This window comes from Eleutherodactylus coqui, chromosome 7 (assembly GCF_035609145.1).
Source record: "Eleutherodactylus coqui strain aEleCoq1 chromosome 7, aEleCoq1.hap1, whole genome shotgun sequence".
NCBI classification, from domain to species: domain Eukaryota; kingdom Metazoa; phylum Chordata; class Amphibia; order Anura; family Eleutherodactylidae; genus Eleutherodactylus; species Eleutherodactylus coqui.
The window spans coordinates 161,473,388-161,545,476 of NC_089843.1; the positions used below are offsets into that span (position 1 = coordinate 161,473,388).

The following is a 72,089-nucleotide window of genomic DNA, read 5'->3' on the forward strand; positions in this document are numbered from 1 at the left end:
CTCTGAAGGCAGCCATAATGCTGATGAAGGCCCAGTGTAAAGTAGTCCGCCATCCCTATGCTGACTACATGCTGCCCCGCGCAGGGATACACACGGAGCCGCGCAGTGATACCACACGCGGCCCCTGCACACCTACACGGCCGAGCACTCCCGCTACCGCCGGCATCGCCCGGTCAGCCATTTTCTATGTGACGCTGTGTTTTCCCAGCGGCCATGTTCTGGAGAGGAGGTCTCCCTGCCCTGCCCCTGTCAGCCGTGTAGATGGCAGTGTCGGCTAGTGTACTGGCAGGGCGCGCCTCACGGCCAGAGGAGGGGATAAAACATGAGCGCGGCGCTGCGCCTTGGCTTGTTCAGGCTCCACCGGGTAACGCTCTCCTGCAGTCCCGGACAGCCGGTAGTGTATCACTGGGGGCGCAGCATGCACCGCTACAGTACGGAGGAGCGCGGGCGGCCCAATACCGCCGAGTACCGGCTGTACTTCAGTAAGTAGGAGCAGCGTCTGCCCGGAGAGGGGGGTTCTGACCTACGAGCCAGGCGTGCAGCTGTCACTGAGCACCAGAACTCCCCTCTCCTGTCGCACCACGTGGAACCGGCGGCGGCTACAAGTAGATCCCTCCACAGCGCTGTGCGCCAGTGCTCGCTGAGACGAGGTGGTCTGTGCGCGCTTGTTGTAGAGCAGCCGCCTCTGACAGGAAGGAGGGGCGCTGCTGTAGGGAGGCATAGCAGTCCTTGTACTACTGATAGGGCGCCGCTACAATACTGTGCGTGTACACGGGTACCGCTGTTGGGCGGGAAGCCTGTCAGCCGTGTGGTGGTCACGTGACCCAGTCCAGTATGTACTCGCCGGCTGTTGGGCGGGAAGCCTGTCAGTCGTCTGGTGGTCACGTGACCTAGACCTGAGTGGTGGTGGCGGAGGAGGTGACCGCCTGCTCTCTGCTTACCTCCCCCTATACAGTCATGAGCTCTCTGACTAACCGTGCCCCATCTGGTATAGGAGTGCTCCTCCGTCCGCCTTACACCGGCTCTCTAAGGGCCCGTTAAGGCATAACGCCGCCTGCGTTCGCAGCGTGCGGCCTGTTTATACAGGCAGAGAAGTCCTCTGGCTAAATGATGCGCCATATTAATAAAGGAGAACCATCGGTAATTAACCAATCAGTTGATGATGATTTTGATGCTCGCCTGGAAGGAGCGATTTATTGGTGGCCGTGTTTACACGGGACAATTATCGTTTAAAGCCTAATGATACAGGGTGGCTTTAAAGAAGAATCATTGCAATGTTGCATCCGTGTTCTGTGCGATATCGCTGCGTTTTCTCATGGCGATTGTGTCGCTACAAAGTCATGCGCTTGCTGGGATTTTTGGGGGTAGAGCAGGGTCTTGAAATATAAGCCCTACCCTGAAAATAAACCATGTCTGTCTGCATAAAAAAACAAAATCACCTAACAGGCGCAGTCCGCTCAGCCGCACTTCCCCTCGCGGGTCACCGTATGCATATTAGCCTATTACTCCGCACTTCTAACGTGCCAACCTAAACAACCAATCTCCGTGAATCAGGCAAACCAAATAACCAATCACCGGGAATGAGTAAATCCAAACAACCAATCAGGTGGTGAATGGTGTGCATCTGGGGAGTAACATAGATATATGCTCACTGGACACTTGCTTGTAGTTTTCCTCCAGCGCTTCCTGGTCTGGTATTGAAAAACCCCGCCTCCAGGAAGCTCTGGCTGTGATTGGTTCTCAAGCGCCACTGCTCAGCCAATCACTGCAACATTTAATGAACCAATTGCAGCATTCAATGCAGTGGCTGTGATTGGTTAATTGAGCGCTACAGTGATTGGCTGTGATACGGCGCTCAAGAACCAATGGTAGCCAGCACTTCCTGGAGGCGGGGTTTTTGAATCCCTGACCAGGAAGCGCTAGAGGGAAACTACAAGCAAGTGTGCTTACTGGTGGGGGCCAACCGCTGACACCCCCACGATCCTGAGACCATCGGTCCCAGCATGAATGGAGTGGAGGTTGCTCATGCGCATACCGCTCCGTTCAGTACAATGATGGCACTGGACATTGCCAAGTACGAATGCTTAGGAATCTTAGGTGGTGCCCTTGAAATATATGAATGGCGCAGTGTCGCACATGTGCAACCGCTGCTTCATTCTTGGGATCGATGGGGGTGTCAGTGGTTGGAACCAACACCCCCCTCCAACCAATCATACCTTTTATCCGCTATCTATAAGCTAGGGGTAATCGTTAGATGTTTTATACATTGTTACAACTCCATTAAGAATTTGTACTGGCTTTAATTTTTGATGCTATGGGTAAAGGTGGTTCACATCTGCGGCAGGGATTCCGCTTTCCTGCTCCGTTTAGGGAGCAGAAAAAAGGGAATCCCCACAGCCAAATGGCTCAGTCTCTGGCCGGACCCCACTGACTATAGTGCGTGCACCGCTTTGTGTTTTTCTGGTATTTTCAGCCGCATTTCTGACAGAACCTCCATCGCGAGGTCCTGACGCAAATGTTACACCACCCTAATAATAGTCTGACACTTTCTGTTCTGTAGAGAAAACTTCAGCAAACCGTATAAATGATCCCTTCATGCAAACCATATAAATTTTGCATTTGATTGGATATAAAACTTTTCAGCAGTCATCTCAGTAAGATCACTGGAAGGATATATAAGGAAATATAAGCCCTTCCCTGATAATCATCAATAAGTGTGTGTTAAAAAAAAAAAAAAAAAAATTATTACTCACCTCTCCTGCGCTCAGCCGCGTCCTCCTCCTTGCTCCCCGGCACTGCTATGAAGCTCTTTCAGCAGTCGGGAATTTAAAAATCCCCGCCTCCTGAAAGGGCTGTGTAGATTGGCTGAGGGCTCAGCCAATAGCAGCTACTGCTCAGCTATTGGCTGAGGGCTCAGCCAATAGCAGCTACTGCTCAGCTATTGGCTGAGGGCTCAGCCAATCACACATAGCCCTTAGCTATTCATTCATGAATAGCTATATCTTAGCTATTTATTAATGAATAGCTAAGGGCTATGTGTGATTGGCTGAGCACTCAGCCAATAGCTGAGCAGTAGCTGCTATTGGCTGAGCCCTCAGCCAATCTGCACGAGGCGGGGATTTTTAAATCCCCCGACTGCTGAAAGAGCTTAATAGCAGTGCCGTGGGGGCCAGCAGGAGGACGCGGCTGATCGCAGGAGAGTAATAATTTTTTAAATTTTTTTACACACTTATTGATGATTATCGGGGAATGGCTTATATTTCAAGCCCTTCCCTGATAATCATTCTGCGGGGCTTGCCAGAAAGCATTGATTTCAATGGGATCGGCAGCAGTGCTGATCCCATTGAAAGCAATGGAATAGAATGTCGCGGACTTCTGTGACAGCGGATTCCTTCATCCCCGATGTCCCCGTGGGGATGAAGGACACTCCTGTCACAGCTAATAAACAATATATATCAACTGCAGCACTCACATAGAATCAATGCAATCAGATTCTGATATCCTGTAATACATACAGCGAGGAGTAGATGGATGCAACAGCCCGGTTAGGTCTGGATCAAGACCTCGTAGTCCTTAAGGTTATAAAGTGTAGACCAGGCAGCATCAGATGTGATTTTAAATTATTTTCAAATCTTTATTCCTCCATGAACAAAAACATCTGATGCTGCCTGGTCTACACTTTATAACTCCTGTCACAGCTGTGGCAGTAGTCCACGGCATTCTCCCTATGCTTTCAATGGGGCTAGCGCTGCTGTCGCTAGCCCCATCGAAACCACTTGCGATATGCCGGTGCTATATCGGCCTCTTTCTTGCGCTGCGAGGCGAGAGTTTGCTCGTGCTCTCGCAGCGCAAGAGAGAAAATATCGCAAGTGTGCGTCCACCCTAAAGGTTCATTTACACACACAGATGATCGCTCAAAATTCGTCAGAAACTGACAGTTCTGAGCGATAATTTTGCATAGCCCTTTAGTACTTCATTGCATGTATTTGGAGAACTAGTGGTCTGTTCTCTAAATACATTACTATTGTTCTCCAGCAGGACAGCAGCTGTTAACAGCTGTTAAAAAAAAGTTATGAGCGCTGCCCATGGAGAACTCTGTGTGCGGTCCATCTTAACTTATTGTCCTGAGGGACGAGGATTTCATGCGGACTTGAAGTCAGCGATGGACAAAAAGTTCACGATGGGCGCACATTTCCAAACAATTATCACTCAAAAGATGGCTTTTGAGCGAATTTTGAGTGATAATCGTTGTGTATAAAAGGGCCTCAAGGCCACTCTCACACATGCATTCAGTTAAACGCCGTTTGAAACCGCAGCAATTTTAACGCATGGTACAGCATTTTTTAACAGCCTATCATTGTGATGGGTGATGAGGTGCGTTTAAAAAGGCGAAAATATAGAAAAATAGAACAGTGGTCGAAAATCACGGCATTGGAAATGCCACGTTCACGCGCAGGCCTGTGAGGCCCCATTGAAATCAATGGTAGCATTGTACTGTGTCGCTCGGGACGCTGCGCTAATCGCAGTAAAAAGCGGCTGGTGTGAGAGCAGCCTAAATACTGTTAACTGCAGCAAAGGCAAGATGGCTGCCCCTATAGTCATGTACAAACCATAGTATAAAAAAACTACAATACAATAGGAAATGTGACACTCTGGTAACATGGTACATAAGGCCAAAAATAGACTGATGTCCATCCAGTTTAGCCTAATTCCCCCCCACCGCCTCCCCAATGTTGATCCAGAGGAAGGCCAAAAATAACCCAACCAGCTAGAAGCCAATTGTCTCCATTTAAGGGGAAAAAAAATCCCCCCTGACTCTAATCTGGGAATCGGAATAATCCCGGGTCATGAACCCTTCTGAAGTTGTAAAATGATTATAACATGTAATATTGACGCCCAGGCCCCTCTTAATCTCTCCCCCCAAAAATATGTGATGCATTGCCATTTGATTGTTACATTGGTGAAGTCTGACCTTGGACCCACCAGTGCTTCCACAAAGATGGGGTCCTTTTGGGCACCACTCGGATTTCTTCAGCTATTCCTTCTGCGCTCTCTCCACCCGTCATAAACCTGCACAATTGTCTAGGGCAAGTGTACATGTCTTCGAAGAGTGGAGTAAACCGCTATCAGACGTCCTTAGCGGCAGGATATCTGTCCTGAGGACAAAACAATCAGATGTGTTGGAAGCCAGCTGGCTTATCCTTCTCTTCCCAATATCTGCCATCGGGGGAAAGTCAGGATACCCCCATACACATTAGATTCGTGAGGTTCATTAATTGCCAGCTTTAGGCACTCGAACGTCTTTAGTGGAAGTCTTTAGACTGCTGTCTTCTGGGATACACTTGTTTACAGCATCCTGGTTTAGCTAGTATAGGGAATCCTTATCAGGGACCTCCTGTTACCATAAAAATCCCTAATTGGGCCATTTAGACTTGTGATTATAGTTGGTCACCAGCAAGGAATTGGCAGTGGAAATGTGTTGTTCTCCATAAGCCCCATATAGTGATTTGTATCACACTTGTCTACATTAGGAGGTTTGCTAAAAAATAAAAGCCGCTGCAACTGATGCCTATGGGATACTGATGAGCTACTGTAGACTTTAGGAGCCAGATAGCCCTATACAGCGACCATTTATTTTTTTTGGATCTCAGTAGCAGCCCAAAAGTGTATAAAATGTATTAACTAAAAACAGTAAGTCCTACACTTATTGGGTTTCCACACAACCGTAATAACAGGTAATTCAGTGTGAAACTTGAATAATTAAAAGAGAAAAAAAGCAAAAATAACACTCTTTTTCTGTATTCACATATTAGTAACTTATTTGTATCCCCCACACAGCGCTAAATAGAAATCTTCAACTTGTCCTGTAGAAAACAAGACCTCATACAGCCTCATCAATGGGGGGGGGGGGGGGGAGTTGGTCATTAAGGGGTTAACTCTGTCCTGCAGCAGCAGAAGTTATGGGCTTCACTGCAGGCTCGTGGTAACCAGCCACAGCCAGCATGACACGACGTCACCAAATGTCAGGCTCAAGTTGTAAACTTCGAGGGGGTAAGTTGGCAGCAGCGAGGGTAGTTTACTGCAATCATTTCTTCTTTTCACTATTCTGTGCCATCTAGACAGTAATGGTCTAAATCAGGAAACCCTCTAACTACATAACTATTTTTGGCCTGGAACGTCAGTCTTACTGAAGGGCGTGAATAACAATGTCTTCATTTAGAAAGCTGCAGAAATTCTACTTGGATCTGTTTACTTTTGGCCTAGCCTCCGTTTTCTACAGTAGGCAGCATTTCGTTTCACACTGGATGAGATCATATAACCGGCTTAGACATCATGTTGTACGCAAGTGTCAGCGCAACCCAGGGAGGTTCTCGTCCAGCCGGACAGCAGCCAACGGTACAATGTGGGCTTTCCTATATATACAATAAAAGTATATCCGGAAAAGTTCAGACTCTTCTACTCTGATCAGTCATTTAGAGCTGAATCAATAAATGATACTCTGTATTGTGTTCCTGGAGAGGTTTGGCACTGACTTCATTCAGTAGGCCTTCATATGGGAGGACTGTGGACTCCACACAGGTGAGGCTTTGGTCTAGGTGCATGGCCCCCACTCCGTGAAATACTGTAACTAATTGTAGCTTTTTCCTGGAACACTCAGTACGAAATGATCACTTTCTGGTATTCCATCTACCATTCATTCAAGCTGTCACCGGTTTTGGAAGAGAGCCTCAGCAAGATGTAGACGATCAGATCATGAAATTTCTAGCTTCAGCAGGAAATGCATGCCCTTTCCAAGTACCAAGCACTACCTTGCTTCAGAAAGGTGAATGTGTTGTCATCAGAAGCATAAAACCACCATCTGCATACCCTGGGGTGATGAGAATAGACCTGTGCTCAGCTACTTCTCCCTTGATGGCACCTTGGTACTCGCAGTAAATAATTCTGTTCTGTGTTGCTCGTTGCACATGCTGAGCTTTCAAAAGGTTTCCATATGTGTTTTTTGTTAACAGGCTCCTGAGATTGTAATGTTCTGCTTTCTCCATTCTTCACAGAGAATGAAGATGGTAAATTCATCTCGCCTTTTCATGACATCCCCCTGTATTCGAGAGTTGAAGAGGTACAATCTGACATTTCTGTATATGCCGCGCCTACACAAGTGTGATGTTAATGCATGCAGATAAAGGAGAGCTATATATGGACTGTAAATCGGATTAGTCATCTCCATATAAGATTAGTAGTACATTAGTCAAGAATTTTTTCCCCCTTTTTTTTAGAACAGACAAGATGTTGAAAGGTTCCCTTTTAGGTTGGACAAATTAACAGCTAGAAGCACCATGAACTATTGTTACAAGGCTTGTATAAAGAGTCTAACACTGACTTGCAGGAATGCTGCCTTCTAATAGGTGGCGCTGCAGAGGTATTGTTCCATTTCTCTTATTTGCATATTACCCAGCAGAGCATGAATGGCCTTATAAGTCTCCTCCCTCACTCATCTACTAGCTGCTCTCCTTAAGGAAAAAAGATAGCGTTCCTGACCCACCTGACTTACCATGGGGTAAGGGGAGCCCATTTTCATACCCAATGCGTCGTTCCTGCTGTATTTCCCGGCAGAATGAGCACAAACGGCAAGCTTAACCTTTCCAGAAGGCTGCGCATGCGCATTCCCATAGAGATAAATGGTAATAAGCGCACAATCTTCTGAAAAGTCGTGTGTGCGTGCGTGTTGACTTCACCCGCAGGAACGGGGCACCAGGAAAACACTGGAATGTCGCAGCACACATAAGTACTGTCTTGTCACAAGCTTTACTGGGTTTTTCATTTTCTGTTACTGTATGTCTATATGTATATATTAGAGATGAGCGAACCTACTCGGCCACGCCCCTTTTTCGCCCGAGCGCCGCGATTTTCGAGTACTTCCGTACTCGGGTAAAAAGATTCGGGGGGCGCCGTGGGTGAGTGGGGGGTTGCAGCGGGGAGTGGGGGGGAGAGAGAGAGAGGGCTTCCCCCTGTTCCCCGCTCTGCCACGCCTCCCCCCGCCCCCGGCGCCCCCTGAATCTTTTCACCCGAGTACGGAAGTACTCGAAAATCGCGGTGATCGATCGAGTAATTACTCAAAACGAGTATATTCGCTCATCTCTAGTATATATGCTTATGAGATGTCCATAGTTTTTATATATTGTAACACTGTTATTTTTACACTCACTGCTACTTTTTTTGTAAAATTGCGTCGCTAAAAAAAACAAAAACTGAGTGGACTCCACATCACCTATTCTATAAGCACCATAACTTAGATTATAGTTCTTCTAGTTGGTGACAGGTTCCCTTTAAAGCTTATTCTGCTTTTAACAGCAGAACTTCCCAGTATAAACCTCCAGGCTGTAACATCACGACTCACCTTGTTGTGCTGTTTTTGTATTCATTTTTACCAGGTATGTCCAGTGAAAACAAGCCTTTCCTTTGTGCAACCTCACCAAAAATGCTTTGGTCTGAGCACGGTGCTGTTTCTTCTGGCTTTTCTCATTAGCACGATATCTGCGAGAAAATATCAGGGGCTTTGCATAGCCAGAGTCGATGAATGTGTTGGGTGACAACAGCAGATTTCCATCATTCTGTGTGACCTTCTGTTGTCACTGAGACCTTTATGTCGCACTTCACTTTCCATTCTTCTGTAAACCTCCTCTCTAGGGTCAAGCAATGCTTTCTGCCGTCAGACCAGTGTGACTTTTTTTTCTGCACACAATATGGCAGCCATAACTTGCGTTAGAAACCTAAAAGATACTATAAAAGGCAAGCCATTTTTTTTCTAATCTCATGCAACCCTTGACAGCAAATGCACACGTAACGTAAACGCTGCAGATATTCTGCCCCAGAATTGCCTGTGGAAAATCTGCAGCATTATACAGTACAAGCGATGTGGGTACAATTTCAAGAAATCTTATCCACGCATTGCAACAACACAAAAATACCCAGCGTAAATTAATCAGCAGTGCAAATTTTAAATCTTCAGCATGTCTGATTATGCTGTGGACTTTCAACATGGATTTCACCCCATCAAATGGAGGGGTGAAATCTGTGGCGTATGTACACAACATGTTATACATTTGGATTTTCATGCACATTCCTACCAAAATCTGTAGCGGATTTTCCATTGTGGAGATTCCCACCTGTGTTGACCCGTCTCTCCATCCAACTTCCCATTTGCATATTTCCCAGAGGAGCATGCATGACCTTAGAAGTCTCATACACCTTCTTAGCTCTCTCCTTAAGGAGAAACAATACCTTCCCTCTTGTCATTCACAGACAGCTGCTTTCAGAATCCTGTTAGGTGCCGTTGGGCAGCTTAGCTTGTGTAATGCTAACCATAAGACCCAAAGTTATATATAATGTGTGTGTCTGTGTATGTTTTTTTCTTTTTTTTTTTCTTTTTTTATGCCGTTTTTTTTTTTTCTTTTAAGGACCATGATGTGCCAGCAAAGAAATCGAAGAATAATTGGGCTAAGGTAATAACGAATGATACCAGTTGGTAGTGCAGAGTTGTTTTCTTCTGCAGTAAATGGGAATTCTATATCAGAATTAACTATTCTGTCTCATGAGATTTTTGCTTTATCACTTGGCCTGAATACTGGCAGTTGGTGTAAACTACAACACAAAATAGGACTTGAGTAGCACAAATGCTGTTCTAGAAACGGGGCTCTTTGCATGCAATACATATCCTTAGAACATCTAGTCAGGATAGACAAAGACTGGTTTATATGTGAAGCTTTATATTAAGGCAACAGAACAAAGTTTGGTGTCCACTGAGCCGTCCATAGCATGAGGTTTTCTTATTTCATTACAGGTCCCCTACCAATATGTCCAGAAGTTCCTGTAAAGGGCTATTGATCAGAACATATTTTTTTGGACCACTTAGACATGGCTGCAATTGCTACAGCTTTGATTAAAATGTATATTTAATTGCCATGTAATGGCAACAAACTGACAAAAACGAGTTTGAAACCACCATCAAAGAACAAACTTCTCATATTTTGTAGATTGACATCACATGATTGGACATCATTGTACTTGAATATAATTTCTAGAATTGTTTTAGTTAACATTCAATAGTTTACATTGTATGCCTGACAATTAACGTGATAGTGTTTTGCATCAGAGGGGCTTTAACCCCTTTGTGTCATCTGATGCATATGTACACCAGATGAGTGTAGGTATGTATGGAACCACCTCCATCCGTAATGGCCGAGAATTGAGATCATGTCGATCACTACCACTTAACTATTTAAGACTTAATAGAATAATGCTAAATGTACAATATACTGCAATACTGAAGTATTGCAGTATATCGTACAAGGGATCAGGTGGATTCAAGTTCCCTGTGGGGACTATAATGTTTTTTAATAAACTAAAGGGTACATTATATTGTATCACTAGAAAATATAACTCGTCCTGCAAAAACAAGCCTTCATGTGGTGATGTTAACAGAAAAGTAAGTTAGGATTTTTTTCCCCTGAAAATGGGGACGATAAAAAAAAAAAGGTCGTGTCCTAAAGGGGATAAAAAAAATGTAGAGATAGAAATATATATATATATATATATATATATATATATCATTAGCATATAAAGGATGAAGCTATCAGAAACCACCATTGCTTCCGAATAGACCCCTCATTTGGACCTTTCAATAATACAGACTGGAACAGGGAAATATGGAGTACTGCTTTACTGTCCACAACTTCATCACGGCAGTGGTGTGTATCAGTTTCAGTGGCATCTTGTAGTTGCTTCTGTTTAAACTTCCACCTTCATTCTAACTTGCTATATAGACTTTGAAATCTACAAATAAGGAAGATGGAACAATAGTTCTGCAGCGCCATCCAGTAGATGCTGCTGCAGAGGTATTGTTCCATCCTCCTTATTTGCATATATTCCCCAGAGGATCATGAGTGGCCTTATAAGTCTCCTCGCTCATCTTCTAGGTGCTCTCCTTAAGGAGAGATAATGCCCCTCCCAAACTTTGAAATCTAGTTACATTTTCATCAGAGGCCTACCAGTGCTTTTCTTCAGGACTTTCCTTTTAATACCTATTACTTAATTTCTTTTTCAGAACATATTTAACATGGTGGTTGAAGTGCCTCGATGGACAAATGCCAAAATGGAGGTAACGGTGGCTTTTTGAGAGTCAAACATGAAAGATGTCATCTTTTCCTGCTGCTTATTTCACAGCCATGTACTTTGGTGTTTCTTCCATTCTCATTTTTCTATTCATCATATCTTTTTATTAGATTGCAACAAAGGAGTCTTTAAATCCAATTAAACAGGATATAAAAAAAGGAAAACTTCGATATGTGTCAAATGTCTTCCCTCACAAGGGATATATCTGGAATTATGGCGCTTTACCACAGGTAAAATCTTTTGTTTTTCTAAATTAGTTCAAGATTGATAAAGATTTTAATGTGGTTATTTCCATGGGGGGAAGGAGTTTAAAAGATTTTGGATGTTGCTGTTAGAAAACTTGTGTCTGAGCAGCTTTGATTTCAGTTTCTGTTTGTTGATGATTCTTTTATCCTCTTTAACAGACCTGGGAAGATCCTAGCCATAAAGACAAAGATACGAAATGCTGTGGAGATAATGATCCTATTGATGTCTGTGACATCGGCTCAAAGGTGCTCTTCGCTTTCTAAAAACCTTTCTTTTTATTTTGTGTGTGTGTGTGTGTGTGTGTGTGTGTTAAAGTGGTTGTCTAAGCTATACAATTGTAATGTAAATGGGTTCTCCATAGGTTAAAACAACTAATCGGCTTATACATGCCCAATGTTTGTCTACAGGCTGCTGCAGCCTGTGTATAGGACTTCACAGGCTGCTGCAGCCAATGACAGAGCTCAGAGATTGAGCGCCGAGCTCCATCATTGGCTGTAGCAGCCTGTAATGACCTGTAAACAGGCTTCTGCAATCTGTAATGTGACGTCACAGTGGAGACCCGGAGTTGTGGCGCTGGATACAGCAGGGGAACGGGAGAGGTGATTGTAAGCTGGTTTGTTTTAACGTATGGAGAACCTGTTTGCAAACTTGGACAATGCCTTTTTAGGCCGCCTGCACATGTACAGGTCGGATTCCGGCCGCGAGATCTTGCAGCAGAATCCAACTCTGTGCTCTGGCAGTGACCCCCGCATACCCGCGCAATGTGTTTATGTGCGGGCGGCTTCTGTACTGCGGATGTGCCAGCCGGTGCACCTACGCAGTACAGATTTGACGTGCCGACACGATGGCGTGTGATCCGGCGATGGTTGTGTATTCTGCGGCGTTCTCTGCGGAAGGGGCCGCGGGATGACATGAGAGGAGCATTTTAGAAAAGGATCCTAAATCTACAGTGCTAACAGAGGCTTACAGTATTTAATAGTCTATATATTTTGTGTATCTTCATTTCTTTAATTGCTTTGTATATAATGGTTTGTGGGATGACTTTAACCCCTTAACGACCAGCCCATAGTGTTTTTACGTCCTCCTGAAGTGAGCTTTATTCTCTGAGGACGTAAAAACATGTGTCCTGCAGAGAATAAAGCCCCCCCCGGGCTCTGGACGTGACAGCTCCATGCTGTCAGTGTCCGCAGGTAGCTGACAGCATGGAGCTGTTACCCCGGGCTGTTCGGACCCCCCCCCCGGCATTGCGATCGGCGCTATGCAATGGATAGCGCCGATCGCAAAAAAGTAAATAAAACTGCAATAAAAGTTAAAGATTCAGCTGCTCCGATGGATTGGATCCATCGGAGTAGCTGAAATTACTCACTGAGGTCCGCGGCACGGCTCCCCGCTGTCCCGATGCTTCGGGCCCCGTAGCTGTCCTTCTGCGCATGCGCGCCAGGCGGCATTACGTCAGCCGCATGCGCGGAAGGCCCGGCGGCGCGGGAAATTTAAAATCTCCTGGCTCCTGGCTCCCGGCTCCAATGGATAACGGCGATCGCGGAAAAGTGAAAAAAAGTGTAAAAAAAGAAAAGGGGGGGTGAAAATACTCACCTCAGGTCCGCCGATGTCCTCCGGCCGGTGTCGGGACCCCCTGCTGGCTTCTGCGATGTGCCGATGTGGCGCGCATGCGCAGAAGCCGGCGAGCCCGGCAAATTCAAAATCTCCCTGCACCCCGCTGTCACAGATCGTATCCGTAAGGGGGGATGAAATTACGTACCCAAAGTCCCGGATTTGTTCCCTGGTGGGATGTTGATCCGTGGACCTTACCCCAGCTTCGGCGCATGCGCCCGTCAGCATGATGGCGGACGCATGCGCAAAAGTAAAAGATTGCCCAAGAAAGGTAAAATCTCCCTGCTGCTGGCTACCAAAGGTAGCCAAGAGCCTGGAGATGTCACGGGGAGCCGCGGTATGCGGTTACTGGTCACGTGATCGTCGTTATCCAATGCATAATGGCGATCACGTAAAAGTTCTTTAAAAAGTGGCAGTTTCATCTCCCCTCACCGATGAGATCGGTGAGAGGAGATGAAACATTTCCTCGGAGGCTTCCGCATTTGAATCCAGATGCGATTATCCTCCATGGACCCTTCCGGCTGCTGCGCATGCGCCTGCCGACAAAATGCCGGACACATTCGCAGGAGCCGGGGAGCCCAGGAAATTTTAAATCTCCTTGCTCCCAGCGACCAACGGTCGCTGAGTGCTTGGAGTAGTGACCGGCGGCCTCGTTGAGCGGTCCCCGGTCACGTGATAAAGTAGCGAACTAACATTAGGCCGGTCACGCATGACCGGAGAGGAATTATGGGTTCTGCATGCGCTTGATCAGCGGTAATCCACGGATCAATCGCATGCATTGGATTACACAATTCCCCCCCCAATTAGCGGGTCGGAATTACGTAATCCACTCGCAGAAACAGAACACGGCATGCTATGTTTTACCGCGGATATCCACGACCTAGAGCCCATTGTGCTCTATGATCGCGGATATACCCGCAGCCCATATGCAAACACATTGTGTACGGGCTGCGGGTACCCGGGTCATCTCTAAGCGACGGCACGGGAAATATAAGCAAAAAACCGCCCATGTAAGTACGCAGTTATGCGCAGTACATTACGCGGCCGTACGCAGGGTCACAGCCGGGCTCACAGCTGGGATCTGATATTGGCCTCCGCAAGCAGATTCCGCCTACGGCTATGTGAGCCCGGCGTTATTCAGACCGCTACCTGTAATACGTAATTTACAAGAAGCTCCGGGAACGTTCGCCTTCCTGCAGTTCCAGGAGCACCTTGTTGAGCGCCTTCTGTGTGAGACCGCCGCCCCGCAGCAAAATTACAAAGACTCACAGAGCGCCACTTTTTACACTCCATACCCGCCGCTGAGGTTACGAAATATCCCCCAAAATACATGAGGGGGGGGGGGGGATACCCGGTTTTCTTGCCCCATGTGCCCATCCCAAGCAGCCTCCGTAATTACCCCTGTCTTCGAACATAAAACGCAGTTTAGATTATTACCTTTATCTAATAATTAGGGAATGCCAAAAAATGGGGATGGCGGGGGGGGGGGGGGGGAGGGGGAGGGATTATTTTTAGGAAGTCAATTTTTTTTTTCTGTATAAGTGGGCAATGGGGCCTGGAATTTATTCAGTTCTGCCCTGAAATCCAGCGGGCATTCCCTCCATTATGGGCCTAGCCATGTATCCTTTAAGTAGATTAGGGCCACAATGGGTATGTTTCTGAACACGGGACAAACGGGGGGATCCATTTTGGGGTGAAAGCCTTCATTCCTATGTACGCTGTACAAAACAACTGTTTTTAAATTGACAAACTTGTCAAAAAAATGAAAATCGTAATTTTTTCCTTTTGCTTTTCTTAGATTCATTCAAATACTTTGGGGTCAAAATATGCAGTACACCCCTAGATGAATTTGTTAAGGGGTCTAGTTTTCAAAATGGGGTCATTTGTGGGGGTTCTCTATCGTTTTGGCCGCTCAATGGCTCTACAAGTGGGCAATGGGGCCTGGAATTTATTCCGTTGTACCCAGAAATCCAATGGGTGCTCCTTCCATTATAGGCCTAGCCATGTGCCCTTTAAGTAGATTAGGGCCACAATGGGTATGTTTCTGAACATGGGACAAACGGGGGTATCCATTTTGAGGTGAACGTCTTAATTCCTATGTACACTGTATAAAAAAAAACAGTTTTTAAATTGACACAATTGCCAAAAAAATAAAAATCATAATTTTTTCCTTCTGCTTGGCTTAGATTCATTCAAAAACTGTGAAGTCAAAGAAGTCATCGTACCCCTAGATAAATTCGTTAGGGGGTCTACTTTTCAAAATGGGGTCACTTGTGGGGGTTCTCCATCGTTTTGGTCACTCAGTGGCTCTACAAGTGGGCAATAGGGCCTAAATCTCCTTCAAGCAAAATTTCTGTTCCGAAAGCCACCGGTTGCTCCTTTCATTTTGGGCCCCATTGTGCATCCAGACGTAAGATTAGGGCCACAATGGGTATGTTCTGAGCACGGGACAAACAGGGGTATCCATTCTGGGGTGCAAATCCTAATTTTCATGTGTACTATAGAAAAAAGTCCTGTCTTTAAAATGACATATTTGCAAAAATATGAAATTTTAGTTTTTCTCTTCTAAATTGCATTGACTCCTGAAAAAAAACTGTGGGGTTAAAATACTCATGACACCCCTCAGTGAATACGTTAAAGGGTGTAGTTTTTTATAATGGGCTCACTTGTGGGGGTATCTATTATTTTGACTCCTGTGAGCCTTTCCAATCTTGGCTTGGTGTAGGAAAACAAAGTGTTCCTCAAAATGCTGAAAAGTAATGTTACATTTGTACGTCTCCTAAATGGTTAAAAAAAACAAAACGAAAGTTTTTCCAATCTGTGCTCAAAATAAAGTAAACGGATGGAAATATAAATCTTAGCAAAAATTTCTATATTATGTTTGCACATATTTGAGATATTGCAGTTGGAATTGTGAAAAAATGACGATTTTTTTCAAAATTTTCCCAATTTTGGCGCTTTTAATAAATAAACACAAATTCTATCGGTCTTTTTTTCCGCCTAAATGAAGTACAACATGTTGCGAAAAAACAATGTCAGAATCGCTTGGTGTTTTTCCATGCTAAAGTGACACGTGTCAGATTTGCAAAATTTGGCCTGGTCATTAAGGCGCAAACAGGCTTGGTCACTAAGGGGTTATACTTGTAGTTGTTTGCAGCCTTTCCCTGTCTAGTGGTTGCTGCATTCTGCAGCTTTCAAGGCTTTCTGGTGCTTGTAGTTTGAGGCAGCGGACAACTTCACAAACTCAAACCACTGATGCAAATGTATCCAGCTTATTCCTTCCACTTTCTGGTACCCTATATTGCCACACCTAATGCTCGTTTACAAGACTTGAGAAGATGTAGATCAGTACAGCCTGGACTCGGCTTCTATGTACATTCAGTAATCAGGCATATTTTTGAACCATGATGGAGACGGGAGGGGGGGGGGAGGGGGAGCGTCTGAACGATTAAATGAAAACTCCTCAGTAATAAAATCTTACTAAGATGCATCATGTGTTGCAGGTTTGCTCTAGGGGAGACGTAATTCAAGTAAAACCTCTTGGAGTTCTAGCTTTGATAGATGAAGGAGAAATGGACTGGAAGATTATTGCAATCAATATTGAAGATCCTGAAGCCGACAAATTCAATGGTTGGTTAAATTACAGTAGTAGTGATTACTTTACTGAGCGGCACTGTAGGGTGTTTGTAGCTATTTGTTTTGCATTCATTTTAAAGGGGTTGTCTTTTGCGTTTGTCGGTCGATTTTTAAATTATTGGGGCAAATTGGTTAAAATAACACAAGCAAGGATTTGTGCCCCGCCCCTTTCTCCTGGCGAGTCATGCTGCAGCCACACTGTTTCTCCGGCGAGTCCTACTTCAGGTCTGAACACCTCATAGCCAATCAGCAGCTGTGCAGGTCTAATGTGCAGTGCTGCCACCTAGAGGCCTGAGCTCCCACACGGTTTGCCATGAGAAGGAGCATACAAGTTACACCCGCTTTTCTCATTTTTTATTTTTTTTCCCCTTCCTCACACCGCTGCTAACTTTTATTTTCAACTATTTGTGTTTGCACACTTGGCAGCATTGTGATGTGCAGTGTTATGGGGCACTCATGGTGGCACTGTGATTGCAGCACTGTGGATGGATGTGTTGTGAGACACTAATATGAAAGCATCACTGTGCTTGGTTGGCTTATGGGGCACTGTGATGGCAGCACTATTGTCTGCCCTCAGTAAGAAGATAACTTGGTTGGAATATGCTGAAGATGTAAGAAAAAAATGCCTAACCATGTGCTGGGGCCAGCACTGACACACATCGGTAGAAAATAAAGTCTTGTTTTGGGGGGTTTTACTGTCTGGTAAAAATTGAGTAACTTTACTGTATGGGTCAGTAAGATACAAGATTTATGTGGTCTTGTTGTATCTTACTACCTTAACCCCTTTAAGGACCAGCCTGTTTTGTACCTTAAGGACCAGACACTTTATTATGGGGATTTTACCCTACGTGGTGGTTTAACTGCCCTATTTTTTTTTTTTCTTCCTTCAGGTACCATAATTATTGTTGCTGAGTTTTTTTTCTGTGACCTATAGGGCCATTTTTTTTAAAAAAAAATTTCCAATATCTTTTTCACTGACTTTTTTCCATTTTATCGGGGGTAAAAAGCTTAAAAGAAATAATTTTTTAAAAACTTTTTAAAGTTTTTTTTTTTTTTTTTTAATTAGTCTGTTTTTGTTAAAATGTATGGAAAGGGGTTCCTCATTTTGATATATAATATGTATGGTTTTGGATTACAGGGCGCATACGGTGACTATTCTGGTTGCCGTCGGCTTTGTGTGTGTTTTTTTTTATTTTTTATTTTTTTGTATTTGACACTTTTTCACTGTAGCTAGGGCATTCGTAGGAGCTCCAGTTACAGGTGAAAACATCCCCCTGTAGTGACAATAGTCACTGACAGAGCTTATCAGGGGCTTCTAGGACCCTGTAGCTCTGCTATGCCAGGGGATCCCGGCGGTGACGTGATCACTGGCTCATGTAGTACATAGCATTCATTGAGAGCTGTGGGAAAGAAGAAGCAGAAGGGGTTAAAAACCACGTCTACCTTCTTTCGGGTTCTCAGCTGAGACCTTAACAGCTCACAACCCAACCTGCTTCTTATTGATTGCAGAAGCAGGGGCTTTATCCACCTCCTTCCCCGCCGTATTTTTACTATCGTCTGGGTTTAAAGCCCAGGACCAAGCGCTGTAAATTTACTGTGCTTGATCCTTAATAGGTTAAAAAAATACCCGCTCTGTTTTGCTAAATTTTTAGTTTTCTGTGGAGAAAAAAAAACTTTTGTAGCTTAAAGTAAATATTATTGGAAAAAAAATAGATTTTTCATTTCTTAATTTCATTCAAATTCTAATAAATTCCAGGGGAAAAAAACTGCAGGATCAAAATGCAGACTAGTCTTCTAAATACCCTTAATGAGTGTGGTTTTTAATAAATGATGACTTTTGGGGGTGCTATTTTTTGGCACATCAAGGCCTCTGCAAACCTAAAATGTTGCCTGAAAAACTATCCTGATTAAAAGGAGCTCCCAAAATGCACAAGGTGCTCCTTCAATTCTGAGGCTGATGTCTGTCTGAGTTATGTTGTAGACTAAACCCACATGGAATATCTCTAAAACTGCAGAAGTAGGGTAACAAATATTTAATTTTACTGTTAACTTCTTCTGTGTTTTTTTTTTCTATGGATTAATATTGAATATCTGGAAAAAAGGAAAGAACTTTTTTTATTTCACCTCCAGTTTGCTTTACTTCCTGGGAAATGTCTAAAGGAATAACCAGCTTCCGACATGCAGTTTTAAATACTTTGAGGGGTGTAGTTTTTTTGAAAATAAGGGGATTATGGTTTTAGAATTTCTAGCCCCTCAAACCTACGTCAGACCTGAATTTGTTCCTAAAGAAAATTTTATGGAACATTTCTTTAAATATTGTACAGTTCCTATTAAGCCTTTTAGCATCCTTAGGGTGGCTACTCACTAGCGATATTTTTTTTTTCTTGTGCTGCGAGAGCGAGTGCCTCGCAGCGCAGAGAAAACGCTGCCATATTGCACACTGTTCTTAATGGGGCCGGCGGTGGCAGCGCCAACCCCATGGAAAACATAGGGAGTACATTGCGGATGTCTGCCACAGCTGTGACGGCTATGTCAGAGGATTCCTTTATCCCTATAGGAGTGAAAATCCTCTGTCACAGCTGTGGCCGACGTCTGTGATGCTATCCCATTGCTCTCAATGGGGTCGGCACTGCTGCGGGCCCATTGAAAGCAGTGGGTTGCAGGCAACCCCCACAGCGATGCTTTTCGGGAAGGGCTTGAAATATAAGCCCTTCCCTGAAAATCAGCCCTAGCTGTTACAATAAAATTATACTCCCCTAGAAGAGCCATCCGACTCTCTTCTCTCTGGCACAGCAGTCGTCTTCTGGAGGCTGGGGATTGTAAAATCCCCGTCCCCAGAAAGCACTGGTCTCATTGGCTGAGCGCTGTGACCAATCACAGGCAGCGCTCAGCTGTCATTCAATGAATTGAATTGAATGAATGGCTGAGTGCTGCCCGTGGGGATGAAGGAATCCTCTGCCATAGCTGTCACAGCTGTGGCAGAAGTCCACGATGCATTCTATGTTTTCAATTGGGCTGGCGCTGCTGCCGCCGGCCCCATTAAAATCTCTGAGCTACGAGATTTTTTTTTCTCTGCGCTACGAGACTTAGAAGTAAAAATCATGTGAGTGTGGAACCAATGAAAATCATTGGTTTTATAATCCTGTGTTTTCACTCACTCGCATCGCAGGAAAAAATATCTCTAGCCACCCTTAAAGTAAAAAAAAAAAAGTTAAGAAAATCCTACTTGCAGAAGAAATATGGTAAATCTTATTTACTACATCATTTTTGTCCAATATGCATTTTGGAAGAGTATTTTTAAAACTGCTGATTTTCTGAAATTTTATGTAACTAACTGTGGGAATATTGTCTTTTTCGAGTACCTGCCCGCTCGTGAGAAAAAGTTTTGAGTGCCGGCGGGAGTGAGCAGAAGGGAGCTGGGGGGAGAGACAGTGAGAGATTTCCCTCCCACTCTCCCCCGCAGGCACCCAAATCTTTTCTCACAAGCGGGCAGGTACTCGAAAAGGACAATACTCGGATTTGAATTGCGGATTCCGCAAGCGTTTGATTCACAGTAATATGCAGTCCAATCAAATGCATTGAATTCTACAGCTCCGCTCATTTGTGGAAAATAGACCGCAGCATGTTCTATTTTACTGTTGATATCAACAACATAAAGCCCATTGTTCTCTATGGTCGAAGATATGCCCGCAGGCCACACACAATTACATTGCATATGGGCTGCAGGTATCCGCGTCATTGCTAAGCGACGGCACGGGAAATATGAACAAAAAAAGTGTACAGTGCATGAACACCTGTGTAACTACGCAGTCATGTACAGTACATTATGTGGTCATGGGCAGGATCACCGCTAGGCTAGCAGCTAGAATCCGCTGCAGGCCTTAGAACCAACAAGGGGGGGTTTGAAACAGGCTGAATTAGATGGACATTGTCTTCATTCAGCCTAACATACTATGTGACAAGAAGTGATGTCAGATTTGAAAAATTGGGCTATATCCTGAAGTCTATGCTCTTAAGGGGTTAATGATATTTTTCTAGTTTGCATGTAGTGGACATTTTTGCAAAGTGACCACATGAAGTGCAGTCACATTGTCACCTTTCCCATTATTTTCTCAGAAACTGATAGTAAAGCAGTTACTAATATCAATCACTTAGTCAGCATGTACTGAGAAGCAGATTCAGAAGTGACAACCTATGTAGCTGCACTTTCAGTAGTCACTTTTGCAAAAATAGCTGCCTCAGCAATAAAAACCTCATATCTGTGTGTCATGATTCAGTGCTGTGGCCACGACATCCTTCACCTCCTCCCATGGGCAGCCATTTCTCCCATCCCTCTTCCTCTATCATCTGCAGCCGGCACTGAATCCTTCATGTTAGAACTGCTGCCTGAAGGGTTCTCAGTCCTCCTCTTAAAGGGCCAGCATGTGCATACAGCCCACAACCAATCCAGATAGGCTGCTGTCTATTTAAGGGTGGGTGCCTGAACACTTGGTGCCCTAGTGTTCAAAGGTCCTAAATTGTTTTTTGCCTAACTTTCCTAACTTCTACTCTCCTGGCCTCGGCTTATTAATCATGTTTATTCTGTCTGCCACCCACCCTGACCCTTGACCTGATTCTTCCTTAAATTATTCTGCCTGCCCTAACTCTTGGCCTGATTCTTTGTTAAGAAAGTATTCTGCCTGTCCTGACCTCGGCTGAGTTACTTGACCAGGTCTAAACCCTCCTGTACCGCATTATGGTAAACCTGATCAAATTGCATCAGCTGCCTCTTGTCCGTGACTATTTCTAGGGTAACCATCTGGGGATTTCAATGTGTGGGATTACAAGTTGAAAACCGGGGAACCCCAGGTGCAGTACTGGTTCTAGGTCTAAGACAAATCAGTTGTGGATCTGTCTTGATACTGTGTTAAACAAAATCTACCCTTGGGTCTCCTCTCCGCATGCGGGAGCCCGCAGTGTAATCCGACCCTGCCCGTGGCCGAGGACGCTGTGTTACCTGTCCAGGTCTTCACTGGGGGATGTGTGTGGAAGCGTCAGCCGGCACACAAGCGCAGTAGAGATTTTAAAAAAAATCTGCTTCCCCGCGGAATCCGCAATTCAAAAAGGGTCAGCTCCGGACCTGCCGTGGATCGGATGGCTTCCATTGAATGCAATGGAAGCCATCCATGCGGAACCACAGCAAAATGGACCATGCTGCGACCAAAAAGTCCACAAAACAAATCCGTATGCTTTAATTCACCTGCGGAAGCCCAGATCTTCCTATAGGCGGCTTGAACTGCAGATCGTCCGCGATTCAAATTTGCCCATGGATATTGGGCCTTAATGCACTCTTAATGCGCTTCTTAAACTTCTAATGACAGCAGCATTTTGCTGTAACTGACATGTCAATTTTAAACAATGTTTGTTTTTTTTGCCCTTTTTAAATTAAAAAAAACCTTTAGTGAATTTTAATGACTTTCATTGTTCAGTACGATTGGAAATTGATTTTAAGTTATGATCTGTTTGGCAAGGCAAACTTTGGATGGTATACTCTAGCTTCTCATTTTGCTTGAGCCTATGGTTTAGGTTTCAGTACCTCAACCCTGCTTGACCTCTATATATACAGCATCCTGCCTTGAGTGGTAGGATTGGAGTGGGGGGAGGGCTGTCTAAATAGACAATGAGAAAAATAAAGCTTTTATAAAACCAGATGTAGCAGTAGGCTTGCTAAGATCCTTATCTCCCAGCAGCTCTACTTGGTGTTTACAGAGAGAATAGATTTAGTCATTTACGTCACGACTCGTCAGATTGTATACTTGGAGCGTTTATAAAACCATTTTTAGCTTTTTTTTTTTTAAATCTTTTTTTTTTTTTTTTAATTTCATCCTATTGATTTATTAACTAATTGGCACGCTATTGTAAAATCCAGCATCAAATGTACTGACTGCAAGCGACTGATTCAGTCTTTTCACCGTTTGGTGTTTTTGTAACAGACATTGATGATGTTAAGAAGTATAAACCTGGTTATCTGGAGGCGACTGTAGAATGGCTGAAAACATACAAAGTGCCTGATGGAAAACCTGAAAACCAGTTTGGCTTTAATGGCCAATTTAAAGATCAGGTAAGTGTCTATAATATTCAAGCAATTTCAATTCTGGTGTGCTGCCCCCCCCCCCCCCTCCTTGTGATACATATGAAAATAACGACTTGGTATGATACCCTAAGAGAGTTTTCATGGTTAAACCCACTAAACTGCGCCTCAAAGTGCCAAACGGCAGATAAGGAAGCCTCTTACAGCACTGCCATCTCTATCATGGCTGCTGATTGGCTTAGAAGCCTCATTTAGTACTTTGTGAATATTGAAACTGGAATATTTCTCTTTAAGGACCCTTAAAGCAACCCTTCGGGTCTGAAGAAACTGTGATGGCCACATGAGCTTCCCCGACTACCTGATGCACACTGTATATTAGTATGCATCAGTAGTCCAAGACACTACACCCATTTTGATTAAATGCGGAGATAGGTCATTAATAGTTGAAGGAAAGCAGGGGTCTGCCGCTCGGGATCCCTGTCAATCAGCTGATTGTCTGACCCACTGTGGTGGGCCAGACATGATCATCAGCGCACAGGGGAGGAAGTGGGAGCACTGGCCTAATCTCCATTGATATCCGTGGGAGCGCCACACTGCTATTCCACTTTCTGCTCCTCTCATGGTCAGGAATGGATATGACGTCTTGACCATGAGAAAAACGGGAAATGGAATAGCAGCGCGGTGCTCCCATCGATTTCAGTGGGAGTGAAGCTGGCTTTAACACTTCCTGTGCTGAGAGCTGCACTGACAATAAGGCAAACGATCAGCTGCTGGACAGGGTCTTGAGTGGCAGACCCCTGTCCATCAACTACCAATTACCTATGCAAAAGATGGGTCATCGGTTGGAAAAAGAAAGGCAGAAAACCCCTTTAATAAACTAGTTGGTCTTTCATCTCAGACTGGAAAAGTAATGTCCACGAAAATTGAAAGTCGGCAACGTCTTTTTGTCGTTGTAATTTCTTTTCAGTGGCTGAAACATGTAAAAATGTTCCCACCAGATTAAGAAGGCTATCTGTCCCGAAATGAGTCCATCAGAACTTATTGATGGTGCCAACTGGTGTTCACTGGAGAGCTCTTGGGCCCAAAAACTTGCTTTTTCATAGTTGATGGCAAACAAATCTATGGATCCTTCTCCCTTATACAGCATCCACAATATTTAGGAGTCACAAAATATCCATTGTTCTAAAAGGCCCGAGATAACATCCATGGGAACATTCAGTTACATCCTAGACTGTTTTCTTCAGGATTAGGATGTGCTTCTAGATCTTCTTAAGTACTTTGTATTGACTTAAACACAACTTTGTTCTTTGGATTTCCTTAGGCATTTGCAATTTACATTATTAAAGAAACTCATGAATATTGGCTGAACATGGTTCACAAGAAGTCCAAGTGTGGTGATATAGTGTGGTAAGTTATGTAAGATTTTGCTGCTGGACTGGTTTACCTTGTTATACTCTTGTTCTTTGTACCCCATGCCCAGTCTGAACTCCTCCTGAAGTAAGGATGCAGCTTTGGCATTCTTTTTAAAGTGGAGGTCTGGTTTCAAGACGTTTTAAACTATTCCATCATTAAACTGTGTTTCATCAGGGTGCTGGTGGACATGGCAAGAGCCCATAGAGGAACACCGTTCACAGAATAAGGCCAGTTTCACACGGGCCATCGTGATATCGCCGCAAGAAAATCGCTGTGATATCGCAGTTTTGTTCCCGCATTTTTCGAGCATCAGCAATGCTTTTTCTTGAGAATAATCTTGCATCGCTGCTACCCGTGGTAAAATTGCACTTTTTTTTTATCGCAAAAGTCGATACAATTTTAACATTAGAAAGTGCTATCGCACGAAAATCGCAAGATCGTGCTTTGTGATGTGATAAACAAGGTGCCTCCTTGCACTGTCTCTGCTTACTAGCTGCTGACTCAAGAGAAAGTCTATAAGCCAGTCTTCAGCTAGCGGAAAGAGTCAGTGCTAGGCTGAGCATTTCTGCTGCTTCGTTCTAGTGATCAGTGGGGGTCTCGACAACCGGACCCCCACCAATGAAAACTTTTGACGTGTCCCTGTGACATGTCAAAGTTTTCTGCAAGTTATACTTTAAGAATGCTCAGAATGCTAATGCATTTTCCAGTTGTCTCCCATTTGGAGCTTTGTATTGAAACATGCCTATCATTTTAGGTACATTTATATATAATATTTATATTTTTTTGCCTCTACAGTAAAAATGTTTTGGTTAGTGATAGCCCTTTCTGCTGCAGTGAAGAGGAAGCTGCTGCTATAGTCCAATCCGTAAGTACTTGTATAATGTCATTTTCGTAAATAATTTAATGTATAATTTCTATTCATTGCTTTGTAAGGATACTACTAATACCTTTTACTCTTCACTGAAGAGAACCAGTCTGTCCTTGATAGATATCCTCTTTTATGACATGGAACTGGGTATACAGAATGTTTTGATCAGATTAGCGGATATGTTTTCAGCTAGTAGGTGTGGAAATGAATGCAATCTAGAAGACCCGGTCACTGGATGACTGTCTGAAAGTAGTCTTTATACTCTTGCGTATTGAACACACACAGTGAGACGGTGCTGTTTAGCTGGCTAAATATTTGTAGTATCAATCATCTGCTACGTCCAATATTGTTGGTAGAATTTACTACATTCCAGCTGCTTGCTGAGAAGATGGCGTGCCCTTGCTTGCTTGCTTCACTTTCTATGCAGTGCAAATAAATGGCTGCCCTAATGATTAAGTCTAGACATAATCGCAGCCTTCTAAGGGAATCTAGTTGTTGAACTTATTGTTAAAAGTTAAATACCTTTTTTTTTTTTGTAGGCACCATTGCTAGGAGAATCCAGTCCAGTGTCTACGGAAGGTTAGTGTGTATATTAAGGGAGATGTATGAAAACTGTGTAATGGCAGAAAAAAAAAGTGTTGCTGGTAGGAAAAACTTTCACAAAGCCGCTTTCAAGAGTACTGTATCTCCTATATTGCCTTATTTCATTGCACATAACTTTTGCTATCAAATATGCTTCTTTTAAGATTTATATTTCTGAATGTTCTAAAAAATAAAGTTTTGTTATGAAAGTGATCCATTTCACAAGGAAAATGTGTACTACTTTCTTACTATTTAGTGCTCGCCGAGCCTTGGTACCACTGCCATAAAACCTCCAGTACTTTCAAGGAGACTTGCCAGCAGAAAACTTTAAGTCCCTTTTGTCCACCTTGTGTGAAAATATCTTATCACAACATAAGATATGATATTTAACCTCTTAATGACCTATGACTAATAAATCCATCATGGGTAGAGGGGGGAGTATGGAGCGTGGGCTCGAACGGAGCCCACTCCCTACCCTGTAGCTGTCGTCTGTTTCTTACAGGCTAGTGACGTCATGTTCGTTTACCATGTGGACTGAGAGCAGCTCGGACCCATTCAAATAAATGGGATTGACCGACTATACCAGGCACCGTTGTAATGAAATCTACGGCACTGTGCCTGGTATGTAGTGAAGAGCCCACTGATCGGTAGGGGTCCTGTGCGGCGGACCCAACCAATTTAAAAAATTGATGATCTTTCCTTAAGAGCAGTCACCAATAATGGCCTCCTATATCTTAGCAGTAATTATTTTCACATGCTGAATCATAAGTTTTTGTGGAATTACAGATTGGCTGATGGTAACAGAAGTATATTCATTATCAGCCATTGGTTTCACGTTTTTAAAATACAAATTCTCTCTTCTAATTTCTTACAATGTCATTTTCTTGGTTTTTTTTTTCTTCTTCCACAGAATAAGTCACTGGCAATGGTCGTCTTACTAATATGCTTTTTTTTTTTTTCCAGTTGACATATGGCATTTCATTAAAAAGTGATCCAGTTAATACCTAGTGTTAATCCAAATGTGTCGAGATCCTTGGATGATGTATCTGTGTATATATTATTATATCATGGATGCTAATAACTGTGTAAATAAACATTTTCTTTATGTTAACGTTTCTAGTTTCCTTTTTGTACCCTTTGAACTGATCTTGTACTTTTGTGTATACTCTCTGCATGTGCAGCTTATATCCTGTACAGGGAGATCCTGGTTAAGGCTGGATTCACACAGTCTTATTCGATTGCACTAATGAAAACGGTCAGGGATCGGATATTGTGCTATCTGTGGAATACATGTATGGCACACGACCCAAAGCTAAAGTTATGGCTATAGGACTGTAAGACAATCAAAGATTTTATCATTTAGAACAGATTTCATCCAATACATAGCCGCATGACATATCAGACAAGGACCTAACCCTTTCTCATTTACCTGATGTCTTGTATCTGGATACATATAAGTCCAGGATTGTCACTTCTGCAGATGCCATATTGGGAATTGTGTTTTATATAATGGCTACATTTTGATCTCCAGAATTGCCAATCAGCTTGTAAGTGGGTAAAAGCAACTGTTCACTTCTGTTTTGGCTGCAAAACTACCAGGATTAATTACATAGGGAAATACTCTGGATTGAGCATTTTAAACCGCATCTGTTAGCATTTGAGTTACAATGAATGTTGTATTGCACAATATTCCCATAGGAAAATTTAATTGCATCGTGTCATTTACATTTTTACTATCCTATTGAGACTTAAAAAAAAGTGTGAGCTCATAGGGTTTGCCTGTCTCGGAATAAATCTGAAATGAAGGCTCAGGGAATGATTTGACCAGTTACATTTACTGTTCAGGAGTGTGTAAAAAGTGTCAGGGCTGATCAGTCTGCTCTTAAACATAATTTAGCAGCTTATTCTAAATGTTAAGGATGAACAGAAGTGGTGCAAAGATTCTGCCACACGTTTGCCACAATATACAGCAAAATCTATGCAGTGTTAGGTATACAAGTTTGTTTATATGGCAAGGATACGTTAACGCCTCCGACCCATTGTGCAAGTGTTGGAATTGGCTCATTCAGCCAGTTACATGAAATTTAATCTCAGAACTTGAAAGAGTTTCATGTAGCAGCTGATGTGCGGAGTATTGAGGGCCATCAGTCAATCCCAATAAGCAGATTGAAAGTATCAAGCCTTTATGTTCTTTGGTGGCTAGGTCTTCTTTTGCCACTGATCTGTCTTGCATTGTCTTACATTGTGGCAAATGTTTGTTCTACCCAGACAGTAGTTGTCTATTTTAGCTGTGGTTAAACAAGCTTGATGTATGATATATAGTTAGGTAGCAATCTCACAATATCTGGAATGAAACCTATTTTGGCCCTACTTCACCATATATCCCCATTTCCCATTTAATGTTACTTTGTGCATTTGCTGTGCCTTGAAAATGAGAGAATACTTCCATGCAGAGTAGTCCTAATGCCCCTATATTGGGACTGATGTACATGTATCTTAACTGAATGTATCGGAACAACATAGTGTTGGGTAGAGCAAATTACTCCTTTACCTCCTGAAAGGCTTTAAGACCAGCTTGTACACTGTGTCTTCCAGACCACTCCAATGAACAATCTACACCAGTTATGCTGCCACATAGTAGAGTTGGATGTTTGAAACCACCATTCCTCCATTGTCAAGAAATGCTTCATTCACCAATACGAAAATGGCTTGTTTGTGCCTAGTATCAGCAGGCCTAATAAAATGCATCCAGGATTACTTAAAGGGGTTGTCCCGCGATAGCAAGTGGGGGTATACACTTCTGTATGGCCATATTAATGCACTTTGTAATATACATCGTGCATTAAATATGAGCCATACAGAAGTTCTTCACTTACCTGCTCCGTTGCTGGCGTCCCCGTCGCCATGGTGCCGTCTAATTTCAGCGTCTAATCACCCGATTGGACGCGCTTGCGCAGAAGGGTCTTCTGCCTTCGGCTCGGTCCGGCACGAGCGGCGTTCTGGCTCCGCCCCTTCTACGCGTCATAGCGTAGCTCCGCCCCGTCACATGTGCCGATTCCAGCCAATCAGGAGGCTGGAGTCGGCACACGGGGTGGAGCTATGCGATGACGCGTAGAAGGGGGCGGAGCCAGAACGCCGCTGCTGCCGGACAGAGCCGAAGGCAGAAGACCCTTCTGCGCAAGCGCGTCTAATCGGGCGATTAGACGCTGAAATTAGACGGCACCATGGCGACGGGGACGCCAGCAACGGAGCAGGTAAGTGAAGAACTTCTGTATGGCTCATATTTAATGCACGATGTATATTACAAAGTGCATTAATATGGCCATACAGAAGTGTATACCCCCACTTGCTATCGCGGGACAACCCCTTTAACTAAATCGCGCTCTGTGTTGCATGTGCTTTTATATTTCTTGTATGGGCAAACACGAAGTTGAATGCAGTTGTTCCAAGTCTACTCGTTTGCACACATGAGCTACATTGGAGTTGATTCACATGTGGCATAAAAATAAGGTACAAATCACGCACTTGCAGATTTTCTTGCGGTTTTAGCTGCAGAATGAATGTTTTTGTTGCGGATTTCATTGCACAATTTCAAATGTCTGCATATTCAAGTTTATGGAAAATTCTGCAACTACAAATCTGCGTCATGATTTTTGCACCAAAAAAAAGACTATATCCAAGGATTTTATCGAAATTGCAACATTTTAAATTCTGCAGAATAACATGGATAACATTTTACTGTGTATTTTAATGCAACAAAGTGACACCATGTGTGAGGGCTGCTTTATCATCTATTTGCTATAAATACTGTGTGGCTGTTTACACAATCTAGTTTATGCCAACTATTTTAACATGTTCATACCTGATGCTGCAGATTCATAATTGAAGGAACGTGATTATCGGTTAGTGTGCTGTAACACATTTCACTTGGGTTTTTAATACATGACCACTTCTGTTTTGTTACTAACACGACATGTTTCCTTTTATCTGCACTACCCGCCAAAGTCTAGAACGCCCATAACCAGTCTGCTAGTAAATATGCATATACAGGGCAGCTTGAGTAAAAAAAAAAAAATACAGTATTTCAAGCAAATCATTGTCCAGTGTAAAGATGTGCAGCGATTGCATGATCAGTGAGAATGGGGGAAAAAAACAATTTTCAAAAATGTATCATTTGTCAGTATTCGATCCCCTTGTGTCACCTAGTATCTGCTAGTGGTTAGTAGAGGAAAAACATCTGATTATCGTTACTTTATAAATGCATGTCTTTCAAATGCTAAAACTCACTGTATTGTTGGCGCTGGTTTTAATAAAATGACTTTCACATGAGGAAGGACCTTTCCACTCAGTAGTTATCTCTACTATTCCGTGTTCTTGGTCAGATCTTAGAGATCTGTGTCTAATAAAATACGGTTACAGGGTTCTAGAATGTAAACTGTGATGTAAAGAGGACGCCATGTAAAGTACTTTATGATTGTGTCGGATAGCTTTGGCCAACATGCTGCCCCTGCTTGATAATCCATACAAGAATTCTGATTTACGAGGGGTCACCCAAAAGAAACTGCAATTCATTTATTAACCCTTTCCAATCCACTGTCTGAAGACCTTCTGATCGAAGGCTGTATAGCTCCGATGTCAGAAGACGTCCGGCAGGGTATTCTTACTGTATATTACTGGCCGCACTGTTGTCTTGGGTCTCTCCAGCATGTCCCATACCACAGTACTGGCTCTAGCCAGCAGATGGCGCCATTGTATAATGGCAGAAAGAGAGAGCCCCCAGGACACCCTGAATCCAAAGTTTGATTGCAAAGGGTTAAAAATCTATTTGTACATTTCAGTCTCCTTCAAAGTTCTCTCCATTTTTGAAGCAATAGATTTGTCCAAACCTTTTTTTTTTTTTTTTTGCTCTGCTCAAAGTATTTTTTTAAAACTTGTCATTATTTGATGTCTTTTAGTTCTTGTGCTGTTTTTGTTTCACCTTCAACATCTGCAAAATGTTTTTCTCTTGGTCTCTTTAAACCCAATGAAATTTTAACTGCACTATCCATCTTGCATCAAAGAAACAAGTGAGCGTTATTTTCACCTTTGACTTCACTTGTTGTATGAATTAGCCATCACAAAATGGGTAAACAACTTGTTTAAAAAAAAAATCGCTGAACGCAACCTTCTCCTACAACATCGGCTGGCATACCACCTCAGAAGGGTTTCTTAGACCTTCACCTAGCAACAGAAGCCCGTACTAGTAATGTCCCCCCAATGGAAGAAGATCCTTCTCTTTTTCTGGGGTGTCCCCTTGTATGTGTTGCTGGCGCAGTTGTGAGACCCAGAAGTATGAAAACAGTTAAACACACTTTGAAACCTGTAGAAAACCTAATGCAAACACAAGATCAGTATTTTCTTCAGCTTAAATGTTTCCTGTGAGTATTCTTAAAGAGCTCATTGATTCTTTGCAGATGTTCTTTGAATGCTAGTAGTTTGAAATTCCATTCCCCAGAACCTTTCAGAATATTGGCATGGAGTCAAGTGCTTGGCTTTCTCTCTTTCCACTGACAGCATGCAATATATTGGCAAACTGTTTAAAGCATTGCTTGATTCATGCAATGTGTGAAGTAAAGATATTAAGACATCCCCCCAATTACATTGCCTGGTGATTTATTTAAGAGATTCTGCATAGTCACATTGAGCTCCATGGCCACCAGTAAATCTGTAGCAAATCTTTCCTCTAGCAGCTTCTACTGTCATTAGCATTGCTGTAAAGAAACAATGGGATGAAATAAGCACATTGGCTGAGGTCATTTTTAGTGTGGTAAATGATCTCCTGGAGCAGTTCCAGTATAAACTTCATCTCTCAGACGATAAAGAGCTGTTAGAGTGAGCAATGCATCTTTTACCATGAGGCACAAAACCAAGGAACGACAGAAGACATGATGAGCTAATGGTGAGGTTGCCACGTTCAGCCATAGTATACTTAAAGCATTCTGTAGTCATTCATTACTTATCCAGGGAGCACCATATTTTTTAAGACTAGCAGAAATTTAAATCTGAGATAAATGGATTTTTGTTTCTCCTGATTGATTTCTCATTGCTTACATAACCTCACAGCATATCCATTCCTTGCCTCAATGTGGCTCAAGATCTTAAAGGGGTTGTCCCGCGCCGAAACGGGGTTTTTTTTTTTTCAACCCCCCCCCCCCCCCCCCCCCGTTCGGCGCGAGACAACCCCGATGCAGGGGTTAAAAAAGAACACCGGAGAGTGCTTACCTGAATCCCCGCGCTCCGGTGACTTCTTACTTACCTGATGAAGATGGCCGCGGGGATCTTCTCACTCGGTGGACCGCAGGGCTTCTGTGCGGTCCATTGCCGATTCCAGCCTTCTGATTGGCTGGAATCGGCACGTGACGGGGCGGAGCTACACGGAGCCCCATTCAGAAAAGCAGAAGACCCGGACTGCGCAAGCGCGGCTAATTTGGCCATTAGACGGCGAAAATTAGTCGGCTCCATGGAAACGAGGACGCTAGCAACGGAGCAGGTAAGTGAAAAACTTTTGATAACTTCTGTATGGCTCATAATTAATGCACAATGTACATTACAAAGTGCATTAATATGGCCATACAGAAGTGTATAGACCCACTTGCTGCCGCGGGACAACCCCTTTAATTTATATCTCAGACCTATAAGGTAACCAACTATGAAACTGGACCACTAGCATGTTATTCATCTTAGGGCTCCTTCCCACGAGCGTAGGCGTCTTTATGTGCGCCTGCCACCGCTGTAAAAATGCGCAAACAGCGCACAAGTCTTAACGTGCGCCCTTTCAGACAGCATAGACCGGCTCGCCGCCTCTCTCCTTCCCTCTGGCTGTTTGCAATGGGAGTAGGCGGAGCTAAACAACCGCCCCTTGTCTGCAGCCAGCAATGAGGGGGGGTGGAGTGTAGCTCCGCCCCCTCCCATTGCAAGCAGTCGGAGGTGAGGACAAAAGGGGGAGGGAGTTTAGTAGTCACGCTGCTAAACTCCCTGCCACCTCCCTTTTCCAGTAGCGGCCGGCGTATTCCAGGCACAAAGATAGTCCTGAAACTATCTTTGCTGCCCAGCGCTATACCGGCTGGCCAGGCACTTTTTTGCCACAGGAATACGTCTGTGTGATCTGATGCATTGGAATCCAATGCATCAGATTGTAGCACATATTGGCCAGCCGTGAAAGCGGCAGCTGATCTACGCTCTTGTGAACAAAGCCTTAGGGAGGCTACACAAATGCAGGGCGAAAGCTTACTGCTGCTCCTGGTCTGATTCAAACTCAAGACCTCAATGTTGCAGAGCAACAGTGATAGTCAACATGTTGTCTATTGTCTTAATAGGATATGTAAGAAATCAACTAAGATTTTGTAGTATTTCTACAACCATCATATTGACTAATGGTTTTGCAGAACACATACGGTCTTTTTTTTTCTTCTTGCCAACCTCTTTAGTAGCGGAATGATATCCATTGTTTTGGAATTTTACAGGGAAATTAAATAGACATTTCGAGCCCCATCGCAACCAGTCATGGCTGAAATGAGAATATCCATCTGTATGCTGTAGCTGCTAGTGGCTTGCATTATGGAAACCGCCAAACTGGACTTCCATAGAAGAGAATGAGAATAAGGCTGGGTTCTCACAGGGCGTCGGAAATCTTGTGGTTTGGCCGCAGTGAAAAAACGTGAGATTTTGCCGGGAAAGTGCAGCTTCAAAACCCGCGGCACTGAGACGGGGGTTTTGGAGTGGCTTGGCCGCATGCTTTTCCGTTGCGAGCAGCTCGGCCGTAACGGAAAAAAATAGACATGCTGCGGCTGGGGAATTCGTGCTACAGCACTGGTTATGGTTACCAGAAACCAGGTTGAACAGGTCGAACAAATCTTTTTACACATATATGTATTTTATGCTTAAAGCCTCTTTTACATGGGCGACAGTGATATCGGTGCAAGAATATCGCAGCTGTGTTCTTGCGATTTCTGTGAAATATAGCGACTTTGTAGTGCTCTTTCGCCTGGATTTTCGCGGTGGGGGTGGGAAGAGAGCTTTAAATATAAGCCTGACCCCCAAAATAAGCCCTAGTTGCATTAAAATAACAAAACAAAGAACAATACATTACCTAACAGGTGCTGTCCGCTCCACCGCACTTCTCCTCCCGAAGCTCTGGCACACTTGTTTGCAGTCTTCAGCCGCTGCTTCTTTGTTAGGGGGTTCATAAATCCCACCTCCAAGGAGTGCTGGCTCTGATTGGTTCTCAAGCACCATGGCTCAGCCAATCAATGTAGCGCTCAATGATCATTTTAGTAGTTTGGCAGCCTGCATGCTAAGGTGGTGCACATACTTGCCCTCCTGTATCCGTAAGTATATGGCCGTTTTCAGTGATTGATTGTTTTTTATTTCACTTTCTGTAATACAATCACAACCATTGCGGGTCAGACGGCTTCCATTAACTTCAATGGAAGCTGTCCGAGCGGAATCTGCTCAAAAATAGAGCATGCTGCGATTTTTTTTCCTCCACAAGCGGAAACCGGAATTGGTTTCTGCTCGTGTGCAGGAAGAATCACTTTTCCATAGCATGCTATGGACGGTATTTGCTGCGGAACCCGAAGGCAGACGTCCACCCTGGATTCCGCTATGCAAATCCACCCATGTGCAGGCGGCCTTATATGTGAGGCAGAGAGAGGGCGGGAGCTTAGAGGACTGCTCCCGGCTCTTCCAGCCTCCTCCGCCTGCAGAGAGACGCCATATATCGGCCGGCGTGAATACCAGGCCGATATACGGTCGTCTGAATGCATCCTTACAAGCAGAAAAAATCAAAGTCAGAAAATTGCACATTTTTCAAAATTTTATGTAAATTTAGGAATTTTCTTTTTATAAATAAACACAAAACGTATTAACCCAAATTAACCACTAACATAAAGTACAACGTGTCATGAAAAAACAATCCCAGAATCACTTGTATAAGTAAGAGCATTCCAAAGTTATTACCACTTAAATTCACACCTGTCAGATTTGAAATGGGGCCTGGGCAGAGGGAAGGGGTTAATTGCTTAAAGGCAAATTGTGATTCCTATAGAGGCCTGTTTTTGTATGCACACATTCTGCAGTTTGCAGCTATTCAATACTGAAACTTTCTAATACGCTGTCCGAAAAATAGCTTCATTCTATTAATGAGTAATGGAAAATTTCTTAAGTCAGAAATAGTAATACGGTATGGAAAATATGATGTGCAATACAGATAAATAACACGCTCTACTGTGGTTTTTCTGTTGTAAACTTTTGTATGCCAGATTATTCTGTCTTTATACAGGTACTTGATAAATATAACAATTTCATTTTTATTGTATTTTATGCTATTTGTTTTATACTACTTAAATCTTTCTATAAAGCCATAACAAAATAATGTGGGTCTCATCTTTGCCTTCTCTTCATAGTGTGAGACTTATCCTTCATTCATTTACTTGTCATTAGACTTCAGACAATAGGGGAGATTTATTAAGACCGCTCTTAATATTATCTGGAGCTCTATGTGCATGCCTCTTCATATATTAGGCACATTTTGGCTCCTCCATGCGCCCACACAGAAGTCTACACCAGCTAGGAGCTGCCGTAGATAGAGATGAGCGAACCTACTCGGCCACGCCCCTTTTTCGCCCCGAGCGCCGCGATTTTCGAGTACTTCCGTACTCAGGTGAAAAGATTCGGGGGGCGCCGTGGGTGAGTGGGGGGTTGCTGCGGGGAGTGGGGGGGAGAGGGAGAGAGAGAGGGCTCCCCCCTGTTCTCCGCTGCTACCCCCCCTCCGCCACGCCTCCCCCCGCCCACCGGCGCCCCCTGAATCTTTTCACCCGAGTACGGAAGTACTCGAAAATCGCGGTGCTCGATCGAGTAATTACTCGAAACGAGTAGGTTCGCTCATCTCTAGCCGTAGATTGTTGATATAATTTATGCTAATTTCTGGCATACATTATACAAAAATGTGTCAGTCATAGGTGACTATGCCGCTTTCTGGCAAACCGTGTCCCTTTTTGACAAAAGTGTCACAGAGTGGCATGCCTCTCAAAAAGTTGGAAAATGTTTGCAAAAGCGGGGCTTGTTCCAAATGTTACAACTTTTTTACACCAAAAAATATAATTCTTCCCCTGTATGTTTTCGGTAATCCGGTGACTGTAAGCCCTAGTGGTACATCATTCGTAGACACCGACCGGAACTACAGCACATTGTGTGATAACGCTGGTCACATAAACCTAAGTAAAGTGATGTCATCCCCTCCTACTGGACCTGGTGCTAAGCAATAACCATGATTCTAGCTCTGCCTTGCAAGTCAGATAAGTGAAAAGAAAATGTATCTCTTTTTTTTTGTTGGAGTTCCTTAAAGTAGGCAGTCTGGTACAGATGAACTGTAAGAATACAATTTTAAAGATGTCACGGTAAAGGGGTTCTGTCATTAGGATAAAAAAATTCCATACTTACCAGATCTTCACCTCACTGATCTTCTCCTGGCTCCTCCAGTCCCCTGGGTCACATCACCGCAAGCCGGCTGAATCTTCTTTTTCCAGTTGATGTACCTTCCATTTGCTACATTTACCCTCCGGCAAGGCAGTGTTCATTACATCACTAGTGATGTCGCATTCACTGTCTAGCAGGAAATGCCTGTTTCACTTTTTTTTTTATTGTTTAGATTTTGTGGAAAAATTAAACTTTTTATTTTATCATTTTTTAAAATGTTATTTCACTTAAATTTTACTTTTTTAGTCCCCTTAGAGGACTTTAACTTGCAATCCTCTGATTGCTTCTACAATATAATGCACTACTTCAGTATTGCAGTAGATTGTATTTTTGAAGCTCACGTATTAAATCTTGTCACAGGCAAGGTTTAATAAGGTTTAATGCATGACAGCCCTAGGAGCCTTCACTAGGGCTACTGTGCCCTGTGATCACTTTACATGGGGCCGATTCTGGGTTGGAAGGGAGGGACACTCCCCATCCTACTGACAGCTAACATGCCACAAAAAGGTTTGACAGTGCTTGCAAGCTGTCAAATAGCTGTGATCAGAGCTAGAACCGATCGTGTCTGTTTGTGGCAGGCTAAAGGTCCATTTAGGCACAATGATTATCGCTCAAAAGCCGTCTTTTGAGCGATAATCGTTGTGTGTAACTTACATCGTGCAGTTTTCATTACCCCGTCGCTCACCGTTGTCTTTCAGCGTGCTGATACTATTGTTTCAGCTGTATCCCGCTCCCTGATACCAGGCTGGGTATGAAGAACAGAGCGGTCCAGCTCTGCTCTCCATACCCAGCACAGAGCGCTCGGCTGTAGAACAGCCGGCCGCTCCATGCAGAAAACATTTGGATGTGGTTTGAGCGACATCTTTTGAGCAATTATCGTTTCATCAAAATGGGCCTTTAGCTGTTTCAAACAGATGGCGCCTACCAGGTATGCAGTGGGACTGGCTCCCGTACCCATTTCATACCCTGTGCAGTTTTGAGATGACCATCAGCTTCTCTAAACTACAGACGATACACTGTGATCACCACTTGTGAGACAACCCCTTTTTCAAAATGCCCTAATGTGGGACAACTACATTCACTCTAGGCTCCTGCTATTTTTAAATCTATTTTTGAATAGATCTCATTGAAAATTATAAAGGATCCTAATGAGCCGTTAAGACAACCAAAATCAACGAAAACGAGATGAAAAGAAGGCGATATAAACTCTTGGCATTTACTGTCAGTCCAGTGTAAATCAATGCGGCCATGCTAGGAAACTATTTCCTACACTTTTGTGTAAACAATATTGACGAGCTTTTAGTAGAACCTTTCCTCCTCTGATCGGGCAATGCAGGCTAGTGCTCATTGCAGACATTTCTCAATTGAAAGTGATGGAACCTTATAGCATAAACACCATATGCTAATCACCAAATATTAGTGGAGGATCTGCTGAATTTTTATTTCCCCTGATAAATGCAATGAGCTTAGTACAATTTCCATAATTAGCCACTGGCTGTTTTTAATTTGAGGTTAATTGGAGCACACTTTAGAGATCAGGTCGGTATGTAGAATGCAAAGCGTGCCGTGTAAAATACTGCCATGTTAAAAGTGCATTCAATGTAGTAAATGCCGAAGGGTACAGTCCTATGTAGTGGTCTCTGGATGGATAAAAACTACACCGACATGCAAGTCCGCACAGCTTTCAGATTGATTATAGGAAGTTAAAGGGGTTGTCCCGCGAAAGCAAGTGGGGGTATACACTTCTGTATGGCCATATTAATGCACTTTGTAATGTACATCGTGCATTAATTATGAGCCATACAGAAGTTATTCACTTACCTGCTCCGTTGCTAGCGTCCTCGTCTCCATGGAGCCGTCTAATTTCAGCGTCTAATCGCCCGATTAGACGCGCTTGCGCAGTCCGGTCTTCTCCCTGGTGAATGGGGCCGCTCGTGCTGGAGAGCTGCTCCTCGTAGCTCCGCCCCGTCACGTGTGCCGATTCCAGCCAATCAGGAGGCTGGAATCGGCAATGGAACGCACAGAGCCCACGGTGCACCATGGGAGAAGACCCACGGTGCATCGTGGGTGAAGATCCCAGCGGCCATCTTACTAAGGTAAGTAAGAAGTCGCCGCAGCGCGGAGATTCGGGTAAGTACTATCCGTTTTTTTTTTTAAACACATGCATCGGGTTTGTCTCGCGCCGAACGGGGGGCCTATTGAATTTAAAAAAAAACCGTTTTGGCGCGGGACAACCCCTTTAAGTGATTAGTTCTGTGGATTTGCAGGTTGATCAGCAAAACATTGCTGCCATCAACAATCAGTTAACAATCAACTTTTTACTATAAATATGAAGATCATGCCAACTTGCACATTTTTGTGATTTGCAGTCGCTACATTGGACTGTACTTTATAGGTGATTAAGGGTGTTTCTACATGTATCGGAATATTTCACAGCATGCCGCCATTAATTAAGCCATTTGCAAATCTGCATCAAATTCGCAGCTTAGACGTGGCGACTATGGTGCGTATTTTTCTGCACGGCAGAATATTCTGGTGCTTGTGAGAGCACACAAAGGCATCTTTCACACTTGCAGAACATTTTTGCAAGATGCACTTAAGGCCTTATTCACATGAGTGTTTTATCACAGTGATTGAACCGCGATAAAAAAAACACTGGCCGAAAATCACGACCATCTAAAACATTGGATTTCAATGTATTTGATCAGATGGGCAATTTTGCGGCGCATAAAATCGTCCGTCCTGAAAAAATAGCACATATGGTGCCGATTCCAGCGACCTCCTTTATGTGAGGCCGGAAAAGATAATGGGAGCCACCGGCAGGCGGAGGGGGAGAGAGTTTAGCATGACTAGTTTTACTAAGTTCCTGCCCCCGTCCCCCCTTGCTGGCGAAGAGGGGGAGGGAGTTTAGCAGAGCTGTGCTCTCTTCCCCGGCTGACAGTATTCCGGGCTGTGGCGTATATACACCACACTCGGCTGTCTGAATGGGCGAGAATATGTAACTGGGCGTAACTTGGTCGCGGCTGCCTCGTCGTCATATGATTTTCAGCCGCGATGTGGGTGGCCGAAAATTGCAGCGCCTGTGTGAATGCTGCATTAGGACGCAGAAAATTCTACATTTATACATAAATACACATGTACATTTTAATGAAGAGTTTTATGCATTTATACATGAACTAGGGTACATTCACAGGGACGATTTAAAAGTTGCGCTCGAAATTCATGGGCACAGCTCATATTGGACAGCACCCGGGCATCCCATCCATGTGCTGTCTGATGTGCTGAACACCACACATTGGTGTGTGCAATTCTCATTCAAAGATTGGACAAAAATAGGACATTTCGATCCAATATTCGTACCCAAATATCGAACGGAAAAATTGTCCTCGAGCATGTACCCTAAAGGTGATTATTTATATGAAGAAAACCAGATAAACACAGGGAGGACATACCAAATCCATGCAGATATTGTCCTTGGTCAAATTGGAACCTATGCCCCCAGCATTGCAAGGCAACAGTGCTAACTACTGTACCACCATGCTTACTCTTCATCTTCCTTCTCTTCTTCCTCGTTCACAATAAAGGTACAGTATGCACTATATGCATAAAACTGATTTTAATTATGAAGAAGAAACCCACATAAACACAGGGATAACATTTAAACTCCATCCAGATATTGTCCTTTGTCAGATTTGAATCTAGGACCCCAGCACTGCAAGACAACAATGTTGACCACTGAACCACCATGCTGCTATGTAAATAAAGGGTAACACATACAAACACAAGGAGAATATGTAAACTCCATGCAGATATTATCCTCGTCCAAATTTGGACCTAGGACCTCAGGGCTGCAAGGCAACAATGCTAACCACTGAGCCACCATGCTGCTTCTTCCTCTTTCTACTTCTCCTCATTAAGTGTATGGGCTATAAAAATTGAATTTGTATGTTCTACATGTATTTGTATGGATTTCTTCTTCATAATAATAATTATCTTTATTTACACAGCGTAAATATTTATTGAGAATGAGCAGAAGATGGAGAAGGAAGAAGAAGCAAGGTGACTCATTGGTTAGCATTTGTTGCCTTGCAGCACTGGAGTCCTAGGTTCAAATCTGACCATAGAAAATATCTGCTCAGAGCTTATATATTCTCCTTGTGTTTGTGTGGGTTTTTCTTTCTTTTTTCAATTCTTGTTTAGTCACTGCATGCATTTACATTGGATGATTATCGTTCAGATTTCTGCGGGAGCACAGAAATTAAACGATAATCATCCTGTGTAAAAGGGCCATTAGTGTAGTCCTAGACTTGGGCCGGATTCACATGGCAGTTGCTCCTGAGAAACTCGGGCACAACACACATCAGACAACACTGCACCTTTCCGTGTGTTATCTGATATCCATAGACCCTGAACATTGCATGTCTTATTCTCAGCAGTGAAAACAAATGAGGAGAAACTGATTAGGTAGAAAAAAAACTTTCTGACTGTGAGGGTGATCAATGAGTGGAATAGGTTGCCACCGAAGGTGGTGAGTTCTTTTTCAATGGACGTCTTCAAACACAGGCTGCTGGATAGACATCTGTCTGGGATAATTTAGTGATCCTTCATTGAGCAAGGGGTTGGACCCAATGACCTTGGAAGTCCCTTCCAACTCTATGGATTCTATGAGTAAAAGGAAGGAAAGCTGTGATTGGTTACAATGGGCAACAAAGACATTTTCTTTTAGACAACTTTCATAAGAGTGTGGTGCTGGCCTACTTCTCCTTGACCTGCTCTGTATTCTAAAAAAAAGACATAGTTTAGAAGGCTAGGGTTGGATCTGAAGGTGTTTGTATGTGTCTCTATCAGTTATAGATAATATAAATATATAGGATTCAGAACAGCAAAAAATGTCACAGTGCCATTTTACGGTTGGCAGAGTACACACAGTGCAGTATTCAGACAATGACGTAGTCTACAAAGCCAATCCCATCTTTCTACTGCCATGTTCTAGTGAAAATGGTGTACCTACTAGATTTTGCAAAGGAAACACCCAAAGAGTACCCGAGAAGTTGCCCAACCCTACGGTTATCTACCACTCATTATAATCTGATTCCTGATTTACAACTACCTTAGGGACTGTAATTAACACATTAGGATAAAATGATTTTTTTTTTCAGCTTGCTCTTCACTAATGATGTAATTAATCATATAGTGGATCAAACGTATGTACGTACCGAGCATCTTGTTGCTTAAAATGATTAGCGTTCAGATTCCTGCGGGAGCACAGAAATCTGAACAATAATCATCCTGTGTAAAAGGGCCATTAGTGTAGTCCTAGACTTGGGCCGGATTCACATGGCAGTTGCTCCTGAGAAACTTGGGCACAACACACATTAGACAACACTGCACCTTTCCGTGTGTTATCCGCTATCCATAGACCCTGAACATTGCATGTCTTATTCTCAGCAGTGAAAACAAATGAGGAGATTAGGTAGAAAAAAAACTTTCTGACCGTGAGGATGATCAATGAGTGGAACAGGTTGCCATCGAAAGTGGTGAGTTCTTTTTCAATGGATGTCTTTAAACACAGGCTGCTAGTTATCTACCACTCATTACAATCTGATTCCTGATTTACAGCTACCTTAGGGACTGTAATTAACACAGGATAAAATGAATTTTTCTTTTCAGTTTGCTCTTCACTAATGATGTAATTAATCACATAGTGGATCAAAGGTATGTACGTACCGAGCATCTTGTTGCTTAAAATGTCACCACATAGTATATTCGTCCTAATATGTGGAATCCCACAAATGAGTAGCAATGAAAAATATTTGGGGGCCTGAGTTTGAAAGCTGCAATCTTAAGCCATCCATCTGCTCTTACTAAAGATGTATTATAGCAAACCCTGTGTGCAGGACTGTAATGTCCAGGTCACAGTATGTGGCCATTTTAAAATTTGTCCACAATAACAACAATTCCAAGTTCCAACCCCAACATGACCACTATTGCAGAAGACTTTTTATCTTTTGCCTATTGTTAGTCAAATGTTTAAATTAGCATTTTTTCCAAAATGTATGTTTCACAGAAAGGAGACCAAAATGTAGACAGTATCTACCTAGCAAACATCATAAACAAAGGCAGCACTCCTGGGGTAAAGAAATGATTGGATGTTCGAGCTAAAATGAGAGGTGACTTACCTGGAATGGGCCACACAACGTGAGGTAGTCCGTCACACCCGGAATCCCTGCAGGCAGAAATGGAACCCTTGGATATTGGGTCCACCTTTCCTGGTCAAACGGACATCCAAAAGGGAAGAGCGTCGATGAGGCCCTGAAATGAAATTCCTGGTGCCAAAAGGAACAGTAGGTGAAGAAAACCCAGCACTCCAGCCGATTAACCATACACAAATGATTGGTGAAAGTAGGAAGGAGACTCCCCTGTGAGGTAAGTGACCACCTTATTTTAACCAGTCATTTGTGTATGGTTAATCGCCTGGAGTGCTGGGTTTTCTTCACTTAGTGTTCCTTTGTACCTAGCAAACATGCCTTTTTTTTCAAAAAATGGCCTAACGGAAAGGAATTTTTTCCTTAAATGGGGAAAATTGGCTTCTGCATCATTTTTTTCTTTGGCTTCCCCCCCCCCATCAACATTGAGGGGAAAATGGGCTGAACTGAACGGGCATACATTTTTTTTGGCCTTACATACTATGTTACCAGTCAAATGGCCATTTATAATTCTTATGTGCGGTTATGACTTGCAACAGGGCAACATATTTAACAAAGCAAGAGCAGAAAAAAAAAACTTGATATCTGAAGACCCAGAACAATGACGAAGCATTGCTCCTTGGTGTTGACTTATTAAGAATTGTACCAGATTAACACTTCGCTACTGAAGTACCACAAACAGCAAAAACTGGTGCGCGCAGAAAAAAAAATCACATTTGTGTCAAATGATGCATAAGTAAACACTGCATATATCAGTGAGACACTTGTCTATCAATGCCAGGTCCATTCATCCAAGAATGATTTTTGCATTTATCTGACTTCTGTAGACTTTTTATGAAGTGCAACTTCTGCAAAATGCTCATACAAATTGACGCATATGCCTGTTAAAAAATTATAAGTGTTCAAGTAGTACTAAAAATGAAAAACATGTTCCCCTACAAAAATGACATCTTCACGTATTTTTTTTTGTAAGCTAGCTTTATTCAGCTAGTCCAAATATCATTTAAATGCTACCTAATGTCATAACAACGTCAGAAGTAGAGATGAGCGAGCACCAAAATGCTCGGGTGCTCGTTACTCGAGTCGAACTTTTCGCGATGCTCGAGGGTTCGTTTCGAGTAACGAACCCAATTGAAGTCAATGGGCGACTTGAGCATTTTTGTATATCGCCGATGCTCGCTAAGGTTTTCATTTGTGAAAATCTGGGAAATTCAAGAAAGTGATGGGAACAACACAGAAACGGATAGGGCAGGTGAGGGGCTACATGTTGGGCTGCATCTCAAGTTCCCAGGTCCCACTATTAAGCCACAATAGCGGCAAGAGTGGGCCCCCCCCTCCCAACAATTTTTACTTCTGAAAAACCCTCATTAGCAAGGCATACCTTAGCTAAGCACCACACTACCTCCAACAAAGCACAATCACTGCCTGCATGACACTCCGCTGCCACTTCTCCTGGGTTACGTGCTGCCCAACCCCCCCGCACGACTCAGTGTCCACAGCGCACACCAAAGTGTCCCTGCGCAGCCTTCAGCTGCCCTCATGCCACACGCTGGCCTCATAGCCACACCACCCTCATGTCTATTTATAAGTGCGTCTGCCATGAGGAGGAACTGCAGGCACACACTGCAGAGGGTTGGCAGGGCCAGGCAGCGACCCACTTTAAAAGGGGCGAGGCGATAGCCCACAATGCTGTACAGAAGCAATGAGAACTCCAATCCTGTGCCACCTCCATCAGGAGCTGCAAACATGGGCATAGCAATGGGGAATCCGTGTGCCACACAGTATTCATTCTGTCAAGGTGTCGCATAGCTCAATCCACACTGCAAGGGGAAAGCCGTCAGCGCTCTGCCCTCTACCCAAGTCAGTCAGTGCCTTTGTGCCAGACAGGTCAAACACCGCGATGGGAACTAAGTTTGTACCAACAGCATAGGGGGGTCCTAGGAAGCCCAAGACATGAACAAAAAATTGATCGGAGCAGCCAAACATGGCAGACTTGCACCATGCCCACGACATAGGCCTCGGCCCACAGCTTCAGCAATCCTAGGCAGGAAGCGGACTTTCACTGCACCAAGGACATAGGCCTCTGCACAAACCCTCAGCAATTGCGGGCCTACAGCGGACTCCTATGCTAGCGTAGCTGTGCACGTCTCATTAGCGCTGTATTGCTCCTGTAGTTTGTCCCAATGCAGTGCCCCGGATAGTAGAGCTAACGTCAGATTAAATACAGGTGGGCTTTGGCCCACACTGCATGCCCCAGTCAGACCGGGGCTTTTTATAAATAGTCACAGGCAGGTACAACTCTGCAATGGGAATTCCGTGTGCACCCACAGCATGGGTGGCTCCCTGGAACCCACCGGCTGTACATAAATGTATCCCATTGCAGTGCCCTGGACAGCAGTGCTAACGTCAGATTAAATGCAGGTGGGCTTCGGCCCACACTGCATTCCCCAGTCAGACTGGGGTTCTTTATAAGTAGACACATGCAGTTACAACTCCGTTTGGACCGACAGCATAGGTGGGTCCCAGGAAGGCACCAGCGGTACATAAATATATCCCATTGCATTGCCAAGCACAGCTGAGGTTACGTCCGATTAAATGCAGGTGGGCTTCGGCCCACACTGCATGCCCCAGTCAGACTGGGGTTTTTTATAAGTAGACACAGGCATGTACAACTCCCTATTGTGAAGTCCGTGTGGACCGACAGCATGGGAGGGTCCCAGGAAGCCACTGGCGGTACATAAATATATCCCATTGCAATGCCCAGCACAGCTGAGGTAACGTCAGATTAAATGCAGGTGGGCTTCGGCCCACACTGCATTCCCCAGTCAGACCGGGGTTTTTAACACATAGACACAGGCAGGTAAAACTCCCTATTGTGAAGTTTGTGTGGACCGACAGCATGGGTGGCTCCCTGGAACCCACCGGCGGTACATAAATATATCCCATTGCAGTGCCCAGCACAGCTGAGGCAACGTCAGGTTTAATGCAGGTGGGCTTCGGCCCACACTGCATGCCCCAGTCAGACTGGGGTTCTTTATAAGTAGACACATGCAGTTACAACTCCGTGTGGACCGACAGCATAGGTGGGTCCCAGGAAGCCACCAGCGGTACATAAATCTATCCCATTGCATTGCCCAGCACAGCTGAGGTTACGTCCGATTAAATGCAGGTGGTCTTCGGCCCACACTGCATGCCCCAGTCTGACCGGGGTTTTTAATACATAGACACTGGCAGGTACAAATCCGTAATGTGAAGTCCCTGTGGACCCACAGCATGGGTGGCTCCCTGGAACCCACCGGCGGTACATAAATAAATCCCATTGCAGTGCCCAGCACAGCTGAGGTAACGTCAGGTTTAATGCAGGTGGGCTTCGGCCCACACTGCATGCCCCAGTCAGACTGGGGTTCTTTATAAGTAGACACATGCAGTTACAACTCCGTTTGGACCGACAGCATAGGTGGGTCCCAGGAAGGCACCAGCGGTACATAAATATATCCCATTGCATTGCCAAGCACAGCTGAGGTTACGTCCGATTAAATGCAGCTGGTCTTCGGCCCACACTGCATGTCCCAGTCTGACCGGGGTTTTTAATACATAGACACTGGCAGGTACAAATCCGTAAGGTGAAGTCCCTGTGGACCCACAGCATGGGTGGCTCCCTGGAACCCATCGGCGGTACATAAATGTATCCCATTGCAGTGCCCTGCTCAGCAGAGCTAACGTCACATACAATACAGGTGTGCTTCGGCCCACAGTGCATGCCCCAGTCAGACTGGTAATATGTACCTTAACAGTAACCGCGTTGGTGGGAATGTGGTGGCGACTGCGGACCTAGTAGCGCGGTTTTATTTAGTTGGTTTTCGGAATGTGGCCAGGATTAAGTGGGCCGTGGCGGGGGGATGGTGGGGGGGCTCTCTTGTGTCGGTAAAGGTGAAATTCTTGGACTGCCACCAGACGGACCAATGCAAAGGTATTTGCCAAGAATGTTTTCATTGTTGGAGGAGGAGGGGGATGTTTTTGAGGCACTACGTGTTCGTGGTTATATGCACCTTAACATTAACCACGTTGGTGGGAAATGGCCTCGCCACCATCATGTCTTTGGGAAGCCTCCGTTTCCACACCCCAGTGACATAGCATTAGCAGCAGTATAGGCAGAGCCCAGAATTAGTATCATTTCTGCGGTAGCATTAGGAACAGGCCCCAGTAACATATCACTAGCAGCATTATAGGGGGAGCAAAGTATTAGTTCCATTTCAGTAGTAGTAGCAGTCCAGACAGGCCCCAGTAACAATTCCGAAGCAGCAGTATAGGGGGAGCACAGTCTTAGTTCCATTTCAGTAATAGTAGCAGTCAAGACAGGCCCCAGTAACAATTCCGAAGCAACAGTATAGGGGGAGCACAGTATTAGTTCCATTTCAGTAGTAGTAGCAGTCAAGAGAGGCTACAGTAACAATTCCGAAGCAGCAGTATAGGGGGAGCACAGTATTAGTTCCATTTCAGTAGTAGTAGCAGTCAAGACAGGCCCCAGTAACATATCACTAGCAGCAGTATAGGGGGAGCACAGTCTTAGTTCCATTTCAGTAGTAGTAGCAGTCAAGACAGACCACAGTAACATTCCCGCTGCAGCAGTTTAGGGAGATAACAGTCTCTTTCACATTTCAGTAGTTGCAGTATAGACAAGGCCCCAGTTACATTTAGCAAAAGTGTAGGCCAACCCCACACACCTTGCTGTAGCATGAGTGCAGGCGAAGCCCATAAAAATTACTAGGATTACACTGTAGGCGAGGGCCCAAAAAAATTGGTGTACCAACAGTACTAATGTACCTCAAAAAAATTGCCCATGCCCAACCAAGAGGGCAGGTGAAACCCATTAATCGCTTTGGTTAATGTGGCTAAATTTGTAACTAGGCTTGGAGGCAGCCCAGTTAAAATAAAAATTGGTTCAGCTGCAAGTTTCAACGCTTTAATGAGAATTGAAATGTATAAACATTGTTTACAAAAGTCATATGACTGAGCCTTGTGGGCCTAAGAAAAATTGCCCGTTCGGCGTGACTACGTGAGGTTTCAGGAGGAGGGGCAGGAGGAGGAGGATGAATATAATACACACCTTGATGAAGCTAAAAGGTCCCCGTTTTTTATGGTGATAGAGAACGGTGCTTCCATCCGCGGGTGCAGCCTACGTATTGTTTAGGTACCGCTGCTGTCCGCTGGTGGAGAAGAGAAGTCTGGGGAAATCCAGGCTTTGTTCATCTTTATGAATGTAAGCCTGTCGGCACGGTCAGTTGACAGGCGGGTACGCTTATCCGTGATGATTCCCCCAGCCGCACTAAACACCCTCTCTGACAAGACGCTAGCCGCAGGACAAGCAAGCACCTCCAGGACATACAGCACGAGTTCAGGCCACGTGTCCAGCTTCGACACCCAGTAGTTGTAGTGAGCAGAGGCATCACGGAGGACGGTCGTGCGATCGGCTACGTACTCCCTCACCATCCTTTTACAGTGCTCCCGCCGACTCAGCCTTAACTGGGGAGCGGTGACACAGTCTTGCTGGGGAGCCATAAAGCTGGTAAAGGCCTTGGAGAGTGTTCCCCTGCCTGCGCTGTACAGGCTGCCTGATCTCCGCGCCTCCCCTGCTACCTGGCCCTCGGAACTGCGCCTTCTGCCACTAGCGCTGTCGGATGGGAATTTTACCATCAGTTTGTCCGCCAGGGTCCTGTGGTATAGCATCACTCTCGAACCCCTTTCCTCTTCGGGTATGAGAGTGGAAAGGTTCTCCTCATACCGTGGGTCGAACAGTGTGTACACCCAGTAATCCGTAGTGGCCAGAATGCGTGTAACGCGAGGGTCACGAGAAAGGCATCCTAACATGAAGTCAGCCATGTGTGCCAGGATACCTGTACGCAACACATGGCAGTCCTCACTAGGAAGATCACTTTCAGGATCCTCCTCCTCCTCAGGCCATACACGCTAAAAGGATGACAGGCAAGCAGCATGGGTACTCTCAGCAGTGGGCCAAGCTGTCTCTTCCCCCTCCTCCTCATGCTCCTCCCCCTGCTCCTCAACGCGCTGAGATATAGACATGAGGGTGCTCTGACTATCCAGCGACATACTGTCTTCCCCCGCCTCCGTTTCCGAGCACGAAGCGTCTGCCTTTATGCTTTGCAGGAAACTTCTCAAGAGGCATAGCAGAGGAATGGTGACGCTAATGATTGCAGCATCGCCGCTCACCATCTGGGTAGACTCCTCAAAGTTTCCAAGGACCTGGCAGATGTCTGCCAACCAGGCCCACTCTTCTGTAAAGAATTGAGGAGGCTGATTCCCACTACGCCACCCATGTTGGAGTTGGTATTCCACTATAGCTCTACGCTGCTCATAGAGCCTGGCCAACATGTGGAGCGTAGAGTTCCACTGTGTGGGCACGTCGCACAGCAGTTGGTGCACTGGCAGATTAAACAGATGTTGCAGGGTCCGCAGGGTGGCAGCGTCCGTGTTGGACTTGCGGAAATGTGCGCTGAGCCGGCGCACCTTTCCGAGCAGGTCTGACAAACGTGGGTAGCTTTTCAGAAAGCACTGAACCACCAAATGAAAGACGTGGGCCAGGCATGGCACGTGCGTGAGGCTGCCGAGCTGCAGAGCCGCCACCAGGTTACGGCCGTTGTCACACACGACCATGCCCGATTGGAGGCTCAGCGGCGAAAGCCAGCGGTCGGTCTGCTCGGTCAGACCCTGCAGCAGTTCGTGGGCCGTGTGCCTCTTCTCTCCTAAGCTGAGTAGTTTCAGCACGGCCTGCTGGCGCTTACCCAGCGCTGTGCTGCCACCCCGCGCGACACAGCCTGGTGGCGACGTGCTGCTGCTGACACATCTTGATTGCGAGACAGAGGTTGCGTAGGAGGAGGAGGAGGAGGGTGGTTTAGTGGAGGAAGCATACACCACCGCAGATACCACCACCGAGCTGGGGCCCGCAATTCTGGGGGTGGGTAGGACGTGAGCGGTCCCAGGCTCTGACTCTGTCCCAGCCTCCACTAAATTCACCCAATGTGCCGTCAGGGAGATATAGTGGCCCTGCCCGCCTGTGCTTGTCCACGTGTCCGTTGTTAAGTGGACCTTGGCAGTAACCGCGTTGGTGAGGGCGCGTACAATGTTGCGGGAGACGTGCTCGTGCAGGGCTCGGACGGCACATCGGGAAAAGTAGTGGCGACTGGGTACCGAGTAGCGCGGGGCCGCCGCCATCATGTTTTTGAAAGCCTCCGTTTCCACAAGCCTATACGGCAGCATCTCCAGGCTGATCAATTTGGCTATGTGCACGTTTAACGCTTGAGCCTGCGGGTGCGTGGCGGCATACTTGCGCTTGCGCTCAAACAGTTGCGCTAGCGACGGCTGGACGCTGCGCTAAGAGACATTGCTGGATGGGGCCGAGGACAGCGGAGGTGAGCGTGTGGGTCCAGGCCGGGAGACGGTCGTGCCTGTGTCCTGAGAGGGGGGTTGGATCTCAGTGGCAGGTTGGGGCACATGGGGAGAGGCAGTGGTGCAAACCGGAGGCGGTGAACGGCCTTCGTCCCACCTTGTGGGGTGCTTGGCCATCATATGCCTGCGCATGCTGTTGGTGGTGAGGCTGGTGGTGGTGGCTCCCCGGCTGATCTTGGCGTGACAAGCCTTGCACACCACAGTTCGTCGGTCGTCTGCACTCTCAGTGAAAAACTGCCAGACCTTTGAGCACCTCGGCCTCTGCAGGGTGGCATGGCGCGAGGGGGCGCTTTGGGAAACAGTTGGTGGATTATTCGGTCTGGCCCTGCCTCTACCCCTGGCCACCGCACTGCCTCTTCCAACCTGCCCTGCTGCTGCACTTGCCTCCCCCTCTGAAGACCTGTCCTCAGTAGGCTTAGCAAACCAGGTGGGGTCAGTCACCTCATCGTCCAGCTGCTCTTCCTCCGAATCCTCTGTGCGCTCCTCCCTCGGACTTACTGAAATTACTACTACCTGAGTGATAGACAACTGTGTCTCATCATCATCGTCCTCCTCACCCACTGAAAGCTCTTGAGACAGTTGCCAGAAGTCCCCAGCCTCATCCCCGGACCCCGGGAACTTTCCAAAGGTTGGGCATCGGTCACGATAAACTCCTCTGGTGGGAGAGGAACCATTGCTGCCCATTCTCGGCAGGGGCCCGAGAACAGTTCCTGGGAGTCTACCCGCTCCTCAGAATGTGTCATTGTAATGGAGTGAGGAGGCTGGGAGGAAGGAGCAGCAGCAGCCAGAGGATTCAGAGTTGCAGCTGTGGACGGCCTATAAGACTGTGTGGTCGATAGATTGCTGGATGCACTTTCTGCCATCCACGACAGGACCTGCTCACACTGCTCATTTTCTAATAAAGGTCTACCGGCAGGACCCATTAATTGTGAGAGGAATCTGGGGACCCCAGAAACTTGCCTCTCTCCTAATCCTGCAGCAGTCGGCTGCGATACACCTGGACCAGGAGCTCGGCCTGTGCCCACACCCTGACTTGGGCCTCCGCGTCCTCGCCCCCGTCCTCTAGGCCTACCCCTACCCCTCAGCATGGTGTATTACAAGATTAGCAGAAATAGAACGCTGTAATTAAATTTGCCACTTATTGGCCTGTGGTTGGAGGCTGACTTCACGTACGTAACGCACTGCAGAGGCAGGAAACAATTATGCGCAAGGCTGGGTATTAATTCACCAACTACTACCCCCAGCAGAGATGCAATAAACTGAAGGCAGTGACAGGCAGGCCAAATATTGTATTTCTTTGAAGTTTTTGGGAACAACCACACTGCCTGTGATATACACTGTATTTCGATTTCCCTGTTGGAGGCTGACTTCGCGTACGTAACGCACAGCAGAGGCAGGAAACAATTATGCGCAAGGCTGGGTATTAATTCACCAACTACTACCCCCAGCTGAGACGCAGTAAACTGAAGGCAGTGACAGGCAGGCCAAATATTGTATATTTTTGAACTTTTTGGGAACAACCACACTGCCTGTGATATACACTGTATTTCGATTTCCCTGTTGGAGGCTGACTTCACGTACGTAACACACTGCAGAGCCAGGAAACAATTATGCGCAAGGCTGGGTATTAATTCACCAACTACTACCCCCAGCTGAGATGCAGTAAACTGAAGGCAGTGACAGGCAGGCCAAAGATTGTATTTTTTTGAACTTTTTGGGAACAACCACACTGCCTGTGATATACACTGTATTTCGATTTCCCTGCTGGAGGCTGACTTCGCGTACGTAACGCACTGCAGAGCCAGGAAACAATTATGCGCAAGGCTGGGTAGTAATTCACCAACTACTACCCCCAGCAGAGACGCAGTAAACTGAAGGCAGTGACAGGCAGGCCAAATATAGTATTTTTTTGAACTTTTTGGGAACAACCACACTGCCTGTGATATACACTGTATTTCGATTTCCCTGTTGGAGGCTGACTTCGCGTACGTAACGCACTGCAGAGGCAGTAAACAATTATGTGCAAGGCTGGGTATTAATTCACCAACTACTACCCCCAGCAGAGACGCAGTAAACTGAAGGCAGTGACAGGCAGGCCAAATATTGTATATTTTTTATTTTTTTGGGAACAACCACACTGCCTATATAGCTAGTAAATCTCTTTCACCTTTCCCACTGTCCCTGCCTCACCAGTACTGCCCCTATACTCTGTAAAATGACTGCAGACTGAGGACGCTATGGTCTGCATGCCCGATATACAAAAAAAAATAATTGTGCAACACTGCTCCCAGCAGCCTCAACAGTACTGCACACGGTCAGATGTGGCCCTAAGAAGGACCGTTGGGATTCTTGAAGACTAAAATAACACCTAACACTCTCCCTATATCAGCTACAGCAAGACAGCACTTTCCCTGATCTCGGTCAGCATGCATCTGGCGAGCCGTGGGCGGGGCAGATTTTAATACTCGGGTGTCACCTGATCTCCCCAGCCACTCACTGCAGGGGGGTAGTATAGGGCTGGAACGTCACAGGAGGAAGTTGTAATGCCTTCCCTGTCTTTCTATTGGCCAGAAAAGCGCGCTAATTTCTCAGGGAAGAAAGTGAAAGTAACTCGAACATCGCGTGGTGCTCGTCTCCAGTAACGAGCATCTCGAGCACCCTAATACTCAAACGCGCATCAAGCTCGGACGAGTATGCTCGCTCATCTCTAGTCAGAAGTTTTAATCGGTGGGGATCTGGCTCTTAACAAGCGGAATATAGTTAAGGGAAAAGAGAAAATGTAATTGAGCTAGGATCTCAATGCCAAGATATGTAACATAGTAACATAGTAGGTTAGGCTGAATAAAGACAATGTCCATCGAGTTCAGCCTGTTTGAACCCTCTTGTTGATCCAGGGGAAGGCAAAAAACCCTAAGAGGCAGAAGCCAATTAGCCCATTCGGGGGAAAAATTCCTTCACGACTCGATGATGGCAATCAGAATAATCCCTAGATCAACCTTTGATAGTTCCTGCCTGAATGTAAGACCCAAAACAATAACCCGCTGGTCACCTATTGTCTATATCCTGTAATATCATAGCGCTCTAGATAGACGTCTAGTCCTCTCTTAAACTCCTCTATGGATTTTGCCATCACCACGTCCTCAGGCAGAGAGTTCCACAGTCTCCCTGCTCTTAGAGTAAAGAACCCCCTTCTGTGTTGGTGATGGATCCTGCTTTCTTCTAGACGTAGCGGATGCCCTCTTGTTACCGTCGCAGTCCTGGGTATAAACAGATCATGGGAGAGATCCTTGTATCATTCCCTCATGTATTTATACATAGTTATTTGGTCACCCTTTAGCCGTCTTTTTTCCAGGGTGAATAATCCCAGTTTTGATGCCTCTCTGAGTATTCCAGTCCTCCCATTCCATTTATTAATTTAGTTGCCCTTCTTTGACCCCCCTCAAGCACTGCAACATCTTTCCTGAGCATCGGTGACCAGAACTGTGTACAGTATTCCATGTGGGGCCTGACAAGTGCCTTATGTAGTGGGAGAATAATGTTCTCATCCCTTGCCCCATGCCTCTTTTAATGCACCCCAAGACTTATTAGCTTTTACAGCAGTTGACTGCCATTGGTTGCTCCAGTTAAATCTACAATCCACTAGTACCCCCAGGTCATTTTCCATATCACTTTTCCCTAGTAGTACCCCCAGTAGAACTTCATTTGACATTTTTCTGCCTGAGCCCGCAGCTTATCTAGGTCCTTTTGTAACTGCCCATTGTCCTCCATTGTATTAATTGTTATATCTATATTTTTTTATCATCTGCAAATATTGATATTTTACTGTGCAGTCCCTCTAATAGGTTGTTTATAACTATATTGAACAGAATGGGGCCTAATACTGAGTCCTGTGGCACCCGACTAGCAACGGTGGCCCAATCAGAGTACGATCCATTGATTACCACCCTCTGCTTTGTATCTCTGAGCCAGTTCCTTACCCATATACACACGTTTTCACCCAATCCGAGCTGTCTCATTTTATATATCAACCTATTATGCGGCACGGTGTCAAATGCTTTAGAGAAATCCAGATATATAAGATCAATAGACTCTCCCAGGTCCAGCCTAGAACTTACTTTAGTGTTGAAGCTGATCAGATTGGTCTGACATCATCGACCCCTGTGATACTCTAGTCCTTCCATTTAGATGAAAAATTATTCCAGATAGACTGCACACCATTAGAGAATCAAGAGATGTTCAATAGTTCAGCTTTAGATAAATTGGCCTTGAAGTTAATGAGGCAGTCAAATCTAGCAAACTCATTTAGAAATATGAGGGGAGCAAACATATAGTAGCAGATCGTCAGTGTATAAAGCTAGCTTGTGGTGGTCCTAAACAAAGCAGATTCTAGAAGTGTCTGTTTTTTTTTGTAGAACCACCCCCAAATCTTCCATGGTAAGGATGTAGAGCAAGGGAGACCAGGGACAGGTCTAACGGGTGCCATTGTTAATGGGAAATTGCTCTGATAAGATGCTGTCACTTTTGTGGAAGTTACCCATCTACTGTAGAGAAGTCCATAAGAACCTGCAATTACACTGTAGAAGGCCGTCTCAGTGTCAACTGACAAGATACATAGGAACTCTCTCCTTCGTTTTTCATGAGAAGTAAGTGAGAATATGTGTAGAGTATTCTTCCTTGCCAGGTACAAATCATATCTGATCCGTGTGAATTTCCTCAGGTATAACCTTGCAAACATGACTAGCAAGAAGCTTAGAGTATGTTTTAATAATGCAGTTAGCAATACTGCCTAAGTCATAAGAACCATTAGTGGGAATAAAACTGATACAGTGCTTCCCTGAAAATAAGACCCTGGCTTACATTAATTTTTGCCCCAAAAAGAGGGGGATGGGGGTAACGTTTTAACATACTTACCTAGCTGGCATTGTCTGGGTCCATCACGCTGTTGCTGGCATCTGGAGTTCTGGCACGCTTGCTTGAAGTCCTCAGCAGCTGACAAAAGATTGCTTCCTGGTAACTGGGTTCATAAACCCCGCTTCCAGGAAGCGATGGCTCTGATTGGTTCTCGAGCGCCATGGCTCAGCCAATTAATGCATTGCTTGAAGAACCAATCACAGCCATTACATGCTGCCATTATCAGCAAGCAATCTTTTGTCGGCAGCTGAGAACTGCAAGCAAGCATGCCGGAATTACAGACAGCAGTGTGAGGGACCCGGATGGCGCCTGCTAGGTAATGCATTGCTTTTTTATGTACTGTAGCTAGGGCTTATTTTAGTGGTAGGGCTTATATTTTTCATGCCCCCCAAACCAGGGTGTGGCTTATTTTATGGGGTAGGGCTTATTTTCAGGGAAACTCTGTAATTACTTTCAAAAACCTGCATCCTTAATTGGATATTTTTTCCATATGGAGAAAATAATTTTCTGGTACCTCAAAACCACTGCAAAGCTAATAGGGTGCCTGAAAACATTCCAGAAAAATTAGGCATTAAAATTCTTTTTGTACTTTGTATTATATTTGTCTATAGGGTGTTTCTAAAAACAGAAGGCATATCACAATGAATATTGAGGTGTTACTACATTACTGCTTTCAGAAATAATCTGTCGACTTACCCCATAGATGAATACATTGTAGTGATGCAATTTTCAAAATGGAGTGCTTTAGAAGTTTCTGATATTCTAATAAATATTTGCATCCACTACACATTAAAGGAAGGCTGTCATCACTTTGATTCTCATAAACTACAATATGGGACTCAAAAGGTTAGGGAAAAGAGAATCCAGGTAGCACTGTTTGATACTTACTGGACACCAGGTTTCAGCTTGTGTCCCCATGAAGTTGCGGCGTGCACAGAAAGTGACTCTTTATGCATGTGCATCTACCATTAATCTTACCAAATCCAGGAGAGCCAAATTGCTGGGACTGAGCATCCGGTAAGTATGAAACACACCTCCCTAAATTACATGCTGCCCAACCCCCCGCACGACCCATTGTCCACAGCGCACACCAAAGTGTCCCTGCGCAGCCTTCAGCTGCCCTCATGCCACACGCTGGCCTCATAGCCACACCACCCTCATGTCTATTTATAAGTGCGTCTGCCATGAGGAGGAACCGCAGGCACACACTGCAGAGGGTTGGCACGGCCAGGCAGCGACCCTCTTTAAAAGGGGCGGGGCGATAGCCCATAATGCTGTACAGAAGCAATGAGAAATCCAATCCTGTACCACCTCCATCAGGAGCTGCACATGTGGGCATAGCAATGGGGAACCCATGTGCCACACACTATTCATTCTGTCAAGGTGTCTGCATGCCCCAGTCAGACCGGGGTTTTTTATAAATAGTCACAGGCAGTTACAACTCCGCAATGAGAATTCCGTGTGCACCCACAGCATGGGTGGCTCCCTGGAACCCACCGGCTGTACATAAATAAATCCCATGCATTGCCCATCACAGCTGAGGTAACGTCAGGTTTAATGCAGGTTGGCTTCGGCCCACACTGCATGCACCAGTCAGATTGGGGTTCTTTAGAAGTGGACACATGCAGTTACAACTCCGTGTGGACCGACAGCATGGGTGGGTCCCAGGAAGCCACCAGCGGTACATAAATATATCCCATTGCAGTGCCCAGCACAGCTGAGGTAACGTCAGGTTTAATGCAGGTGGTCTTCGGCCCACAGTGCATGCCCCAGTCTGACCGGGGTTTTTAATACATAGACACTGGCAGGTACAAATCCCTAATGTGAAGTCCCTGTGGACCGACAGCATGGGTGGCGCCCTGGAACCCACCGGCGGTACATAAATAAATCCCATTGCAGTGCCCATCACAGCTGAGGTAACGTCAGGTTTAATGCAGGTGGTCTTCGGCCCACACTGCATGCCCCAGTCAGACTGGGGTTCTTTAGAATTGGACACATGCAGTTACAACTCCGTGTGGACCGACAGCATGGGTGGCTCCCTGGAACCCACCGGCGGTACATAAATAAATCCCATTGCAGTGCCCATCACAGCTGAGGTAACGTCAGGTTTAATGCAGGTGGGCTTCGGCCCACACTGCATGCCCCAGTCAGACTGGGGTTCTTTAGAAGTGGACACATGCAGTTACAACTCCATGTGGACCGACAGCATGGGTGGCTCCCTGGAACCCACCGGCGGTACATAAATAAATCCCATTGCAGTGCCCTGCTCAGCAGAGCTAATATCAGGTTTAATGCAGGTGGGCTTCGGCCCACACTGCATGCCCCAGTCAGACTGGGGTTCTTTAGAAGTGGACACATGCAGTTACAACTCCGTGTGGACCGACAGCATGGGTGGGTCCCAGGAAGCCACCGGCGGTACATAAATAAATCCCATTGCAGTGCCCTGCTCAGCAGAGCTAACGTCAGGTTTAATGCAGGTGGTCTTCGGCCCACACTGCATGCCCCAGTCAGACTGGGGTTCTTTAGAAGTGGACACATGCAGTTACAACTCCGTGTGGACCGACAGCATGGGTGGCTCCCTGGAACCCACCGGCGGTACATAAATATATCCCATTGCAGTGCCCAGCACAGCTGAGGTAACGTCAGCTTTAATGCAGGTGGGCTAAAAATTACTAGGATTACAATGTAGGCGAGGGCCCCAAAAAATTGGTGTACCAACAGTACAAATGTGCTTCAGAAAAATTGCCCATGCCCAACCAAGAGGGCAGGTGAAACCCATTAATCGCTTTGGTTAATGTGGCTTAATTTGTAACTAGGCCTGTAGGCGGCCCAGTTAAAATAAAAATTGGTTCAGGTGCAAGTTTCAACGCTTTATTAAATTGAGAATTAAAACGTATAAACATTGTTTACAAAAGTTATATGACTGAGCCTTGTGGGTCTCAGAAAAATTGCCCATTCGGCGTGATTACGTGAGGTTTCAGGAGGAGGGGCAGGAGGAGGAGGATGAATATAATACACAGATTGATGAAGATAAAAAGGCCCCGTTTTTTATGGTGATAGAGAATGATGCTTCCATCCGCGGGTGCAGCCTACGTATTGTTTAGGTATCGCTGCTGTCCGCTGGTGAAGAAGAGAAGTCTGGGGAAATCCAGGCTTTGTTCATCTTTATGATTGTAAGCCTGTCGGCACTGTCGGTTGACGGGCGGGTACGCTTATCCGTGATGATTCCCCCAGCCGCACTAAACACCCTCTCTGACAAGACGCTAGCCGCAGGACAAGCAAGCACCTCCAGGGCATACAGCGCGAGTTCAGGCCACGTGTCCAGCTTCGACACCCAGTAGTTGTAGGGGGCAGAGGCGTCACGGAGGACGGTCGTGCGATCGGCTACGTACTCCCTCACCATCCTTTTACAGTGCTCCCGCCGACTCAGCCTTGACTGGGGAGCGGTGACACAGTCTTGCTGGGGAGCCATAAAGCTGTCAAAGGCCTTGGACAGTGTTCCCCTGCCTGTGCTGTACATGCTGCCTGATCTCCGCGCCTCCCCTGCTACCTGGCCCTCGGAACTGTGCCTTCTGCCACTAGCGCTGTCGGATGGGAATTTTACCATCAGTTTGTCCGCCAGGGTCCTGTGGTATAGCATCACTCTCGAACCCCTTTCCTCTTCGGGTATGAGAGTGGAAAGGTTCTCCTTATACCGTGGGTCGAGCAGTGTGTACACCCAGTAATCCGTAGTGGCCAGGATGCGTGTAACGTGAGAGTCACGAGAAAGGCATCCTAACATGAAGTCAGCCATGTGTGCCAGGGTACCTGTACGCAACACATGGCTGTCCTCACTAGGAAGATCACTTTCAGGATCCTCCTTCTCCTCCTCAGGCCATACACGCTGAAAGGATGACAGGCAAGCAGCATGGGTACCCTCAGCAGTGGGCCAAGCTGTCTCTTCCCCCTCCTCCTCATGCTCCTCCCCCTCCTCCTCAACGCACTGAGATATAGACAGGAGGGTGCTCTGACTATCCAGCGACATACTGTCATCCCCCGCCTCCGTTTCCGAGCGCAAAGCGTCTGCCTTTATGCTTTGCAGGGAACTTCTCAAGAGGCATAGCAGAGAAATAGTGACGCTAATGATTGCAGCATCGCCGCTCACCATCTGGGTAGACTCCTCAAAGTTTCCAAGGACCTGGCAGATGTCTGCCAACCAGGCCCACTCTTCTGTAAAGAATTGAGGAGGCTGACTCTCACTACGCCGCCCATGTTGGAGTTGGTATTCCACTATAGCTCTATGCTGCTCATAGAGCCTGGCCAACATGTGGAGCGTAGAGTTCCACCGTGTGGGCATGTCGCACAGCAGTCGGTGCACTGGTAGATTAAACCGATGTTGCAGGGTGCGCAGGGTGGCAGCGTCTGTGTTGGACTTGCAGAAATGTGCGCTGAGTCGGCGCACCTTTCCGAGCAGGTCTGACAAGCATGGGTAGCTTTTCAGAAAGCGCTGAACCACCAAATTAAAGACGTGGGCCAGGCATGGCACGTGCGTGAGGCTGCCGAGCTGCAGAGCCGCCACCAGGTTACGGCCGTTGTCACACACGACCATGCCCGGTTGGAGGCTCAGCGGCGAAAGCCAGCGGTCGGTCTGCTCTGTCAGATAAAGGAAAATTCTTTTCAGCAGCAATCACCATAACCCATAAGGGGGGGGGGGTTTCTTCCACATGTAGTGTCCTGCACGCCTAACTGGGATTGAATCCTAATCCCATAGATTGAGAAGGAGTAAAAAGGAAAAATAGGCAGCAGAGTCCAGATCTTCAGGTGCAATAAAGACTTATATTTCCATCAGAACATCACATCATCATGAAATACAGCGACGTTTCGACCGTTACATAGATGGTCTTTGTCAAGCTTCATGGGGGTGGGTAGGACGTGAGCGGTCCCAGGCTCTGACTTGGTCCCAGCCTCCACTAAATTCACCCAATGTGCCATCAGGGAGATATAGTGGCCCTGCCCGCCTGTGCTTGTCCACGTGTCCATTGTTAAGTGGACCTTGGCAGTAACCGCGTTGGTGAGGGCGCGTACAATGTTGCGGGAGACGTGGTCGTGCAGGGCTGGGACGGCACATCGGGAAAAGTAGTGGCGACTGGGAACCGAATAGCGCGGGGCTGCCACCGCCATCATGTTTTTGAAAGCCTCCGTTTCCACAAGCCTATACGGCAGCATCTCCAGGCTGATCAATTTGGCTATGTGCACGTTTAACGCTTGAGCATGCGGGTGCGTGGCAGCGTACTTGCGCTTGCACTCAAACACTTGCGCTAGCGACGGCTGTACGGTGCGCTGAGAGACATTGGTGGATGGGGCCGAGGACAGCGGAGGTGAGGGTGTGGGTGCAGGCCAGGAGACGGTCGTGTTTGTGTCCTGAGAGGGGGGTTGGATCTCAGTGGTAGGTTGGGGCACAGGGGGAGAGGCGGTGAACGGCCTTCGTCCCACCTTGTGGGGTGCTTGGCCATCATATGCCTGCACATGCTGGTGGTGGTGGCTCCCCGGCTGATCTTGGCGCGACAAAGCTTGCACACCACTGTTCGTCGGTCGTCTGCACTCTCAGTGAAAAGCTGCCCCACCTTTGAGCACCTCGGCCTCTGCAGGGTGGCATGGCGCGAGGGGGCACTTTGGGAAACAGTTGGTGGATTATTCGGTCTGGCCCTGCCTCTACCCCTGGCCACCGCACTGCCTCTTCCAACCTGCCCTGCTGCTGCACTTGCCTCCCCCTCTGAAGACCTGTCCACAGTAGACTTAGCAAACCAGGTGGGGTCAGTCACCTCATCGTCCAGCTGCTCTTCCTCCGAATCCTCTGTGCGCTCCTCCCTCGGACTTACTGCAATTACTACTACCTGAGTGATAGACAACTGTGTCTCATCGTCGTCGTCCTCCTCACCCACTGAAAGCTCTTGAGACAGTTGCCGGAAGTCCCCAGCCTCATCCCCCGGACCCCGGGAACTTTCCAAATGTTGAGCATCGGTCACGACAAACTCCTCCGGTGGGATAGGAACCATTGCTGCCCATTCTCGGCAGGGGCCCGAGAACAGTTCCTGGGAGTCTACCTGCTCCTCAGAATGTGTCATTGTAATGGAGTGAGGAGGCTGGGAGGAAGGAGCAGCAGCAGCCAGAGGATTCAGAGTTGCAGCAGTGGACGGCGTAGAACTCTGGGTGGTCGATAGATTGCTGGATGCACTTTCTGCCATCCACGACAGGACCTGCTCACACTGCTCATTTTCTAATAAAGGTCTACCGCGTGGACCCATTAATTGTGAGATTAATCTTGGGACGCCAGAAACGTGCCTCTCTCCTTATCCCGCAGCAGTCGGCTGCGATACACCTGGATCAGGAACTCGGCCTGTGCCCACACCCTGACTTGGGCCTCTGCGTCCTCGCCCGCGTCCACGTCCTCTAGGCCTACCCCTACCCCTCAGCATGGTGTATTACCAGTAGTGCAGAAACAGAACGCTGTAATTAAATGTGTCGCTTATTGGCCTGTGGTTGGAGGCTGACTTCGCTTACGGAACGCACAGCAGAGCCAGGAAAGAATTTTGCGCAAGCCTGTAGTGAGACGTAGGTGCGTATGATTGAGCTAGTGGAATTCACAGCGCAGAAGCAGTCAAGTGTCCAAAGGCCACTAGTAGGCCTTAAGTATTTTGCTTCTATTTTTTTAAAGGCTGAGCTGAGACAGCAGACAGATACTGTAGGCAGCGTATATATGTATACTGTTTCCCTCTGGATGGGATGACGGCGGTGATGTAACGGGCAACGCAGAGCCAGGAAATAATTTTGCGCAAGCCTGCTGTAACACTTAGCTGCGTATTAATTAGGACTACTACTCCCAGCAGAGAGGCAGTACACTCAAGACGGTCACAGGCAGCCCAAAGATAGTATTTTTCCCAAATTTGTTTGAAAAAGCCCACTGCCTATATAGACAGTATATCTCTTTCACCTTTCCCACTGTCCCTGCCTCACCACTACTGGCCCTATACTATGTAAAATTACTGCAGACTGAGGACGCAATGCTCTGCACGCCCGATATACAAAAAAAAAAAAAGTGCAACACTGCTCACAGCAGCCTCAACAGTACTACACACGGTCAGATGTGGCCCCAAGAAGGACCGTTGGGGTTCTTCAAGCCTAAAATAACTCCTAACGCTCTCCCTATAGCAGCTCCAGCATCAGCAGCACTGTCCCTGATCTCTGTCAGAATGCATCTGTGGCGAGCCGCGGGCGGGGCAGATTTAAATACTCGGGTGACACCTGATCTCCGCAGGCACTCACTGCAGGGGGGTGGTATAGGGCTGGAACATCACGGGAGGAAGTTGTAATGTCGTTCCTGTCTTTCTATTGGCCAGAAAAGCGCGCTAATGTCTCAAAGATGAAAGTGAAAGTAACTCGAACATCGCGTGGTACTCATCTCGAGTAACGAGCATCTCGAACACCCTAATACTCGAACGAGCATCGAGCTCGGACGAGTACGTTCGCTCATCTCTAGTCCTAAGCTCTCTCTCATGACCTGAAGGTTGCAGGTTCAATCTCCGTGTGGTTCATGTAGCCGGCTCAAGGTTGACTTCAGCCCTCCATTCCTATGAGGTCAGTAAAATGAGTACCCAGCTTGCTGGGGGGTAAAAAGATGACTGGGGAAGGCAATGGCAAACCACCCCATAAAAACATTCTGCCTAGAAAATGTCCAGGGGACTTTACCAATGTAGATTATGAGGCTCAAAGTGATGACAGGCTCCTTTTAAGTTTTCAATAATACCTGTGGCGTAGAAATGCTTGCTACTTCCCCAGATAAATGCCAAGGGGGGTGGGGGAGGGGCCGTTTCTAAAATGGGGTAACTTCTCGAGGAGTTAAAACTATACTAGTATCTCAAATTCTCTGCAAAGTGGCATGGCACCTATCCTTCTGAGCCCTATGTGTGCCAAGGCAGCAATATGCTTATTACACCCTGAACCAATGGATTTTGCGGACGTCTAGTCACAAGACAGTCTCTGCTTCTTAAAATAAGCAAGCTTGGTGAAATCTTGCAGAGAGCACAGGTGTTCATTTCCACCTGATCACTTCAATTTTCAACTTACAAATGGCTGAGGGTATGAGGCTTAACCAAGGGGCAGAGCTTGGCATGCCTGGTCTTCTACTGCAGACTTCTTCAGCCAGTTGCCTTATAGCAAATACAGCTTTGTGAGAAGGAGGATAGGGAAATTGCTGATTTCCTCGGTCGCATATAGAATAATTATCTCTATATTTCACACAGTTTTGAGTGTAATATTAGACAGAGCAGCACCAAAGGAGATCAAGAAAATAATATGTTTTTGTGTGTAACTTCTAAATTTAGTCTTCCTTTACCCATTCACAAGTACTGACCATTTACAGATAATATATATTACTGAACAAGCCAAATACGTATAAAGAACAGGAGATAAAATAACTATTTATATTCAGCAGACTACATCTTATTAACAGCTTAATATCACCCACAAGATTTTCCTAGCAGGCAAAGTGTGTCATGCTTACTAATTGGTGCCTTGAACAGCAGAGGTTTGCAACCAGCAGCAAAAGTTTAATTACAAGGGGACCAACCCAGGGCAAAGTTTGCCAAGGTTTTCACGCAAGAGCAGATTGCAGTTCTCAGCCTCTTTAACAAAGAACCAAATGAATTGGACATTAGGGAAATAAAAGGAGAAATCTGATTAAGCATCCATTGATTCTGAAAGAGAGCCACAGGGCCAACAAGCCATCGTTAGCATCACCACATCTGCCACTTTGAGCAGCATTAATAGAGATTCATGAACAAACCCAGAAGCTACTGCGGTGCCTATGTGTGCTGTCTCAGGATATTATCATGTCTCTGCAAAAACATCTGACTGATCCATCAAAGTTTGGTTAAAGGCTGTAAAAACTCACATACTTCAGTTAATTCAGAGAGAAGTGATTCCTTCCAGACCTCACTAGTATGAGGAGGCCAAAACCACAGTGAAGAAATAACAGTTACTGTCATGGTCATGTAATTGTTAATGCCAATGAAATGCAAACTGAATGAGGCTCCAGGCATGTATGGGCGTTAATATGAAGAATAGTTTGTTCCTTCACGTGTCCATCTTTTGTCCCCAGCAGGAGAAACCAAGTAATCTTGTAGATATGATCATTTTAATGGCTAACAAAAATATGTGATGTTATAGCGAGCTTTCAAACCTACTCAGGGTTCTTCCTCAGGCATAATGGATAATTGTATTATGCCTGAGGAAGAACCCTGAGTTGGTTCAAAAGCTCGTATTAACATCATGTATTTTCGTTAGCCATTAAAAGCTATCATATTTACAAGATTACTTGGTTTCTCTTGCTGAGAACAATCACATTTTGCTCCACTGGCTAACATGGTACAAAACTTTTTTCATCCATTTGTTGTTCCAGTTAATACAATTGCCCTGGATTCACCTAGACTATTCAATTACCTAAGTCTTTGTCTATTAAAAAACCTTAAAGGAACAATAAATGCACAGAGAAAAGCTTGTGGAAGTGTGCCTGATATGTGGCAATATAATTTTCAAATATGTATGAAAATTAGAGATGAGCGAGCATACTCGTCCGAGCTTGATGCTCGTTCGAGTATTAGGGTGCTCGAGATGCTCGTTACTCGAGACGAGCACCATGCGGTACTCGTCTCGATTAAACGAGCACTGACCATTGAATTCAATGGAGCCAGCAATACAGCCGGCTCCATTGAAAGCAATGGGCTGCCGGCGATCGCCGGATGAATTGTCGGGAAGGGCTTAAATATATAAGCCCTTCCCTGCAATTCATCCAGAAATGTGTAAAAATAAAAAATAAATATACTCACCTTGTCCCGGCAGAACGATGTTAGCCCATTGAATTCAATGGAGCCGGCAATACAGCCGGCTCCATTGAAAGCAATGGGCTGCTGGCGATTGCGGGATGAATTGTCGGGAAGGGCTTAAATATATAAGCCCTTCCCTGCAATTCATCCAGAAATGTGTAAAAATAAAAAATATATATATACTCACCTTGTCCCGGCAGATGGAGTTCAGCGCGGCTGGCCTGCAGTGGGTGTGAAGGGGGTGTGAGTCAGACCTGCCCCCTGATTGGCTCAGCGCTGAGCCAATCAGAGGCAGATCTCACTCACACCCATTCATGAATTCATGAATGGGTGAGTGAGTGTTGCCTCTGATTGGCTCAGCGCAGCTCTCAGCTGAATGACAGCAGTTCAGCACCACAGTGCAGGGGACAGCAGGAGAAGACACAGCTGTGCCCTGGCAGCTGAAGGGAGGTATCTATTTTTTTTGTTTTTTAAATCACTTTTAATTAATTTCCAGGGAATGGCTTATATGTAAAGTCCTTCCCTAAAAAAGAATTCAGGTGTGCCAGCAGACCATTGTTTTCAATGGAGTCGCCGGCAGCAGCAGCGGCTCCATTGAAGAGAATGCCTGCATTTTTATTCTTTTTTACACTAAAATCTTTCTTTTTCAGGTAAGGGCTTATATTTTTAAGCCCTTCCCGAAAATTCATCCCGCACTCGCCGGCAGCCCATTGCTTTCAATGGAGCCGGCTGTATTGCCGGCTCCATTGAATTCAATGGGCTAACATCATTCTTCTCTGCCACAGCTGTTACAGCTGTGGCAGAGGAGAACGATCGTTATGCTGACAGTGGGGGGGGGGGGGGGGGGTCTCACTCTTGCCACTATTGTGGCTTAATAGTGAGACCTTGGGGCCCGAAATGCAGCCCTGCATGTTGCTCCTCGCCTGCCCTATCCATTTCTGTGTTTTTTACATGACTTTGGTGATTTGCTAAGATTTTCACAAATGAAAACCTTAGCGGAGCACCAGTCATATACAAAAATGCTCGAGTCGCCCATTGACTTCAATGGGGTTCGTTACTCGAAACGAACTCTCGAGCATCACTGAAAGTTCGACTCGAGTAACGAGCACCCGAGCATTTTGGTGCTCGCTCATCTCTAATGAAAATGTATTAGGGGGTTCAATATATAAAATGAAGTACTGATCATGGGGCCGACATTTTTATGAACATTTAATAATTACAATCAAAAGCCGTGATAGCAAAGGCTAGTCTACAGTGAAGCCTGCCCATCACTTAACTTGTGCTTGAGTTGTGATGACGAGAAGGAAAGAGCTGGTGGTGCATGTGCGCTTCATGATGGCACTGTGGTGCAGGTATGTGCAAATGCTTCTGTGAATACTTTGCACCATAAGGCTGCCTGTGCAACATTGGAGGCAATAACAAATATTGAGCGGGGTGATTGTGTGGAATGCGCAGAACGTTTTGACCACTCTGATCACTTTATGGAGAAATGCCACGATGCAGCGAATAGGTTGGCGAAATTTACTTGTTCGGCTCCTCCTGCAATCCCGGTAAAAAATGCTCATGAAACATCTACAGCTATATTTGCCTACTCTGATGGGACTTTTAATATGCTATGTCACTCTGTAATTAAGAAGGGTAAGCATGGCCCTCTTTTATATACTTCATCTGCCTCTGTGAATGCAGTTATGCAGGCCATCTCTGCACAAGCTAATGGTGTGGATATGCAAAGTAATACACAAAACAAACTAATATATGTGATGTTTTTCTAGCTGTGACTAAAATCAATACTGTCTTGGCTTCCCTTCTTGCTCAGGTTGGTAGCTTAAAAGATGTTGGATTTATCAGACACGATTTGCTGAAAGTTACTGATAGATTGTCTAAAACATTAATGAACTATATTAATGAACTGGAAGAAAAAACATACTATGCAGGATACAATTAGTAAATGCAAGTAGTATATTCATACTTTGCAATATAAAACAGATGATCTGGAAAATAGACTCAGGAGAAATAATTTGCAACTAGTGGGGGTTCCAGAAAAGATGGAAAGATTGTATTCGAGAGAATTTTTTGAGGAAACCAACTATTGGGGAAGATATTTTGTCAGCATTCTTTGCTTGGGAAAGGGCTCATAAGAGTTCGTGTTAAACTACCTCAACCTGGTGCCACGTGGAGAACAGTTTTGATAAAAAGCCTGCATTAGAAGGTCGGGCTCACACGACCCTGTTAGTATAGCGTATTCTGTGCATGAGTTCTGCCCATGGAACATGCTGCACCAATCTTCCATAGGCAGCCATGTTGCTGCTTACATGAATTGCGTGAAATATGCGCACAAGAAAAATCATAGGCCCCTGTGTTTCCATTGCAGATTGCTTATCAAGTCATGCCTACGGCGTAGCTTGATAGATTGCGCTATAATGTTATACTATGATATTACATGATACTGCAGGAATGATCTAACCATCGCAAGTTCTTATTCCCTATGGGGACTGAAAAAAAAATGGAAAAATGTTTCTACCCTCTTGGTTTCATCAGCGGTATCATATAAGAGTTCAAAACTGGTAATGACCTACACCAGCAGTAAACAGCGAGTAATCCTCACACAATAGGAAAAAAAATTGGAGCATAAAGATCAAAAGCTCCCAAAATAGCACCTAACAGACTTATAACAGTCTAGGGTTCAATTGAGGAATGACCTTGCATAAAAAGCAACAGCCCCTATATAACAGCATATTGTAAGAAAGAGTAGAGTAGTGTAACAGTCTGTATCCCTGCCTATATAAGACACATAACACACCTGTGTATATTGCAGTATAGTGCCCTCAAGGAGGTCACACAGCACACAGCCCTTCCTAACCAAATGTCTAATCATTAGCTGAAAACACTGTAGAGATACATCCCTACCTGTATATAGCAGCAGAGGTGCGCAGTTAGAAAACTATCCCTGCCTAGCGAGGTAACTGTTGCTTGCTGAGATAGTACTATACAGACCATATTCGATAAATCTTTTAGGCTTTGGATTGGTAGTTTTACTGTCCTTTATTGTTTGACTTCTTCACCTGTTTGCGCACTGACCTGTTGGTATATTAGATTTTTTTCAACTGTGAAAATTCATTTAGAGGATAGTAGCAAGGTAGAAGCCATTATTCACTTTCTATATAAGGCTTATATGTGTACAGGTATATGCACATATTACTTGTACGCTTTACAGCAGAACTCATAGGCCATCCACACAATTCCCAAAAGGGGACCCATTGACCTCTATAGGAGAATGTTCTAGGCATGCAATTTGACCTATATGAAGGTCATTGTTCAATGAGGGAGAGTAATGGCCTAGTTACATGCAACGATTATCGCTCAAAATTCATTCAAACGAGCAAAAGTGAGCGATAATCATTCCCTTGTTGTTTATCGCTGAGTTTCAGCCTGCATTAAAATAGTAGTTGGATCATTCACTTGTTATTAAGTTTAAATGGCATTCGTTCAGTTGTTCAGTTTTTCAAAGGACTTAAGATGAGGGGTGATTGTTTACCCAGCTAAATACAATGACTCATGCGGCAGAAGACAATGGTTTTTTCTTTGCACTAATTAAAAACCTCCTGGCCAGAGATTCCTCGCACGAACACATGCCCACTTGAGTGAACAACATATAGAGTGTTTACTTAGCTAATAAGGGAAATGGCGAGGATTTCAAACAATTAGCAAAAAAGTCGTTAATTCACCCAAAAGACAATCATTGATGAGCCTTAATTATGCTATGATTATCACCTATTGTAAAGGGAGGATGCCGTTTTATTTATATATAGGTGCTACCTGCAATTGAAATCCTGCCTGGGATGATAATGACTGCTGTAGAACAGGAAGTGTCAAACTATTAGGCTTAGTGGTCAGTGTAAAAACTGCAGGATTTCAAGATTTTTTTTTTACAAAATATATAAAAATAAAAAAGAATTCACAAAAAAAATTCTTCAAAATTATTTCATATAAGAATTTGGTCTATACATTACCGGTAAGTCACTTTCTAATGACACATACGCTTTAAACACTGGTGAATGTGTAAATCTAATGTAGTCATAGTTTAAACCCAGCAAGATAGAGCATGAAATATTATATTTTAATGTAAGTTTAGTTATTGTGTTGATATATATATACACACACACACATACATACACACAAATATACCCACAGTATATCTCAACACAATATATACATTTTTCTTTCTAATTCTATCAATACTTGTATTTTGTAACTCTGTGTCATTTTTAACAAAGCTGTATTTCTAAAAATATTGCATTTTAAGACTACTGGTGTAGAATTATTAGTGACCTTGTGGAGCTCTAACTTCTGGAAGGTGCTAATAAGCACCTGCTCAGACACTTTGTTGGATACACATGATCTGCTTTTAATTAAAAAGACAATTGGCAAAAATCCCAGGCATAGTTAAGAATACATCTAACAAACTGCGTTGATGGGGCGTGGCCTGCGACCAGCATGGAAGGTCGCAACTGAGTGCAGCTCCCCAGGGGGATAACAAGATCCGACTAAAATCCTGGCCTGACCAGAACCGGAGAAGCCCAAACAACACCAAAGGGCTCCTAAACCTGTAAGGACATCCTGGACTGAGCCCAAGAGTGATTGCAGCCCTCTAGCTCCCACAACAGAGCCGCGAGAGGGGACGGCGCCGACACCCTGCCAATTTTTCCCGCGCTTCGGACGCAGCCACCCTCGCCACCCCAGCCCACTGCCTGACCGATCCGGAGCCCTAACGGGCTGCCTCCCCCCAGCTACCACCCCGCAGGAGACCCCGCTGGCGCTTGGGACTGGCCGCGCCACTCCGATCTTACCGGAGCCCCCTTCGCGCTGCCTCCGGGCCACGGAGACCAGCGCTTGCCGCAAGTCGGGTGGGGGTAACCCCCCGGCTGAACCAGACAGACTCACCTCGGAGAAGTGCGGCGCCCCGCTCACGCCGCACCTGGACCCAGGCCACTGCTGCAGGAGCCGCAGATAGACCGCCGACGCCGGCCGTCCTGATACCACCCATCCGTTGCCGACCGCGGAAGCCGGGGCTCCCCGCTTGCTCCCCGCTGGTAAATACTCGCCTCCGATCGTGCCAGAAGCGGGGCTGAGTCGTCGCCGGACATCCCCCTCCTTGGAGAGTGGCGGAAGACATCTCCTGCGCCCGTACTGCTGCTGCGGGACCCGACGGAAGCCGCGCCTCGCCGGAACCGTCATACAGCAGCTCCTCCATCGCTACATACCGCTGGCACACGGCGCCTCACACGCGCCGACCTGATCCCGGCACTACAAGCTGCAAGCCTCTCTCCCTACCCTCAGCACCGGTTGCAGCGGGTCCGACCACCCCAGACTGGTCAGCATCTGCGGCTCAACACATCGCCGGTCCGCTCGGCTGCCAGTGAACCACACCATCTGAGGCTCGACTCCTGGGGGAATCCCCCCTCCGAGACCGGTCCTGCGGAGCCGGCGACGAAAAAACCGTGAGTTACGTACAAGGGGCTGGGGGACAATACTCAAGACTGCATAGACTCCTCACATACGCAGGCACGGGCCAGGCGGCCTATAACACAACTGAAACACCTTAAATCCTAAGACTGCCGAGGGATTGGCTGCTCTCTTATTCCTGTTCTCCTGCGAACAGACTGCACGGAGCCGGGCCAACAAACAAAAGACCCAGCAACAGGTACCGACCCATCCCTGACTATAAGCCACACCAGTAGAAGCAGATTATAATATCTCGTGGTCGGTCGACCACCATACCTGACTGGCATAATCTCCTACCCTCTTTTACCGCGGCCAGACCTAGGCCAGAGATAATTGGGCACTATCAAGATCTAGACAAACGAACACTCTCTGTTTAGCAGTCCACAACAACGCAAAGATATAGACCCCTGATTTCTACAAGCAAATACCGACACAGTCTATACTATAACAACAACTCTCATAACCCGCCATACCAACCCAACGAGTTCTAACATGAGTACACGCGCGAAAGGTGGCACCGCCACCGAAAAACTAAAGGAATTCTCTCGTTCCGAAACCCCTGACCACACCCCGCGTGCAACGCGACCTACACAGGCAAAAGAGCCTGAAACTGAAACAGGGCAAAACCCAGAACCTACCATGCGTCAACTCCTAGACGCAATCAATATTTGTAAATCTTCTCTTACTAGTAAAATAGAAGAGATTAAATCCGACGTCTCCCTACTAAGACAGGACTTACACAATATGCGCGACAGAATGCGGGAAATGGAAGAGCGTGTCTCCAACGCAGAAGACTCACTGCGTCCATTAACTACGGCGGTCAAAAAGACAACACGAGCTATAGAATTCTGCCAATCCAAAACAGACGATTTGGAGAACCGCTCGCGTCGTAACAACTTACGCATAATAGGCTTACCTGAAAAATCAGAGGGTTCCCATATGGAAACATTCGCCGAAACCTGGCTAAAAACACTTCTAGGAGACGACACCTTCTCTACCAACTTTACAGTAGAAAGAGCCCATCGAGTCCCTGCAAAACCGCCACAGCCGGGAGCCCCCCGCGCCCCTTTCTAATAAGGATCCTAAACTGCAGGGACCGAGACGCTGCACTACGTCAAGCCAGAATAAAAGGTCCGTTAAAGTATAACAACACAACGATTTCCATATTCCTGACTTCTCTGCTGAGCTACAAAAACAAAGAGCCACCTTTACAGAGGTGAAATGAAAATTCAAAGAGAGACAGATTCCCTACTCAATGGCATACCCCACCCACCTACGAATCGTAGCCCAGGGAAGGGCGATCTTCCTCCAATCTCCCACAGAGGCCTTGGAGTGGCTAGATATGCACCCTGAAACACCAAAAGGATGAACGCCCCCACAACACTAACTAATGGGACTTTAAATCTTGTTGTGACCCAAACGCCCAACACTCCTTTGACGCATAGACTGTGTGCAACACGACCGGGACACCGCCAAAGTTATTGTTGGAGCCCAGCGGTCAGCCTCAAGCCTCTAAAGGCCAACAGAAGTCACCCCCCAAAAAAGACAGAACATCTGCTACTTCTAATTAGATTGTAGCTAAATTGTTTTCTTGTTTTCTTCTTTGCCTTTTCCTTTTTCTTATTCTCCCCCTCCTTCCCCCCTCCCCCCCCCCTTCCTTACCCTTTCTCCAACTTTTCTGTTCTGCTGTTTTCTTTGATATCCTCGGTATAATTTTAGCGAGATGTCAATATTCAATGTTTTGAATTGTTATGTTTCTGCTCTTCAACAATGTCTTCTACAAGCAGGTGCTACCACAATTCCCCCCCTTACACACATCAATACCAACCCCCTCCCATCCCTAATTCACAGACAAAAGACTAAATCTTACACCCACGTAAACAATGACGTCCCTAAAATGCCTTAGCTGGAACGTCCGAGGGCTTGGCACAGCACTCAAACGAAGGACTGTATTCGCATATATCAAACAACTAAACCCGCACATCATTAGCTTACAAGAGACCCACCTTGTCAAAGATAAAGCAGACACCATGTCA

At 45.5% G+C, this 72,089-nt stretch overlaps 1 protein-coding gene across 2 annotated transcripts; it reads left to right on the plus strand.

The window, feature by feature from the left end:
- The first annotated feature begins 224 nt into the window (after positions 1–224).
- Positions 225–26,706, plus strand: PPA2 (inorganic pyrophosphatase 2). Of its 2 annotated transcripts, none has more exons than XM_066573916.1 (12): positions 225–482; positions 7,053–7,117; positions 9,456–9,500; positions 11,102–11,155; positions 11,280–11,399; positions 11,574–11,660; positions 16,530–16,656; positions 22,635–22,762; positions 24,054–24,139; positions 24,941–25,010; positions 25,553–25,592; positions 26,559–26,706. In XM_066573916.1, exons 1-12 carry the CDS (start codon positions 323–325, stop codon positions 26,585–26,587), a joined length of 1,011 nt encoding a protein of 336 aa, XP_066430013.1. In that variant the 5' UTR covers positions 225–322; the 3' UTR covers positions 26,588–26,706. The 2 variants fall into 2 exon arrangements, with proteins under 2 accessions (XP_066430013.1, XP_066430014.1); XM_066573917.1 differs by lacking the exon at positions 225–482 and adding an exon at positions 5,988–6,051.
- The last annotated feature ends 45,383 nt before the right edge of the window (positions 26,707–72,089 follow it).

Excerpts from the sequence above, each read along its gene's own strand:
- PPA2 (XM_066573916.1), top strand. The coding sequence starts at position 323 with ATGAGCGCGGCGCTGCGCCTTGGCTTGTTCAGGCTCCACCGGGTAACG. Across the intron at positions 483-7,052 it reads CGAGTACCGGCTGTACTTCA|AGAATGAAGATGGTAAATTC; the intron begins GTAAGTAGGAGC and ends CATTCTTCACAG. Across the intron at positions 24,140-24,940 it reads AAGTGTGGTGATATAGTGTG|TAAAAATGTTTTGGTTAGTG; the intron begins GTAAGTTATGTA and ends TTGCCTCTACAG.